Here is a 72,089-nt window from a genome sequence, read left to right on the forward strand (position 1 = left end):
TTAAATGGAGCAGAAGCACGGATGGATTTGATCTCTAACAGGTCTACAACATGAAACCTTCCTGCTGGCTTCATTTACAACTCTGGAGGTGAATTCATGTCCTCTTTTAAAGCCAATAACAGTGTTGGAGTGTTGATGTTGTCAGTGAGGAGGAGCTTCATGTTCTCAGGTTTGTTCCAGTGTGGAAGATACTGTGGGTTAAACTTTAACACGTATCATATAAAGTCATATAAACATGATACAGCTGATCTTTGGACTGAGTGCTGCAGGTTCAGACTGGTTTATTAACTTGTTGGAGTGTGACAGCAGCCTGAAGACACTGAGGACTGATGAAGAAGAAGAAGAGGATTTAATCCTGATGGAGCTCATCGTCCCACTCACATCAACAGAAAACTCTTTTTCCACACAGACCTGGTCCAGACAGCAGAGAGCTGCAGAGTGTTGAAGTTCATGAGAAGAAACTGAGTAAGTGGAACTTGAATTGATGACAAACGAGCTGCTCTTTGTTGGTTCGTGTGTTGACCTCCTGTCTTTGATAATGAGTCCACAGCACAAAGTTGATCTTACAACAGATCCTTGAAACTACAGCTGGCTGTCTTTAAAGTCTTCATGCAGAAACAGATCTGATTTCCTGATGAGACACAAATCAAATGAGACTGAAGACTAATGATGAACCCAACTGTCTGTCTGTCTTCATCAGGTGGCTGCAGCTTATCAGCAACATGAAAAGGTATCACACTCAACACTTCTCACTACATTTGATACAGTTTTACCTTCAACATATTCATTCTTACTAACGTGATGTTTACCGTTTCTCTGCTCTTTCACTTGAACATTGACTCATAATAAACCTATAAATCTATAAAACAGATACAGTCGTTAGAATGAGTTCTGATACTGGACTAAAGTCTGGACTTTGATACTTCAGGTATTTTATGAAGCTCATATTTCATGTTTATTGAGGCCTCTGTTGGCCAAAGTGCTCTCATAGATCAAATTACCACTTCTACTCTGTTAATTAATAACCTGATAAACTCAATGACAATGTATTATTATGTTGAACTTATCAGTCTATGAAGTAAGATCCAATGTAAGTCTAGGGACTAGTTGCAGACAGCTGGGGACTAGTTTTAAAGGTTTTGTGACTAGTTGTAGAGGTCTATAGGGACTAGGTCTAGAGGTCTAGGTTCATGTTGTTCTCCAGAGCTAGTGATACCAGGAGTAAAAAACTTTAACATTTCCACTATACAAGCATTCAAATGAGTTACATAATATAAATACCTCAGTATTTGAATAGATGAGGAACTCACATTCACATACCCTTTTAACTATCTTGTCAATACATTACAACAAATTATTGGTTTTCTGTATTTAATGAATTTGAAACATCCCAATGTTTTATGGTAAAATTATTATTGGTAAATAACCTTCAAACATGGACTATGGACAGTTCAGGGCCATGGTCATGGGCCACAGTGTGTCAGTGTGTGCTGGTTTTAGCTGATTTTGTTGTTTTTCTCTTTGTATTAATCCTTAAATCCTGAATGATAACTCTGAGATATGGATAAATAAATAAATGAATGACTTGTTACAGAGATCTGGAGACTAGTTGCAAAGTTTTTAGGGACTAGTTGCAGAGATCTTTGGACTAGTTGCAGAGGTCTGGAGACAAGTTACAGAGGTTTAGGGACTAGTTGCAGAGGTTTGGGGACTAGTTGCAGAGATCTGGGGACTAGTTGCAGAGGTCTGGAGACTAGTTGCAGAGGTTTAGGGACTAGTTACAGAGATCTGGAGACTAGTTACAGAGGTTTGGGGACTAGTTGCAGAGGTTTGGGGACTAGTTACAGAGATCTGGGGACTAGTTGCAGAGGTTTGGGGACTAGTTACAGAGATCTGGGGACTAGTTGCAGAGGTCTGGAGACTAGTTGCTGAGGTCTAGGGACTAGTTGCAGAGATCTGGAGACTAGTTGCAGAGGTTTAGGGAGTAGTTGCGGAGGTTTAGCAACTAGTTGCAGAGATCTGTGGACTAGTTGCAGCGGTTTAGGGAGTAGTTGCAGAGATCTGTGGAATAGTTGCAGCAGTTTAGGGACTAGTTGCAGAGGTCTGGAGACTAGTTGCAGAGATTTAGGGAGTAGTTACAGAGATCTGGAGACTAGTAGCAGAGATCTGTTTCTCTGCTCTTTCACTTGGACATTGACTCATAATAAACCTATAAATCTATAAAACAGATACAGTCGTTAGATTGAGTTCTGATACTGGACTAAAGTCTGGACTTTGATACTTCAGGTATTTTATGAAGCTCATATTTCATGTTTATTGAGGCCTCTGTTGGTTAAAGTGCTCTCATAGATCAAATGACCATTTCTACTCTGTTAATTAATAACCTGATAAACTCAATTACAATGTGTTATTATGTTGAACTTATCAGTCTATGAAGTAAGATCCAATGTAAGTCTAGGGACTAGTTGCAGAGATCTTGGGACTAGTTGTAGAGGTCTAGAGACTAGTTGTAGAGGTCTAGGGACTAGTTACAGAGATCTGGGGACTAGTTGTAGAGGTCTAGGGACTAGTTGTAGAGGTCTATAGGGACTAGGTCTAGAGGTCTAGGTTCATGTTGTTCTCCAGAGCTAGTGATACCAGAAGTAAAAAACTTTAATATTTCCACTATACAAGGATTCAAATGGGTTACAGAATATAAATACCTCAGTATTTGGATAGATGAGGAACTCACATTCACATATCCTTTCAACTATCTTGTCAATAGATTACAACAAATTATTGGTGTTCTGTATTTAATGAATTTGAAACGTCCCAATGTTTTATGGTAAAATGATTATTGGTAAGTAACCTTCAAACATGGACTATGGACAGTTCAGGGCCATGGTCATGGGCCACAGTGTGTCAGTGTGTGCTGGTTTTAGCTGATTTGGTTGTTTTTCTCTTTGTATTTTAATCCTTAAATCCTGAACGATAACTCTGAGATATGAATAAATAAATAAATGAATGACTAGTTGCAGAGGTCTGGAGACTAGTTGCAGAGGTCTGGAGACTAGTTGCAGAGGTTTAGGAACTAGTTGCAAAGATCTGGGGACTAGTTACAGAGGTCTGGAGACTAGTTGCTGAGGTCTAGGGACTAGTTGCGGAGGTTTAGGGAGTAGTTGCGGAGGTTTGGGGACTAGTTGCACAGATCTGTGGACTAGTTGCAGTGGTTTAGCGACTAGTTGCAGAGATCTGTGGACTAGTTGCAGAGATGTGTTTCTCTGCTCTTTCACTTGAACATTGGCTCATAATAGTCCCATAAATCCATAAAACAGTTTCAGTCGTTAAATTAAATTCTGAGACTGAACTTCAGTTTAGATTTCGATACTTCACTGATTTTAGAACCAAGAACTATAATTATTAGTTATTATTACAAGTAATTGTTTTTGATGTTGCTGTATTGATACATTGAGGTTTATCTTTTAGATTTCTATGTTATCTGCAGTTAGAGTTTTTCTTCACATTGAATCCAACAGAAACAAATAGGAGCATCTGTGAGTGTGAAGAGGATCAGTTGAGGGTTTCATGTCACAATAATATGAGCAGTGTGAAGAGTTTATTTATTTGTATTCTATATTTACTGTAAATTACATCATGTGTCTGTTTTACTGTCTGAAGCAGCAGACTGAACATTTTAAATAAAGTTGATACAAATGCTGACTGGGGCTCTTTAGACAAACTGTGAGATGGATCACAGGTTCAACATGACACATGTCATGCTGTATCCATGGCAACGACTGAAGTCCTCGTGTTCACCCTGTGGACACAGCAGTGCGACGGTCTTATTAACAGAGAGCACTTGAACACATCACAGAGTGACAGGAGGGCTCAGGGTTCATGTCCAGAGGGTGGAGCTTTATGTTTCTACCTCAGCTGCTGAGCTCCCCCTGGTGGTCAGTGAGGTTTACACTCAGTAAAAATACTTCATATTCAGCTGGGATTAAATAAGACAAATTACTTTTTTTTAACATTGTTTTACAGATGAACAGCTTAAATAATTCACTCACACTTCAGACATTGTTCAAGCAAACATTCATCAATTCGTCTCTTCCAATGTTCTGAGTTCATCTTTCTACAATTAACTTTTTCTCTTCTTTGAATCACTGTAAACTGAATATTTGTGAGTTTTTAATTGTTTTAAGACGTCATCTTGAGCTCTGAGGAATCATCATGGATACTTTTTGTTCTTTTTATACTTGTACATTAAACTGTTAATCTACAATAATATAAACGTTTGTTGTAGATGTGCATCTCTGTGTCTGACATTAGCTTCTTGGTGCAGTGTGAACCTTGTTGATTAAACGTCATCAGCTCAAATCCCAGCTGTGCTAGAAGATGCTACGTGTCACATAATTACAGCTTCTTTATTCATGATCTTCACATTCACAGCACTCACACACATTTTTGTGAGAAAATATATTTCTAATAAAACGTTGCTGTATTGATCCTTTTTTTGTTGATAGCTACTAGTTTTTCCAACAGCTGCTGAGATTTAAGACTAAAAACTTCCCTGCTTCCTCTGTGTGCCAGGATCCATCAGAGACCAGAGTCCTCTGGAACTGAACCTGAACCCAGCTGTGTGTTCCCTGAGACTAACAAGTCACACAAACATGGCATTGATTTTAAAGGAGGAAAAGTCTCTTCTGTAGTAGAAATTACATTTAAAATGTAACTGACAGCTTCCCGGTATAACTGGTCTTCTACTGCTGATATTAAAGTACTCTGTATAGATATGTGGACAGGTGATGATACTGCTATTTGTCTTGCTTTCTGAAAAGTGACGAGAAGTAGTAAAACCAGCACTACATCAGTGATCAGTCACTTCCTGGATAAAACAGGAAGTGGTTTATTACCTAATATGTGTCCAAACTACAACCAGGACAGTGTGTTTGAGTTCAGACAACCAATGAGGGACAGAGTTTATTACAGTCCACAGTGATTTACAATCAGAGCAGACAAACTGAACCAGAACAGGTACATGTCATGAAAACATGAAAGTACATCCTTCTCAAATAAACAACTGAAAGTGTGTTAGAGAGCTACGTTTTAATATTTTAAAGAAATGAGATGTACATCAAGTGTGTGAAGGTGTCGTGTGACAGATGGCTCTCAGATTGTGGTGGAAGATGTTCAGTGACTCTGCTGTCCTGACTTCAGTACTTCATTCCTCCACTGTGGGACCAGAACAGAAAAGAGGTTTAACCATGACTCGTAAGTAGGAAGGACCAGTTCCCTTCACTTCCCTGTAGACCAGCACCAGAGTCTGGAGCTGATGTGAGCTGAGGCTGGGAGCCAGTTTAAAGAAGCCGTGTAGGAGAACATGGATGTTTTTTTATCCGACAGGAGTGGACATGAGTGATGTGGCAAGTCAACAGTCTTAAGTCTGAAGACATCTGACTAACAACACACTGGTTCAAAAAAAGTTACATGGAAAACAAACAAGTGTCCCATCCGATGTGATTCTAGTTGTTTTAGTAATTGTTTGTTATTGTAATGCCTATTGGTTGAATAACCATAAGCAAAACCTGTTTTCGTTACCATTGCCCATTTCATAATGGCCATCTAAAGACTCATGCCATCAAAGTTCATCTTAGTGGAATAAGCTTCTTCTCTAAACTCTTATCTGGTAGCCCGAGTTTGTAACTTCACTTTTCGAAGGTCTTCTATGCATCCCAGAACCCTAAAAACAAACATGAGACTTTGGTCCTCCTAAGCGTATCTCCACTATATTCACTCAGCTCTTGAAGATCTCAACTCCGCTCAGTCTAGTTTTAAGTAACGTTTTTTTTTTTGGAGGGCTTCATTGTGCTAGAGTACTACAGCGGATTCCTTATCAAACGCTTAAAACAAACGCTTAAAGCCTGGCATATAAATCATGTTTCCTTTAAAATGCTTCTATATCGGTTCCTCAAATCTCCTAAAACCACTCTGTGTGGGGAACATGACAGCCAGACCAAAGCCTAGAGGTGAGATGACCATCTCTAACTGTCCATGACTCAAAGTCATTGATTCACTGACTCTGTTTCTATATATGTGACCAGAATCCATCAGAGACCAGACTGTCCTGGACCTGGACCTGAACCTGAACCTGAACCTGAACCTGAACCTGAACCTGAACCTGAACATGAACCTGGGGCCAGCTGTGTGTCCATGAAGAGTGACTGGTCTAAAGATCTTTTTTTTGTCTTCAAAGATGGACACAACTCTGTTGATCAAAGGTGAGGATTTAAAAAATGATAATGAAAACAAAGTGATGACTTATTTCTATCAGACTCTCTGCTGTGAGATCTCCAGTTTTTAAACCTTTACTGACTCAGATGAAGTTCTCTTAAGACCAACACTCTTCTTCATTGAAACACATTCACACTGGGAGCCGCCCAGTACAACCAGTCTGACACTGAGACGCTCCACTGGAGCAGCTGGAGGTTTTGGGTGCCTTGCTCCAGGGCACTTTAGCAGTGTACAGTGAGTGTATTTTTGGGCAGATAACAGAAGTCCTTGTTTGAGAGAACCGTTCATTCAGTATCGTTCATCCAGTGTAGCGACCAAGTCGTCTCCACGACACTCGATGGTGTCTTTGTTCAAGACAATGATTCCCTCTCACTCATTGGTTGTCCCGCTTCCTATGTTTTGAGCGACTGCTCCACCGTAGCAGTGAGTGGGATGGGAATCTGGCATTGGGATGCCAGCACCCCCAGATTTCCACTCCCAGCAATCACATCAGCCAGCCTTAGCAGGGGAACCTGGACCAGGTGTCAGGATTGTACTAGCTTTCTGACACATCACTCTTGGAATCTTTCTCACTTGAACTCCGTCTCTGGCTCACCCTTCTCTCTAACTGGAACTGGATCACCTTCTTCTAAGATGATCAACCCACTTACCCACCTGAATATGGTCCGTACAGTGAAGCCGCTCATTCTCTTAGTTGTTGGGGGGTTTCGATGACGGAAGATGGATCAAAGAAGAATGGCTCCAGGAGCTTTCAAGTGAATGCCAAGTCGTTTCCTATTTCCTCTATGAAATCTATACTTGCTTGTTTACATAATCAACAAAGGACGCTGCTACGCCCCACCCATCATGCTGTTCATGCACTGCCTAATCTGGCACTCTACTACACACCAATGTGTTCTCCACACTGTCCTCTTGTCCGGGTCACTCCATCACTTTCTCGTTTTCACGTTCCAGAAGTTCAGAAGCTCTTGCAGACACGCATCCAGCATTGGTTTCTCCAAGTTCAACGCTGTCGGTCCACTTGTAATTACCGCCCTAATTCCATTGATCATCGATTCCCAGAACTTCATCATGGATACCCTGGATCTCCCTCAACCCTTTCTTTTTACTGGTCAGCTTGGAAGAGTGTCCACTACTTCCACCACATGACCAGTACATCATGACCTTTCCACTGTTCAATCTTATCACCATGACCTGTTTTCATTACCATCGCCCATTTCATGATGGCCATCTAAAGACTCATGCCATCAAAGTTCATCTTAGTGGAATAAGCTTCTTCTCTAAACTCTTATCTGGTAGCCCAAGCTTGTAACTTCACTTCTCGAAGGTCTTCTATGCATCCCAGAACCCTAAAAACAAACATGAGACTTTGGTCCTCCTAAGCGTATCTCCACTATATTCACTCAGCTCTTGAAGATCTCAACTTTGCTCCGTCTAGTTTCAAGTAACATTTTTTTTTTTGGAGGGCTTCATTGTGCCAGAGTACTACAGCGGATTCCTTATCAAAACTTCCCCACAACGTGTTTGACAGAACGGGTGAGCTACAAATGCTTAAAGCCTGGCATATAAATCATGTTTTCTTTAAAATGCTTCTATATCGGTTCCTCAAATCTCTTAAAAGCACTCTGTGTGGGTAACATGACAGCCAGAACAAAGCCTAGAGGTGAGATGACCATCTCTAACTGTCCATGACTCAAAGTCATTGATTCACTGACTCTGTTTCTACATATGTGACCAGGATCCATCAGAGACCAGACTGTCCTGGACCTGAACCTGAACCTGGGGCCAGCTGTGTGTCCATGAAGAGTGACTGGTCTAAAGATCTTTTTTTTGTCTTCAAAGATGGACACAACTCTGTTGATCAAAGGTGAGAATTTAAAAAATGATAATGAAAACAAAGTGATGACTTATTTCTATCAGACTCTCTGCTGTGAGATCTCCAGTTTTTAAACCTTTACTGACTCAGATGAAGTTCTCTTAAGACCAACACTCTTCTTCATTGAAACACATTCACACTGGGAGCCGCCCAGTACAACCAGTCTGACACTGAGACGCTCCACTGGAGCAGCTGGAGGTTTTGGGTGCCTTGCTCCAGGGCACTTCAGCTATGTACAGTGAGGGAGGGAGAGCTACATGGAGGGCTTGGTGAGAGCTGTTGGGACAAAACCAAACTGACTGGTGAAGAAAACAGTGAAATAAAAGACTGAGCTTGTTGGTTCTCAGTGGGATCAGCAGGACCAGTAAACCTTTACCACTACAGGGACTCATCTGATCCACATCCAGATATCACTTCATGGACCTTTACCTTGTGTTTGTCTCTGTGTGGACACAATGTGAGCTGATTCTGAATGATTTCTCCACAGAGAGGACCAGGAGAGCTCAGAGGTTCCCAGAGGTCAATCTGCCCAGCAGCATCAAACACACCTGGACTCCATATTTATGGTCTGTACATGTACAACCAGTTTTACATCTATTCTGTTCACAATCATCTCCATGCTGCACTTTTTAGACCAGTGGATTGTCACTCTGTCCAACATGGATCTGACGTTTTCTTCCATGGTTTTAGTTTGTGTCATTCAAAGAATATTCTGTTCCAGCTGCTGGAGGAGAACATCGTCACTTTTGTGAAGAACGAGCTGAAGAAGATCCATAAGGGACTAAGTTCAGATTACCCAGAATGCTTAGAGAGTCAGAGGGAGGATGAGGAGGTACTGGATGGTGAGGATGAAGAGCAGAGGAGGAGCAGCAGAGAGGCATTTGTGAAGATCACACTGCACTTCCTGAGGAGAATGAAGCAGGAGGAGCTGGCTGACTGTCTGCAGAGCAGTAAGAGGATTTCTCTAAAGATTTAACATGCTGGATAAATGGGACGTTTACTAATGTCTCAAGAGATGGAACAAAATATATTCATAGACTCATTCTTTGAGGTAATGACATGTTTAAATATATTCTTTGACTCATTGATCTTCTTTGTTGTGTGTTCATTCAGGACTTCTTGCTGCAGTTTGTCAGCGTAATCTCAAATCTAACCTGAAGAAGAAGTTCCAGTGTGTGTTTGAAGGGATCGCTAAAGCAGGAAATCCAACCCTTCTGAATCAGATCTACACAGAGCTCTACATCACAGAAGGAGGGACTGCAGAGGTCAATGATGAACATGAGGTCAGACACATTGAAAAAGCATCCAGGAAACCACACAGACCAGAAACAACCATCAGACAAGAAGACATCTTTAAAGCCTCACCTGGAAGAGAGGAACCAATCAGAACAGTGATGACAAAGGGAGTGGCTGGCATTGGGAAAACAGTCTTAACACAGAAGTTCACTCTGGACTGGGCTGAAGGCAAATACAACCAGGACATACAGTTCACATTTCCATTCACTTTCAGAGAGCTGAATGTGCTGAAAGAGAAAAAGTACAGCTTGGTGGAACTTGTTCATCACTTCTTCAGTGAAACCAAAGAAGCAGGAATCTGCAGGTTTGAAGAGTTCCTGGTTCTGTTCATCTTTGACGGTCTGGATGAGTGTCGACTTCCTCTGGACTTCCACAACAATGAGGTCCTGACTGATGTTACAGAGTCCACCTCAGTGGATGTGCTGCTGACAAACCTCATCAGGGGGAAACTGCTTCCCTCTGCTCGCCTCTGGATAACCACACGACCTGCAGCAGCCAATCAGATCCCTTCTGAGTGTGTTGGCATGGTGACAGAGGTCAGAGGGTTCACTGACCCACAGAAGGAGGAGTACTTCAAGAAGAGATTCAGAGATGAAGAGGCCAGCAGGATTATCTCCCACATCAAGACCTCACGAAGCCTCCACATCATGTGCCACATCCCAGTCTTCTGCTGGATCACTGCTACAGTTCTGGAGGATGTGTTGAAGACCAGAGAGGGAGGAGAGCTGCCCAAGACCCTGACTGAGATGTACATCCACTTCCTGGTGGTTCAGTCCAAACTGAAGAAGGTCAAGTATGATGGAGGGGCTGAGACAGATCCACACTGGAGTCCAGAGAGCACAAAGATGACTGAGTCTCTGGGAAAACTGGCTTTTGATCAGCTGCAGAAAGGCAACCTGATCTTCTATGAATCCGACTTGAAGGAGTGTGACATCGATATCAGAGCAGCCTCAGTGTACTCAGGAGTGTTCACACAGATCTTTAGAGAGGAGAAAGGACTGTACCAGGACAAGGTGTTCTGCTTCGTCCATCTGAGTGTTCAGGAGTTTCTGGCTGCTTTCCATGTCCATCTGACCTTCATCAACTCTGGTGTCAATCTGCTGTCAGAAGAACAAACAACCTCCCAGTTGTCTAAAGTCTTAAGAGACAAACCTAAACTAACATGTCTCTACAAGAGTGCTGTGGACAAGACCTTACAGAGTCCAAATGGACACCTGGACTTGTTCCTCCGCTTCCTCCTGGGTCTTTCATTGCAGACCAATCAAACTCTCCTACAAGGTCTGCTGACACAGACAGGAAGTAGCTCACAGACCAATCAGATAACAGTCCAGTACATCAAGGAGAAGATCAGTGAGAATGTGTCTCCAGAGAAAAGCATCAATCTGTTCCACTGTCTGAATGAACTGAATGATCGTTCTCTAGTGGAGGAGATCCAACAGTCCCTGAGTTCAGGATGTCTCTCCACAGATAAACTGTCTCCTGCTCAGTGGTCAGCACTGGTATTCATTTTACTGTCATCAGAAAAAGATCTGGACGTGTTTGACCTGAAGAAATACTCTGCTTCAGAGGAGGCTCTTCGAGGCTGCTGCCGGTGGTCAAAGCCTCCAACAAAGCTCTGTAAGTACAGAGAGAGTTAGATTCATGTATCATAACTTAAATGCACTGCTATCTTTTCTACTTGTTGCATATATTTTCTTCATCCTTGTCTCTTCAGACTGAGTGACTGTAACCTCTCAGAGAGAAGCTGTGAAGCTCTGTCCTCAGTTTTCAGCTCCCAGTCCTCTAGTCTGAAAGAGCTGGACTTGAGTAACAACAACCTGAAGGATTCAGGATTGGAACTGCTGTCTGCTGGACTGGAGAGTCCACACTGTGAACTGGGAACTCTCAGGTCAGGATTCAATTAATGCCTTTATTCATATAAATGGCTAAACTTGCAACATTCATAAGATCGTTTCTGCTTTCATGATTTCAATCAAATATTTAATTTCAACATATTTCTTTAAACATATCTGATATTGTTTTCTCACTCTGCTGTTATAACTTCAGAGAGGGATCAGAGAGTTATCAGTAATGTTGTCAGATTGTTGATTAGACATTAGTGGGTGTTTGGTTGTGACTAGAAAACAATCACTAACAATGTTAATGTAACCCCATAATAGCCTACAGTATGTCAGTACAGCAGTAACTTTCCAGCCCTCACAGTTCCCTCAGATTATGTGACATGTGTGTTGTTTTGTGTGTTTGCAGCCTGTCAGGCTGTCTGATCACAGAGAAAGGCTGTGCTTCTCTGGCCTCAGCTCTGACCTCCAACCCCTCCCATCTGAGAGAGCTGGACCTGAGCTACAATCATCTAAGAGACTCAGGAGTGAAGCATCTGTCTGCTGGCCTGGAGGATCCACAGTGGAGACTGGAAACTCTCAGGTATGAAAAGGCCTGCTGCAGCCACAGACAATCAGTCTGATAGAGGAGGTAGAGCTGGAAACTTTCTCACTGTCACACTGTCAGCCTGGTTAATATGACCCTGACACACCAAGCTGACCTCAAACTACCAGAGACTCATCAAACTGTTTATGTCCCACATCAGACCATCAATACAGACAGAAGTAGTCAGGGAACAGTAGCCAGGATGAGCCAAACCAGGGAGGGAAGGTGATGAAACTGTTGTTTTTCTGGAGCGTTGTCTTGTTTAAACATTACAAAATAGGACAGTGGTGTATCCTGACACGTTGACGGGCATCATAGTAGGTTGACATGCATCAACGTTGTCACGCTGCAGGTTTGTGGACTCATATCAAACAATAGTTTGATGGTTTGATGCTCTTCATCTACCACCAGTGTGTGTTGCCCTTTAGTCCAGACATTATTGTGAAAAGACAAACAGACTAAGAAACAATCTGTTTAAACCGCCTTGATAAATCATCACAATAGGAATGTTTTGCTGAGATTAGCTTTACCTGATTTTGTTTTGTTTTGCACTGAGAGCCACTTCCCTAGCTGATTAGAGTCGAGTTGTTGAAACTACAGATGACTGTCGGCCACAGACGCTCAGTGAAGAACCAACAGCTGATTGTGGACATGGTGTGTGTGTCAGAGCCCAGAGAGGTTTATTTAGGACTGGAACAAAGTTATAGGGGGACAGAGGCAGTGCTCTGTGGCTGCAGACAGACTTGAACTGCAATTGTTTCAGATTCAGTTAGAGACTAGCTGGTGAACATAGTGGAGCATTTAGCAGCTAAAGAGACAGATATTTCCCTCAGGAGGTGGTGGAGACCAAAAACAGAGCTAAAAGAGAGAGAATATTGGACTTCCATTCATCAGGTGACACAAACACAAAGACTCCTGATGAATCATAATGTTGATGCGTAACTGCTGGATGTGGAAGCAGCTGGTTGATATCATGTTAGACACAACTACTTTCTTTCAATAATTATTATTTTCAGTTTATATAGGTTACACACCACACGTTGCCCCCAAAAATTTGTTTAGCTTTGTAAATATCAGTATATATGTTACTGGTTAAGAGAACATTAAGATGGAACACAGAACAAATTGAAATTCTTTATCTCTGATTATAAATTCATCAAATTTTGATAAGATATATTTTTTTTAATGTTGTAGTTGAAATCTCAAACCTCTCCCAGATCATAGCCCAATGGGTTGAGAGTCTCTCTCCACAATTTGTTCTTTGATAAAGTGAAGCATTCAAGAGCTAGAGAGGTTTGAGTGCAGAGATTTCAGCCGAGGTCAACCAAAATGTCATTTGGTTCCAGCTGTTCCATTGTAATTTTATATCGTATATAATTATATATTTCACTTCTTTTATGACTAATAGTGTTCAATCTATCATATGCAGCAGTTTGACATCATTTAGAGAGCCTGGATCCTCTCTGAGCCTGTTTATGTCTGTCATCCATGGGATTTTCTCATCTGGCTTCCAGTCCAGGTCTCCTAGCTCAGCCTATGGTTGGTCGATTTCAGTCAATGTACGCTCCTTAGAAGCGTCTGAGTCCTGGCTATTTAACAAACACATCGGATTTTGATTGACAGAAGCGTTAGCCAGTGGGGAGTAAACGGTGCCTTTGTTAGACTGACCCTTGTTTCTACACGGGGACATTTCAGAGACGCACCGGAAATGCGTCGAAATATTGTTGACGGTAATAAGCGGAGATTTACAGCAGAACAACGAAAAGGTAAGGAGCTTTGGGTGATTTTGAAGGATATTACGCATTGTGTTTCTGGTGTTTGTTTGCTCACAGCCTTGTGAGGGTTTACCGGAGAGACGATCTGATGGTAGTTCTGGAATCTGTGTCGAATGCTCGTGCCTTTTGCTATCTCGGTTGCCTATGCTAACCGTTAGCTTTGTTATGCTAACTCGGAGAAGAGCGAGTTATGGCTAGAATTACGTGATTTTGTGATAAATCTTTTATTTGCGTACAATATTTGTGTAGAATTGTGTTTGGAGTCTGTACAAATGTCTTAGATTGTTTGTTTTACCCAGATTTTAAATTTTTTGGGGGGGATCTTTTTTTTTCATATTCATAAATACATGCATAAATGGACTTTTTTGGACGATGCTACAGCAGAGCCGAATTTGGGTCCGTCGGGCTTAACAGGTTTTAAAGGTAGTACATCCGTTGGTTTGGACTTTTAGAGGGTTCTATTAACAAAGTGAATCAGCTCATGCAGTGAGACTAACGCAGTTACGACCACGACCCGGTGTGCGAGATTAAGTCCACGAGATTAAGTTCTACGATAAATGCATTAACATTTTCTTCACTCCTTAGCTCAGTAGTAGTATAGGTGGCAATTCATCACTTTGGGTCGGTCATGATCAGAGGTTCGACTCCTGTAGGGTCCATATTTCTACTATTTTTATGTCACCAGACAACAAATCGTATTTTCGTAATGAAGATGGATAATTGGTTCGTGGTAATGCTGTCGAAATCCTAAATGTATGCTCCAACCAGCCTCTCCATCGTAATGTTTCAACAGACACACTAACCCCTGCGTGTAGTTATTAAATGTCGGACCCTCACAGTAACACAACGAGAGTTAACAGTAATGTCTGATGTGGATGAATGTGTGCTGCACAGTGTAGAGCATCGTTAACAGAAGATGAACGTCCGTAGTCTTTAATATAAAACATAAGCGATGTGAGAGCCTACAGAAGTTGAATCACAAGTTGATCTGGGTGGATCACAGTTTCCCACAGCTGACAGTCATCTGTACGCGGTGTTTGAGCTCAGTGTGTTTCACTCACAGGCTGTATGAAAGCACGGACAGCTCTATCGGTCTCAGATCGACTCCACATCACATTAATAACGATGTGTGATACAAATATAAGACGGACAACAGAGCGTTTCTTGAAGGATTTATTGACGTAAGTATTTTGAACAGGCATCGACACCTACCACCAACTTTCTCCTTCACTCTGGTCCTCGTTATGTGTCCTCGGTATCTCAACCGCAGCCTCATGAACGAGTAGTAGATTTTCCAGCAAACTGTTCTGTTCATATTCTTTCCAAAGATACCGTAGACACTATGTGTAAGAGAGAGGAGAGGGGATCGACATGTTTATTTCTTGTTTATTCAACGTGGGTCCTGAAAGGCCACTCCTACGACACATCTGCTTCACGCACTCAAACATAAACCAGTTAATCCAAAAACCACTTAATCTCGCACACCGGAACCAACACAACTACTTCATAAGCTGATAATATGTCAGATGTTGTGTTTACAGCTTGTTTTCACTGAACCACAAGTGGACAAAGAAATCAATTGATGCAGGTTTAAACATGTGATTTACTGACTGACTGGTAGAGGAAACTGAGTCTGACATGGATGATGATTGTCAATATAATACTGATAATAATATATCATGAATAAGTGAAGATAATGAGCTGTCGTCATGGGCCAATCAGAAGAAGCTCCAGTGAAGTAAAAGAATATGAGGTGATTAATAATAAGTGCTCCATGTGAACATGAATAACAAAGCTCTGTGTATGAGAGTGATGTAATGTCCATGTTTCCATGCTGCTCTGACCCCCCTCCTCCTTTCAGGATGGAGCCTGCTGTAGTCCTACGGTCCAGACCAGGTCTGAGGAAGTGTAAGTGTGCTTTGAATTTGATGAAAACAAAGCATCTTCAAACTGTGACATCACTCATTCACATCTCTGATGTCATCATCAAACAGATGATAGATTAATAACTGCAGCTGTATTGTGTCTTGTTCTCTCCATCAGATTCCTGTGAACTCACACTCGACACAAACACAGTAAACAGAAACCTCAAACTGTCTGACAACAACAGGAAGGTGACATATTTGAAGAAGGATCAGTCATATCCTGATCATCCAGACAGATTTGACTTCTGGTCTCAGCTGCTGTGTAGAACTGGTCTGACTGGTCGCTGTTACTGGGAGGTCGAGTGGAGAGGAGAAGTTCATATATCAGTGAGTTACAGAGGAATCAGGAGAGGAGGCAGTAAAGACTGTATGTTTGGAATGAATGATCAGTCCTGGAGTCTGTGGTGCTCTGATGATGGTTACTATGTCCGTCACAATAAGACAGAAACTCTCTTTACCTCCTCCTCCTCCCCACCCTCTCGTAGAGTAGCAGTGTATGTGGACTGTCCTGCTGGCTCTCTGTCCTTCTACAGAGTCTCCTCTGACACACTGATCCACCTCCACACCTTCAACACCACATTCACTGAACCTCTTTATCCTGGGTTTGGGTTCTGGTTGAGGACTGGTTCCTCAGTGTCTCTGTGTTCTCTGGAGGAGAGAGAGTCTCCTCCTGCTAGAGAAACTTTCTCTCTGCTGACCAGATAGTTTAGTGTGTACAGGATCACACACAGCTGGTGTTAGTTAGGAGAATGTGGGTAGGAGTTTATCCTAAGGGTGTTTGTAGTGTTCTCATTCCAGTCTGGCTAGAGGTTGATGAAACAATACTCTGAACAGAGTGATGTAACTTCAACAAGCTTACTCTCATTCTTGAAGGTAGTACATCTTATGTGTCCAAACAGAACATCATCTGTTCCTTGTCCCCGGAGAGAGCAAGTCTCACTATATTACAACCCTCTCTTATCTCAACATGAACATAAATGTGTTATTATCAATACTATATATGAAGTGAAATAAAAAAGTCTCCTTATTTTGAACTCAAAGTGTCCATGAGTCTTTTCTTCTTCTACTAACTATGTTCTACTTTGCAGTGATATTTGATCAACAATCTCTTGATTTCTCCAGAAGTCACAAAGTACCTGAGCTGAACAGGTGCATCCAGATCAATGTTCTTCTCTTGGTGATGAAGACCTTCATCATCTGGAGGGTCTGGAGTTTGTGTGTGGTCAGATAATATGGTATGTTGAAATATTAATCAGACAAGTTTTAATATTTATTTTGGGTAAATTACTAATTACATATGATATAAATCAGGACATAAAAATATGATAATTACCATAATTGATAAATGACTTAATCATTAGATTAAACAATACAAAAATAATCATTAGGTGTTTATTCTGTTTATTATTGCAGAGGATTATAAAACACGAAATAAATAATATAATATAAAAATAATCATTAGGTGCACACAAAGAATATATCAGTGGCGGGCCGTGCATTTTATACCTGGGCCTTCACTTCTAAAAATGAAGCTCAACACCTACAAATACACTAACTGCAGAGTGCAGATACTGTACATGAATACCCGCATGACGGGATGCGGCGTCATTAACGAACAATGCATATAGTCAAAATCAATTAAGCTAAAACACGCATTCCGCCACACACTCAAGAGCGCGGGCCATTAAAATATTATTCATATCACAGGGAACAATATTAACCATATCATAAAAACTACATGATAGACAAAATAACAGAGGAGTAACGCTATCACTCCCTCCAGGTGTGAGAAATCAATGTTAAAAAGCACTCATCTATGTTTACAAGCACACCTGATGAATATTATATGTTACAAAATGTCTACTTGTAGAAGTATTAGACCAAAAGTAAAGTTACTAAATGTATTGTGCACTTTGAAATAAACCAGAGGTTACCACCATTTAAGGTAATGAATGTTACAGGACTAGGTACAGAGACAGACTCCCAGGAGGGGGGAGAGAAGATGGTGCATGTCTCTGACCAACAGACCAACTGGTCACTGGACAGGAGGAGCTGATCAGCTTTCAGCCAATGGCTGATCGATGTGTTGTGAAAATTGTAATATTATACTAATCAGAGAATTGCACCTTGAACCGGAAGTTGTTCTGCGCCGCCATATTGACGGCCGTCCCAAAGCTCTTATTTAGCTCGGAGGACTCGGAGCAACTTCCGGTTCAAGCGAGGAGCGAGGAAATGACAATTAAGAGACTTGGGAGACCCTAGAATATAAAGAAGCAGTGATGAAGCTGTAACATGTAAACACGTTGTTGTATCAGCTGTTTGTTGAATCAGTAGAACGAGTGTGAAAAGACTGGGTCCCGCTGTGTTACTCAGGCTGGACTACAGCGTCTATTCACAGGCGCGACCCCACTACTGAGCGGCACGGGGGCTTTGACCTGCTCCGTCTCCGACCTGGGTCGGTGCACCCCTCCTTAGACGACCTGGTGGTCCCGGGCTCCCCCAGGAGCACCATGTCGATACCGAACTTAGTGCGGACACCCGATCTTCATAGTCCGCTGCAGCTCAGAGCTCCTGAGCTCAAACGGTCCTCCAGCCTCAGCCTCCCGGTAACTTGGATTACAGGCGCGCGCCACCGCACCCGGCGAGAGAGCTGTTCGTTCAGAGAGGTTTGGATTTTTACAAATGTGACGTCATCAGGGTGATCAAGCGGAATCTAGTGATGAAAAAAACCTGCAGCTGCAACGTTGAAGGCTGATCAGTATTTGTACGATTTACCTAAAACTTTATTTCAATAAAGATCAATACTTTATCTCGTATCTTTAAACATCTGTGTGCTCAGTATGAGTTTGTATCATCCACAGTCATGCGCAGTTGATGCTTTTCACAATGTCAACAGATTGCACGATACAATAACTTATATTCACAATCTGTGATTCAAATATAAAGAAGTTATGCTTGTTCTAACGCTTAATAACAAGACGGTATGTTGAGCTGAGGAGCTTGAAAGCAGTTCACAATGTGACATATTATTTGAACAAATAAAATTGGGACTACTTTTGTCTCCAACATTTCATTGACAAAGGTGCAACATATGTATGTGATGAGGTTTAAAAAGCCCTTTAACCTCTTCTGGGTTCTAAACTTCTCAGACTGGTAATCTGTTGTTATTTATGAGCCTCTGGTTTATTGAGTGAAGTCTGGTTAAAAACACAGCTTGTTTCATTTGTTATCCAAACACAAAGTGAAATCTAACCCCTGTACAATATGCAACATCTGTATTGTTCGTTTGTTTTGCATTTTCTTAGATGGATGTTTTTACATTATATTTATTGTAATATTTTGTATTAGTCTTGATTATCTTTTTTTATATGGAGCCTCACAGCAAAAGCACTTCAGATGATTGTACTTGTATAACAACAGTGACAATAAACATCTTGAATCTATACTATGACTTTTAAAGACTTTATTTTTATATAGTGTTCTATGACTTTTTTTAATAACTTTTATCGACAAACTATACTGTGTTTATTATGGACTTATTTCAGCATACTTTAATATGACCTTTCTTTTTCATTTCGATGTGCTATAATATTACTCAGGCTTTTATCAACATGCCATACTATGACTAGGGGTGGGTATTGTTAGGACTTTATCAATACTAGTACTCTTATCGGTTCCTTTTGTTCATTTTGTGAGAAAAAAAGACAATTAATTAAGAAAAGAATCAACATTGCTATATTATTCTTGTATGAGTACAAATGAAGCTTAAGCGGAAGTTCAGACTCTCTTTACTCTCCTTTTCATTCATAATCTCAGTCTCTCTCTCTCCCTGTGATTACTCTATCAGCTGATTGTGGGCGTTCACTTTAAATCAACCAAACAGATTCTGCACAGTTTCCTGAAGCCAATCACATCGTTGCTGTGTTCAAAAATGTTCTCCTCTCTGCTGCTGTCAGTTGTCATTTCAGCACAATCAGATGCTCCTCCACCCCAGTCACCTCCAGCAGCATCACAGTCATGCTCCTCCTCATCATCTTCATCATCACCACCATCATCACCAGTGTCTGGACTCCAGGGGGATTATGCCTTATCCGACCTCAGCATCACTACCCCTCTACTGTCCTACTTCAGGATGGAGTCCAATCGCCAAAGACACATTTGATGCCGTTCACTTAGGGTTAGGGTTCATAATGACGCAGAGAGGACGGGAAGAGGGGGTCATGAGTCGGGGTCCAGCAGTAAACTTCTGCTCTCACGGGTTCATGTGACTGCATGAGCTTCATACAGATGTTATGACAGAGAACATCTGTAAACTGGATATCTTAGAGAAATAGAGAAAAGAGGAAATCGTGCAATGACATTTCAATCAGTCAACAAAGGTCACCTTCAGCGTCGCTCCTTCAGGACGTCGTAGCAGACCTCCACCACCTGAGGGCGCCGCAGAACAAGACTTGTCAGGGAGAGAAGAGTTGAAGAGGAGAAGAGGGTTGAGAGCAGATGCACACCTACTGTGATGAAGGATCTCAGTGGAAGAACCCTTTAATGACCTCCTAACATTCATATAAAACTAGAGACTCGTGATTATTTTGAATGATCTACTTAATTCCCTTTCTAAAGAGCCAAAGAGCTTTTTCACAGCAGACATGTTGAGTGCTCACAGTGTCTGATGTCAGTAGGGAAAGCACAGGTGTTACTGACAACATTAACATGGCTGTGTTGTGTTCAAGTGTCCCAGAGAGCCGTCATTCAGTGTCTTCCGTGTAAAAGGCCCATCAAGTGAAAACCGTTATGGTCGGAGCAACTGACGTGGTCTAAAGAGTGAGATAGTCCACACAGGGTGGTCAGCTGTGAGGGGGGTCAACGGGTTCAATAAACACAGAGCTTGTTTGAGTCCCGTACAAAACTAAAAGTTTATATTCACATGTTTTACATCGGCCATTAGTTATGTGAGACATTAGACGACTGGTCACGTGACTTGTTTGTCCCCCGCCATGTGAGCTGATAGTCACTCGGTAGTGACGCAGTTGTTAACGTCAACCAGGCTCTTTTTCTAAACCTGTTCAAAGGGTTTTGTTGCCTAATCCTGACTTCCTGTGAAGATGGAAGTTTATTTTGAAAAGACAGCGCGCATGTAACGAGTAGAAGCTGACACGCCGTCCCTGCCACGTCCAGAGCTAACGCTAGAGGGGAACCTAGAGCGTCAGAGCTTGAAGCCTAGGTGTGATGCCACTACTGAGCACCACGGAGGCTTTGACCTGCTCTGTCTCAGACCTGGGCCGGTGCTCCCCGCCATAGAGGACCTGGTTCTCCTGGGCTCCCCCAGGAGAACCACATCCATACTGGACTTAGTGCGGACCAAGGGCCTAATTTACAGTTTACAGTTACACTTTTTCAGAGGGCAGTATCAGACCCCTCCAATTTTTAAAGTCCAATAACTCTTCATTGAACACATTCATGGACGTTTTTAAAAATATTTTTAGGAAATGATTTATTGCGTCTGTAACTCAGCAGGAACAGCTGCACTCGTGACAAAAACAGATCATCTTGTAACCGAATAATCACAATTGTGGCCAAACGAGTGCTCACAGTTCAGTAATCAGGCAGAACATTTACGTGATATAAGCAGTAGTATTGTTTCTGATAATATGTGTTTGGTATGTCTAATATCCTTGTTTATATTTGTAAAATAGACTGTAATTATGATTTAGGGATGGGTTATAGAAATTATCTCTTTTATCATAACCCTGCATTATTTAAGCTGCTCTGTGTTCTAGATTATAACCAACCCAGTACTCTTTTTATTAGTTTTAATATGAGCGGTATGAGGCCGACAACCCATAAAGGTTTTTAAATAAACTTTGTATCTAGTTTTGTAATGAAAACATATTTTGATATTCATATTGTTCTTATGTGGAGGGGAGAATTTGAACCGAGGCCATACGATCATTTGATATTAACACTATATTTAACATTTCTTTTTCACAAACTATGGGATTTGAATATTTCTACATGCATTATAAACAAAGGCTGAGAAAACAGATCAGTTAACTCACTGTTGTTCTCTCTCTCATTGAGTTTCTTTCCATAAATGTTCATGTCTGAATGAAGCTGTGAGGTCCATGTAAAAGTCTCCTCTGTCTGAATGACTAAATGTCATCACTTTAACAAATACATGAAGACAGCAATGGTCCATATTTCTGTGGTTTAAATGGAGCACAACCACGGATGGATTTGATCTCTAACAGGTCTACAACATGAAACCTTCCTGCTGGCTTCATTTACAACTCTGGAGGTGAATTCATGTCCTCTTTTAAAGCCAATAACAGTGGTGGAGTGTTGATGTTGTCAGTGATGAGGAGCTTCATGTTCTCAGGTTTGTTCCAGTGTGGAAGATGCTGTGGGTTAAACTTTAACACGTATCATATAAAGTCATATAAACATGATACAGCTGATCTTTGAACTGAGTGCTGCAGGTTCACACTGGTTTATTAACGTGTTGGAGTGTGACAGCAGCCTGAAGACACTGAGGACTGAAGAAGAAGAAGAAGAGGATTTAATCCTGATGGAGCTCATCGTCCCACTCACATCAACAGAAAACTCTTTTTCCACACAGACCTGGTCCAGACAGCAGAGAGCTGCAGAGTGTTGAAGTTCATGAGAAGAAACTGAGTAAGTGGAACTTGAATTGATGACAAACAAGCTGCTCTTTGTTGGTTCGTGTGTTGACCTCCTGTCTTTGATAATGAGTCCACAGCACAAAGTTGATCTGACAACAGATCTTTGAAACTACAGCTGGCTGTCTTTAAAGTCTACATGCAGAAACAGATCTGATTTCCTGATGAGACACAAATCAAATGAGACTGAAGACTAACGATGAACCCATCTGTCTGTCTTCATCAGGTGGCCGCAGCTTATCAGCAACATGAAAAGGTATCACACTCAACACTTCTCACTACATTTGATACTGTTTTACCTTCAACATATTCATTCTTACTATTGTGATGTTGACTGTTTCTCTGCTCTTTCACTTGAACATTGACTCATAATAAACCTATAAATCTATAAAACAGATACAGTCGTTAGATTGAGTTTTGATACTGGACTAAAGTCTAGACTTTGATACTTCAGGTATTTTATGAAGCTCATATTTCATGTTTATTGAGGCCTCTGTTGGTTAAAGTGCTCTCATAGATTAAATGACCATTTCTACTCTGTTAATTAATAACCTGATAAACTCAATGACAATGTGTTATTATGTTGAACTTATCAGTCTATGAAGTAAGATCCAATGTAAGTCTAGGGACTAGTTGCAGAGATCTGGGGACTAGTTTTAAAGGTTTTGTGACTAGTTGTAGAGGTCTATAGGGACTAGGTCTAGAGGTCTAGGTTCATGTTGTTCTCCAGAGCTAGTGATACCAGGAGTAAAAAACTTTAACATTTCCACTATACAAGGATTCAAATGAGTTACATAATATAAATACCTCAGTATTTGGATAGATGAGGAACACACATTCACATATCCTTTCAACTATCTTGTCAATACATTACAACAAATTATTGGTTTTCTGTATTTAATGAATTTGAAACATCCCAATGTTTTATGGTAAAATGATTATTGGTAAGTAACCTTCAAACATGGACTATGGACAGTTCAGGGCCATGGTCATGGGCCACAGTGTGTCAGTGTGTGCTGGTTTTAGCTGATTTTGTTGTTTTTCTCTTTGTATTTTAATCCTTAAATTCTGAATGATAACTCTGAGATATGGATAAATAAATAAATAAATGACTAGTTGCAGAGGTCTGGAGACTAGTTGCAGAGGTTTGGGGACTAGTTGCAGAGATCTGGGGACTAGTTGCAGAGATCTGGAGACTAGTTACAGAGGTTTAGGGACAAGTTATAGAGCTCTGGAGACTAGTTACAGAGATCTGGAGACTAGTTGCTGAGGTCTGGAGACTAGTTGCTCAGGTCTAGGGACTAGTTGCAGAGGTTTAGGGACTAGTTGCAGAGGTTTAGGGAGTAGTTGCGGAGGTTTAGAGACTAGTTGCAGAGGTTTAGAGATTAGTTGCAGAGATCTAGAGACTACTTGCAGAAGTCTGGAGACTAGTTGCAGAGGTTTAGGGACTAGTTACAGAGATCTGGAGACTAGTTACAGAGGTTTGGGGACTAGTTGCAGAGGTTTGGGGACTAGTTACATTGATCTGGGGATTAGTTGCAGAGGTCTGTAGACTAATTGCAGAGGTTTAGGGACTAGTTACAGAGATCTGGGGACTAGTTGCAGAGATCTGGAGACTAGTTGCTGAGGTCTAGGGACTAGTTGCAGAGCTTTAGGGAGTAGTTGCAGAGATCTGGAGACTAGTCGCTGAGGTCTAGGGACTAGTTGCAGTGGTTTAGCAACTAGTTGCAGAGATCTGGAGACTAGTTGCTGAGGTCTGGAGACTAGTTGCTGAGGTCTAGGGACTAGTTGCAGAGGTTTAGGGAGTAGTTGCGGAGGTTTAGAGACTAGTTGCAGAGGTTTAGGGACTAGTTGCAGAGATCTGTGGACTAGTTGCAGAGATCTGTTTCTCTGCTCTTTCACTTGAACATTGGCTCATAATAATCCCATAAATCCATAAAACAGTTTCAGTTGTTAGATTAAATTCTGAGACTGAACTTCAGTTTAGACTTCGATACTTCACTGATTTTAGAACCAAAAACTAATAATTATTAGTTATTATTACAAGTAATTGTTTTTGATGTTGCTGTATTGATACATTGAGGTTTATCTTTTCGATTTAATATGTTATCTGCAGTCAGAGTTTTTCTTCACATTGAATCCAACAGAAACAAATGGGAGCATCTGTGAGTGTGAAGAGGGTCAGTTGAGGGTTTCATGTCACAATAATATGAGCTGTGTGAAGAGTTTATCTATTTGTATTCTATATTTACTGTAAATGACATCATGTGTCTGTTTTACTGTCTGAAGCAGCAGACTGAACATTTTAACTAAAGTTGTTGATACAAATGCTGACTGGAGCTCTTTAGACAAACAGTGAGATTACCTCAGGTTCAACATGACACATGTCATTCTGTATCCATGGCAACGATTGAAGTCCTCGTGTTCACCCTGTGGACCCAGCAGTGTGACGGTCTTATTAACAGAGAGCACTTGAACACATCACAGAGTGACAGGAGGAGGGCTCAGTGTTCAGGTCCAGAGGGTGGAGCTTTATGTTTCTACCTCAGCTGCTGAGCTCCCCCTGGTGGTCAGTGAGGTTTACACTCAGTAAAAATACTTCATATTCAGCTGGGATTAAATAAAACAAATTACTTTTTTTAACGTTGTTTTACAGATGAACAGCTTAAATAATTCACTCACACTTCAGACATTGTTCAAGCAAACATTCATTAATTCATCTCTTCTAATGTTCTGAGTTCATCTTTCTACAATTAGCTTTTTCTCTTTTTTGAATCACTGTAAACTGAATAATTTTTAGTTTTGAACTGTTTCAAGACGTCATCTTGAGCTCTGAGGAATTATCAGGGGTGACCGTGGCTAAGTGGAGAGCAGGGCCGCCAGAGGGTTGGCGGTTCGATCCCCGGCTCCTGCTCTACTAGTCTCATGTCAATGTGTCCTTGAGCAAGACACTTAACCCCAAAATTGCTCCCGTAGCTGCGTCTACGGTGTTTAGATAGATACTGAATTGTAAGCCGCTTTGGATAAAAGCGTCTGCTAAATGACTGTAATGTAATCATGGATACTTTTTGTTATTTTTATACTTGTACATTGTTGATGTACAATAATATAATAGTTTGTTGTAGATGTGCATCTCTGTGTCTGACATTAGCTTCCTGGTGCAGTGTGAACCTTGTTTATTAAACGTCATCAGTTCAAATCCCAGCTGTGCTAGAAGATGCTACGTGTCACATAATTACAGCTTCTTTATTCATGATCTTCAAATTCACAGCACTCACACACATTTTTGTGAGAAAATATATTTCCAATGAAACGTTGCTGTATTGATCCTTTTTTTGTTGATAGCTACTAGTTTTTCCAACAGCTGCTGAGACTTGAGACTAAAAACTTCCCTGCTTCGCTGTGTGCCAGGATCCATCAGAGACCAGAGTCCTCTGGACCTGAACCTGAACCCAGCTGTATGTCCTCTGAGACTAACCAGTCACACAAACATGGCATCGATTTTAAAGGAGGAAAAGTCTCTTCTGCAGAGTAAGTAGAAATTACATTTAAAATGTACCTGACAGCTTCCCGGTATAACTGGTCTTCTACTGATATTAAAGTACTCTGTAAAGAAAAGTGGACAGGTGATGATACTGCTATTTGTCTTGCTTTCTGAAAAGTACCAAGAAGTAGTAAAACCAGAACGACATCAGTGATCAGTCACTTCCTGGATGAAACAGGAAGTGGTTTATTACCTAATATGTGTCCAGACTACAACCAGGACAGTGTGTTTGAGTTCAGACAATCAATGAGGGACAGAGTTTATTCCAGTCCACAGTGATTTACAATCAGAGCAGTCAAACTGAACCAGAACTTCAGGTTGATGTCATGAAAACATGAAAGTACATCCTTCTCAAATAAACAACTGAGAGTGTGTTAGAGAGCTACATTTTAATATTTTAAAGAAATGAGATGTACATCAGGTGTGTGTAGGTGTCGTGTGACAGATGGCTCTCAGATGGTGGTGGAAGATGTTCAGTGACTCTGCTGTTCTGACTTCAGTACTTCATTCCACCACTGTGGGACCAGAACAGAAAAGAGGTTTAACCATGGCTCGTAAGTAGGAAGGACCAGTTCCCTTCACTTCCCTGTAGACCAGCACCAGAGTCTGGAGCTGATGTGAGCTGAGGCTGGGAGCCAGTTTAAAGAAGACGTGTAGGAGAACCTGGATGTTTTTTTATCCGACAGGAGTGGACATGAGTGATGTGGCAAGTCAACAGTCTTAAGTCTGAAGACATCTGACTAACAACACACTGGTTCAAAAAAAGTTACATGGAAAACAAACAAGTGTCCCATCCGATGTGATTCTAGTTGTTTTAGTAATTGTTTGTTATTGTAATGCCTATTGGTTGAATAACCATAAGCAAAACCTGTTTTCGTTACCATTGCCCATTTCATAATGGCCATCTAAAGACTCATGCCATCAAAGTTCACCTTAGTGGAATACTCTGTGTGGGGAACATGACAGCTAGACCAAAGCCTAGAGGTGAGATGACCATCTCTAACTGTCCATGACTCAAAGTCATTGATTCACTGACTCTGTTTCTACATACGTGACCAGGATCCATCAGAGACCAGACTGTCCTGGACCTGGACCTGGACCTGGACCTGAAACTGAACCTGAACCTGAACCTGGGGCCAGCTGTGTGTCCATGAAGAGTGACCGGTCTAAAGAGTTTATTTTTGTCTTCAAAGATGGACACAACTCTGTTGATCAAAGGTGAGGATTTAAAAAATGATAATGAAAACAAAGTGATGACTTATTTCTATCAGACTCTCTGCTGTGAGATCTCCAGTTTTTAAACCTTTACTGACTCAGATGAAGTTCTCTGAGGACCAACACTCTTCTTCAGTGAAACACATTCACACTGGGAGCCGCCCAGTACAACCAGTCTGACACTGAGACGCTCCACTGAAGCAGCTGGAGGTTTTGGGTGCCTTGCTCCAGGGCACTTCAGCAATGTACAGTGAGGGAGGGAGAGCTACATGGAGGGCTTGGTGAGAGCTGTTGGGACGAAACCAAACTGACTGGTGAAGAAAACAGTGAAATAAAAGACTGAGCTTGTTGATTCTCAGTGGGATCAGCAGGACCAGTAAACCTTTACCACTACAGGGACTCATCTGATCCACATCCAGATATCACTTCATGGACCTTTACCTTGTGTTGGTTTCTGTGTGGACAGACACAATGTGAGCTGATTCTTCATGATTGAATGACGATGATGATGTAATGTCAGTGTTTCTATCAGTTCACAGCAGCAAAGAGAAAAGTCTCCTGTACCCACCTGTGTGTCCATGAAGAGTGATTGCTCTAATGGTCGTATGATTGACTTCAAAGATGGACGCCGTTCTTATGACCCAGAGTAAGTTCTTAAAACAGATGAAACCGATAACTAGCTGTTACACAGATACAAAATTGGTCGTCTCTCATTTATTGTCTTTGATCTATCACAATGACCTCATTTCTCATTATGATCATGACATGACACAATATCTTTAACTAATTGGTGTAGGTTTTACATCAGACAGGAAGTAGCATTCTGGATATAATCCTAACTCTAGTTGCAGAGGTCTGGAGACTAGAAAGACTCGGAGGAAGAAGTCTCCCCAGTGGTGCTGTGGGAAAACCAAATACAGACCCTTTGTTTCAAGTGATGTGGCAGATCAACAGTATTAAGTGTTGGTACATATGACTAAAAACACAATGGTAGAATAGAAACTACACCAAATATGAAAAGGTATTACATCAAATGTGATTATAGTTTCTAGTTGTAGTTGTATCTCAAGGTGGAAGGTATAGAAGGTATATAAAGTAAACCGATATGAATTTGCCCTTATGATATGATTTGTGACTTTACCGTGCTGCCAATAAAATCACTTATACTGTAAAATAAAAGCAGAGATAAGAATCTGTTTAGCATCTGGTTTTCATTGTGATCAATCATGACAGAACACAACATCTTTAATTAAATGTTGTATTTGTGTTTATGGTACCAACACAATGTGAACTGATTGTTCATGATTCCTCCACAGAGAGGACCAGGAGAGCTCAGAGGTTCCCAGAGGTCAGTCTGCCCAGCAGCCTCAAACACACCTGGACTCCATATTTATGGTCTGTACATGTACAACTACTTTACATCTATTCTGTTCACAATCATCTCCATGCTGCACTTTTTAGACCAGTGGATTGTCAGTCTGTTCAACATGGATCTGATGTTTGGTTCCATGGTTTTAATTTGTGTCATTCATTGAATATTCTGTTCCAGCTGCTGGAGGAGAACATCGTCACTTTTGTGAAGAACGAGCTGAAGAAGATCCAGAAGGGACTGAATTCAGATTACCCAGAATGCTTAGAGAGTCAGAGGGAGGATGAGGAGGTACTGGATGGTGAGGATGAAGAGCAGAGGAGGAGCAGCAGAAAGGCATTTCTGAAAATCACACTGCACTTCCTGAGGAGAATGAAGCAGGAGGAGCTGGCTGAGAGTCTGCAGAGCAGTAAGAGGATTTCTCTAAAGATTTAACATGCTGGATAAATGGGACGTTTACTAATGTCTCAAGAGATAGACCAACATATATTCATAGACTCATTCTTTGAGGAAATGACATGTTGAAATCTTTTCTTTGACGCATTGATCTTCCTTGTTTTGTGTTCATTCAGGACTTCTTGCTCTAGTTTGTCAGCGTGAACTCAAATCTAACCTGAAGAAGAAGTTCCAGTGTGTGTTTGAGGGGATCGCTAAAGCAGGAAACCCAACCCTTCTGAATCAGATCTACACAGAGCTCTACATCACAGAGGGAGGGACTGCAGAGGTCAATGATGAACATGAGGTCAGACAGATTGAAACAGCATCTAGGAAACCACACAGACCAGAAACAACCATCAGACAAGAAGACCTCTTTAAAGCCTCACCTGGAAGAAAGGAACCAATCAGAACAGTGATGACAAAGGGAGTGGCTGGCATTGGGAAAACAGTCTTAACACAGAAGTTCACTCTGGACTGGGCTGAAGACAAAAACCACCATGACATACAGTTCACATTTCCATTCAATTTCAGAGAGCTGAATATGCTGAAAGAGAAAAAGTACAGCTTGGTGGAACTTGTTCATCACTTCTTCAGTGAAACCAAAGAAGCAGGAATCTGCAGCTTTGAAGAGTTCCTGGTTGTGTTCATCTTTGACGGTCTGGATGAGTGTCGACTTCCTCTGGACTTCCACAACAATGAGATCCTGAATGATGTTACAGAATCCACATCAGTGGATGTGCTGCTGACAAACCTCATCAGGGGGAAACTGCTTCCCTCTGCTCGCCTCTGGATAACCACACGCCCTGCAGCAGCCAATCAGATCCCTCCTGAGTGTGTTGGCATGGTGACAGAGGTCAGAGGGTTCACTGACCCACAGAAGGAGGAGTACTTCAGTAAGAGATTCAGAGATGAGGAGCAGGCCAGCAGGATCATCTCCCACATCAAGACCTCACGAAGCCTCCACATTATGTGTCACATCCCAGTCTTCTGCTGGATCACTGCTACAGTTCTGGAAGATGTGTTGAAGACCAGAGAGGGAGGAGAGCTGCCCAAGACCCTGACTGAGATGTACATCCACTTCCTGGTGGTTCAGTCCAAACTGAAGAACATCAAGTATGATGGAGGAGCTGAGACAGATCCACACTGGAGTCCAGAGAGCAGAAAGATGACTGGGTCTCTGGGAAAACTGGCTTTTGATCAGCTGCAGAAAGGCAACCTGATCTTCTATGAATCCGACCTGACAGAGTGTGGCATCAATATCAGAGCAGCCTCAGTGTACTCAGGAGTGTTCACACAGATCTTTAGAGAGGAGAGAGGACTGTACCAAGACAAGGTGTTCTGCTTCGTCCATCTGAGTATTCAGGAGTTTCTGGCTGCTCTTCATGTCCATCTGACCTTCATCAACTCTGGAGTCAATCTACTGTCAGAAGAACAAACAACCTCCCGGAGGTCTGAAGTTTTTAGTCTCTACCAGAGTGCTGTGGAGAAGGCCTTACAGACTCCAAATGGACACCTGGACTTGTTCCTCCGCTTCCTCCTGGGTCTTTCACTGCAGACCAATCAGAGTCTTCTACGAGGTCTGCTGACACAGACAGAAATTAGCTCACAGACCAATCAGAGAACAGTCCAGTACATCAAGGAGAGGATCAGTGAGAATGTGTCTCCAGAAAAAAGCATCAATCTGTTCCACTGTCTGAATGAACTGAATGATCATTGTCTAGTGAAGGAGATCCAACAGTCCCTGAGTTCAGGACGTCTCTCCACAGATAAACTGTCTCATGCTCAGTGGTCAGCTCTGGTCTTCATCTTATTGTCATCAGAAAAAGATCTGGATGTGTTTGACCTGAAGAAATACTCTGCTTCAGAGGAGGCTCTTCTGAGGCTCCTGCCAGTGGTCAAAGCCTCCAACAAAGCTCTGTAAGTACAGAGAGAGTTAGATTCATGTATCAAAACTTAATTACGCTGCTATCTTTTCTACTTTGTTAATTTTTTCTTCATCATTGTCTCTTCAGACTGAGTGACTGTAACCTCTCAAAGAGAAGCTGTGCAGCTCTGTCCTCAGTTCTCAGTTCCCAGTCCTCTAGTCTGAGAGAGCTGGACCTGAGTTACAACAACCTGAAGGATTCAGGAGTGAAACTTCTGTCTGCTGGACTGGAGAGTCCACACTGGAAACTGAAAACTCTCAGGTCAGCTCAAGTTATTTTGTCTTCAATGATCTGAATGTGTCACAAAACTATCAGCTCCATGCAGTGTAAACAGCCTATCTCTTTGAATCTTTGAATTTGTTCATCAGGATTTCAGATTTCATAAACATCTTTTTCACCAGGAAATTAACCAGAACTATCGAACCAGAGGAACTAATCTCAGAGACTAAACTAGTTCCAAAAGTCCTCTTTTGAATTTCTGTTTGTGTTTCCATCACATCATAAGAACCTTGTAGAACAGACACATTTGATCCACAGTGGATTAAAAAACAATGACAGTGCTTGAAACACAGTTTTCATTCACAATAAAACATCTCAGGGTCATCCTCTTGTTACTCTTATTTATGCTTTGTGACGTTATGTTTGATATAATTAATGAATGAAAAGGAGAAAAGCAGAGGTGGAAAATAGACTGAAAACTTGAATGTCTGTCTCTACAGTGGCGATCTGTTGAGAGTTTGATGGTTGTTCATTTCTGCTTTAGAACGTAACCGACATGAAATCAGAATATGAAGTTTAATTTCTCTTTTTCACTCACTTTGTTCTCTGTCTCTCTGTGTGTCTCTGTCTCTTTTATTGTAGTTAGAGTAGAACAGCAAGAATTGTATCCACTTTTACTGAACAAATGATCATTGTTCTTTCTGATTGTACTTTAGTCCAGACTCATTATCAAAGAGGATTTCATTTTAACACAAATGATTTTTTTCTTTTTGTTGATTGTTGTCTCTTCAGACTGAATGTCTGTAACCTCTCAGAGACAAGCTGTGAAGCTCTGTCCTCAGTTCTCAGCTCCCAGTCCTCTAGTCTGAGAGAGCTGGACCTGAGTAACAACGACCTGAAGGATTCAGGAGTTAAGCGGCTGTCTGCTGGACTGGAGAGTCCACACTGGAAATTGAAAACTCTCAGGTCAGATCAAGTTATTTTGTCTTCAATGATCTGAATGTGTCACAAAACTATCAGCTCCATGCAGTGTAAACAGCCTATCTCTTTGAATCTTTGAATTTGTTCATCAGGATTTCAGATTTCATAAACATCTTTTTCACCAGGAAATTAACCAGAACTATCAAACCAGAGGAACTAATCTCAGAGACTAAACTAGGTCCAAAAGTCCTCTTTTGAATTTCTGTTTGTCTTTCCATCACATCATAAGAACCTTGTAGAACAGACAAATTTGATTCACAGCGGATTAAAAAACAATGACAGTGCTTGAAACACAGTTTTCATTCACAATAAAACATCTCAGGGTCATCCTCTTGTTACTCTTATTTATGCTTTGTGACGTTATGTTTGATATAATTAATGAATGAAAAGGAGAAAAGCAGAGGTGGAAAATAGACTGAAAACTTGAATGTCTGTCTCTACAGTGGCGATCTGTTGAGAGTTTGATGGTTGTTCATTTCTGCTTTAGAACGTAACCGACATGAAATCAGAATATGAAGTTTAATTTCTCTTTTTCACTCACTTTGTTCTCTGTCTCTCTGTGTGTCTCTGTCTCTTGTATTGTGGTTAGAGTAGAACAGCAAGAATTGTATCCACTTTTACTGAACAAATGATCATTGTTCTTTCTGATTGTACTTTAGTCCAGACTCATTATCAAAGAGGATTTCATTTTAACACAAATGTTTTTTTTTCTTCTTGTTGATTGTTGTCTCTTCAGACTGAATGTCTGTAACCTCTCAGAGACAAGCTGTGAAGCTCTGTCCTCAGTTATCATCTCCCAGTCTTCTAGTCTGAGAGAGCTGGACCTGAGTAACAACGACCTGAAGGATTCAGGAGTGAAGCGGCTGTCTGCTGGACTGGAGAGTCCACACTGGAAACTGAAAACTCTCAGGTCAGATCAAGTTATTTTGTCTTCAATGATCTGAATGTGTCACAAAACTATCAGCTCCATGCAGTGTAAACAGCCTATCTCTTTGAATCTTTGAATTTGTTCATCAGGATTTCAGATTTCATAAACATCTTTTTCACCAGGAAATTAACCAGAACTATCGAACCAGAGGAACTAATCTCAGAGACTAAACTAGGTCCAAAAGTCCTCTTTTGAATTTCTGTTTGTCTTTCCATCACATCATAAGAACCTTGTAGAACAGACAAATTTGATTCACAGTGGATTAAAAAACAATGACAGTGCTTGAAACACAGTTTTCATTCACAATAAAACATCTCAGGGTCATCCTCTTGTTACTCTTATTTATGCTTTGTGACGTTATGTTTGATATAATTAATGAATGAAAAGGAGAAAAGCAGAGGTGGAAAATAGACTGAAAACTCGAATGTCTGTCTCTACAGTGGCAATCTGTTGAGAGTTTGATGGTTGTTCATTTCTGCTTTAGAACGTAACCGACATGAAATCAGAATATGAAGTTTAATTTCTCTTTTTCACTCACTTTGTTTTCTGTCCAGACTCATTATCAAAGAGGATTTCATTTTAACACAAATGTTTTTTTTCTTCTTGTTGATTGTTGTCTCTTCAGACTGAGTGACTGTAACCTCTCAGAGAGAAGCTGTGAAGCTCTGTCCTCAGTTCTCATCTCCCACTCCTCTAGTCTGAGAGAGCTGGACCTGAGTAACAACGACCTGAAGGATTCAGGAGTGAAGCGGCTGTCTGCTGGACTGGAGAATCCACACTCAAAACTGGAAACTCTCAGGTCAGGATTCATCAATATGATGACTGATGACCACCTTAATCCTGATTTACATCAATGGATAAACTCTTAACCTCCACAAGATTGTGTCTGTGCTTGCATGGTTTTAAACCAATTGTGTATATTTAGTTTCTATTATTTAAAAAATATCAATTAAACATGTTTTATAGTCTTTTTTTTCTCACTCTGCTGTTATAATTTGAAATATCAGAGAGTTCAGTGATGTTGTCAGATTGTTGAGCGACATTAGTGAGTGTTTGGTTGTGACTAGAAAACAATCAGTAACAATGTTAATGTAACCCCACAGTCGCCGACAGTATCTCAGTACTGCAGTAACCTTCCAGCCCTCACAGTTCTCTCAGATTATGTGACATGTGTGTTGTTTTGTGTGTTTGCAGCCTGTCAGGCTGTCTGATCACAGAGGAAGGCTGTGTTTCTCTGGCCTCAGCTCTGAGCTCCAACCCCTCCCATCTGAGAGAGCTGGACCTGAGCTACAATCATCCAGGAGACTCAGGAGTGAAGCTGCTGTCTGCTGGACTGAACGATCCACACTGGAGACTGGAAACTCTCAGGTATGAAGAGGCCTGCTGCAGTCACAGACAATCAGTCTGATAGAGGAGGTAGAGCTGGAGACGTTTTCTCTGTGTCACTGTCAGCCTGGTTAATATGACCCTGACACACCAAGCTGACTTCAAACTACCAGAGACTCATCAAACTGTTTGTGTCCCACATCAGACCATCAATACAGACAGAAGTAGGGAGGGAACAGTAGCCAGGATGAGCTCAAACAGGGAGGGAAGGTGATGAAACTGTTGTTTTTATGGAGCGTTGTCTTGTTTCAACATTAGAAAATAGGACAGTGGTGTATTCTGACACGTTGGGTTGACATGCGTCAACTTCGTCCCGCTGCAGGTTTGTGGGCTCATATCAAACAATAGAATGTAAGTTTTGTTGCTCTTCATCTGTCACCAGTGTGTGTTGCCCTTTAGTCCAGACATTATTGTGGCTGCAGACGGACTTCAACTGTAATATATATTAATATATTTTCACCCCCAGATTACAGAGCATAGAAAACATTGTTGACTGTTAGTAAATCCAATTTAACCTGTTTAAGGATCGGACACAGATTCATCTTCACCAGATCCTTCAGTTGGTAGGAGATATGGATTCCCAGATATTTACAGCCATTGTAAGACAAATTAAATGGAGATATTATACCCTTATCTGGGTCTCTACTGCCTCCAAGTGGTAGGGCAGTAGATTTACCCACATTGATCTTATAGCCAGAGAGACTACTAAATTCATTGATTGTTTCTAGCACAGAGGGAATTGATTGTTTAGGGTTGCAGAGTAATAGCAGTATATCATCCACATACAACGACATAATATGCTTAATTTTCCCACTGTTAATACCATTAATATGTGGGTGTGTTCTAATAGCCTCGGCCAGAGGTTCAATGGCAGTGGAAAACAGAAGTGGGGACAGTGGACCACCTTGACGAGTCCCACGCCCGAGAGTGAACCGGGGTGAAGTGAGACCGTTGGCCATAACCATTGCTTGTGGAGAGGTGTACAGTCATGTTACCCAACTTATAAATGTGTTACCCAGAGAGAAACTATCCAAAATGTTGAACATATATTTCCATTGGATCAAACGCTTTCTCAGCATCTAAGGAGACTACCATAGAGTCTAGAGGTTTGTTTTTGGCATATTGTATGACCCCCAATAGATGCCTCACATTAGTGTAGGAATGACGACCTTGCACAAATCCTGTTTGATCAGGCCCGATGATGGTGGGTAGGATAGGGTCGAGTCTTGGTCAATATTTAGTTTTCCACACATTGCAAAGTAATTGGTCTATATGAGGAAGGTTCCTCTGGGTTTTTACCTTGCTTTGGTGTTAAGACTGTGTTGATTCAGGTAGTTTTTGATTCAGGAAGGAATATTTGTACAGTGAAATAAAACGGTCTTTGAATGCTTTATATATTTCTGGGGGAAAGCCATCTTTCCCAGAGGGGAAGTCGTCTATAGCTTCCTCTATGTCTGTAAATGTAATTGACTTATTCAAAGCCTCTTGTTGTTGTTCATTCATTTGTGGTAGGTTTAAATGTTGTAAATGTAAAAAGCTGTTTATTTGAGAGTCACTTTGTTGTATTTCTTATGTACATAGTGATTTGTAATAATTAGTAAATATAGCATTAATCTCCTCAGATTTAAAACATTTTCCACTCGAGGTTTTCAGACATGAGACAGAGTTATGGCTATTATGGTTACTTAAACATATTGAGAGAAAATTTCCTGGTTTGTTCCCATATTCATACAACCTTTGTTGTTTAGATAATAATACTTTCTCAGTTTGTTGGGAGATTAAAGTATTAAGAGCAGCCCTTTCAATAGTCATTTGTTCGTAGTTTTCTTTAGTTGGATGTTGCTTGTGCATCTGTTCACAACTTAGTAATTCTGCCTCTAGGTTTTTCTGTTCAGATATTATTTTCTTCTTCTTTCTACTACACAATGAAATAATTAGCCCTCTCAAATATACTTCAGTAGTTTCCCAGAGTATAGAGGGATTTACAGAACCATTATCATTAACTTCCAAGAACACAGAAAGCTCTTTCCTGATGTAGTCGCAGAATTCTGGGTCTGATAAAATGGCTTTATTGCATTGCCATCTATAGGTGTGTACCGGGTTTTGCAGAGTTAAAATGAGACTAAAGGGGCGTGGTCTGATATGTGAATTGAGCCAATCCTACAAGTCAGAACTGAGGATGCTAATGTATGTGGAATAAGGAAGTAATCTAGTCTAGAATAAGAGTTATGGGGATTTGAATGTAAAGTATTTTACTGTGGGGTTTTTAGTCTCTATATATCTACCCATCATATTTCATTCATTATCATGACAATAGTTTTAGAACTCTGACTGAGACCTTTAGCCTGGGGAAATCTATCTAAATTAGGATTCAATATATAGTTCCAATCTCCACCAATAATGATATTTAGAGATGTATAAGAAGAGGTCAGTTCAGCAAGCCTGGAAAAACAGTTTGGTGGTGAGTTAGGTGGGGCGTAGACATTCAGAATAACAACATTTTCTCCATATAGATGACCATGAATTCATACATAGCACCCGTTTGGGTCAGACTGTACTGTCTCAATGACAAAAGGTAATTGTTTCCTAATGATGATCACAAGTCCTCTACTTCTGGTGGAATAAGATCAGAACACACCTGACCTACCAGTCTTTGTTTAGTTCATCATGCTCCTCCTTACTTAAATGGGTCTTAATGTTGGAGCGTCTGCTGTAATTCTACATTGAGTCCGCCTTCTGTTTCAGCTGTTTTCATTTTCAATATGACTGATGCAGGTTTTTAAGTCCTCAATGTTGTCTTCGTTGCAGCTGACTCTTTGTTGTACTGCAGTGGTTTGGTGTTTACCTCTTATATTATAATATATATATATATATATATAATAGATAATAATGAATGTCAGCGCCGTATTAATGGTATCAGTAGAAGCATCAAGCCGTGACATTAAGTCTGGTTTACACTGGTTGATTGCGTCCATGAGCGACTGAAGGGAGACTTGACTTTGGTCGGCCATACTTTTGGTTTAGATGTCAGAGATTTCACAGGTAATCAGCTACTTGTTCACTAGTTTAAAGGTAGTACAGCTGTTGGTTTGGACTTTTAGAGGGTTCAATTAATAAAGTGACTCAGCTCATGCAGTGCAACTCACGCACGTACGACCACAACCTGGAACCGACACAACTACTTTATAAGCTGATAATATGTCAGATGTTGTGTTTACAGCTTGTTTTCATTGAACCACAAGTGGACAAAGAAATCAATTGATACAGGTTTAAACATTTGATTTACTGGTAGAGGAAACTGAGTCTGAAATGGATGATGATTGTCAATATAATACTGATAATAAGATATCATAAATAAGTGAACATAATGAGCTGTCGTCATGGGCCAATCAGAAGAAGCTCCAGTGAAGTAAAAGAATATGAGCTGATTAATAATAAGTGAATAACAAAGCTCTGTGTATGAGAGCGATGTAATGTCCATGTTTCCAGGCTGCTCTGACCCCCCCTCCTTTCAGGGTGGAGCCTGCTGGAGTCCGATGGTTCAGACCAGGTCTGAGGAAGTGTAAGTGTGCTTTGAATTTGATTCATAAAAACAAAGCATCTTCAAACTGTGACATCACTCATTCACATCTCTGATGTCATCATCAAACAGATGATAGATTAATAACTGCAGCTGTATTGTGTCTTGTTCTCTCCATCAGATTCCTGTGAACTCACACTCGACACAAACACAGTAAACAGAAACCTCAAACTGTCTGACAACAACAGGAAGGTGACACATGTGATAAAGGATCAGTCATATCCTGATCATCCAGACAGATTTGACTTCTGGTCTCAGCTGCTGTGTAGAACTGGTCTGACTGGTCGCTGTTACTGGGAGGTTGAGTGGAGAGGATACGTTTCTATATCAGTGAGTTACAGAGGAATCAGAAGGAGAGGAGACAGTAAAGACTGTTGGTTTGGATGGAATGATCAGTCCTGGAGTCTGTTCTGCTCTGGTGGTGGTTACTCTGTCTGTCACAATAAGACAGAAACACTCATTACCTCCTCCTCCTCCTCCTCTGGTAGAGTAGCAGTGTATGTGGACTGTCCTGCTGGCTCTCTGTCCTTCTACAGAGTCTCCTCTGACACACTGATCCACCTCCACACCTTCAACACCACATTCACTGAACCTCTTTATCCTGGGTTTGCGTTCTGGTTGAGGTCTGTTTCCTCAGTGTCTCTGTGTTCTCTGGAGGAGGGAGAGTCTCCTCCTGCTGGAGAAACTTTCTCTCTGCTGACCAGATAGTTCAGTGTGTACAGGATCACACACAGCTGATGTTAGCAGAATGTGGGTAGGAGTTTATCCTAAGGGTGTTTGTAGTGTTCTCATTCCAGTCTGGCTAGAGGTCGATGAAACAATTCTCTGAACAGAGTGATGTAACTTCAACAAGCTTACTCTCATTCTTGAAGGTAGTACATCTTATGTGTCCAAACAGAACATCATCTGTTCCTTGTCCAAGTCTCACTATATTACAACCCTCTCTTATCTCAACATGAACATAAATGTGTTATTATCAATACTATATATGAAGTGAAATAAAAAAGTCTCCTTATTTTAAACTCAAAGTGTCCATGAGTCTTTTCTTCTTCTACTAACTATGTTCTACTTTGCAGTGATATTTGATCAACAATCTCTTGATTTCTCCAGAAGTCACAAAGTACCTGAGCTGAACAGGTGCATCCAGATCAATGTTCTTCTCTTGGTGATGAAGACCTTCATCATCTGGAAGGTCTGGAGTTTGTGTGTGGTCAGATAATATGGTATGTTGAAATATTAATCAGACAAGTTTTAATATTTATTTTGGGTAAATTACTAATTACATATGATATAAATCAGGACATAAAAATATGATAATTACCATAATTGATAAATGACTTAATCATTAGATTAAACAATACAAAAATAATCATTAGGTGTTTATTCTGTTTATTATTGCAGAGGATTATAAAACACAAAATAAATAATTTAATATAAAAATAATCATTAGGTGCACACAAAGAATATATCAGTGGCGGGTCGTGCATTTTATACCTGGGCCTTCACTTCTAAAAATGACGCTCAACACCTACAAATACACTAACTGCAGTACTATGACTTTTTAAAGACTTTTTTCAACATATTATATGACATGACTTTTAAAGACTTTATTTTTATATACTGTTCTATGACTTTTTTTTACAACTTTTATCAACAAACTATACTGTGTTTATTATGGACTTATTTCAGCATACTTTAATATGACCTTTCTTTTTCATTTCGATGTGCTATAATATTACTCTTTAAAGGCTTTTATCAACATGCCATACTATGACTAGGGGTGGGTATCGTTAGGAGTTTATCAATACTAGTACTCTTATCGATACTCTTATCGGTTCCTTTTGTTCATTTTGTGAGAGAAAAAAGACAATTAATTAAGTTTTAATTAATGCTTTATTATTCTTGTATGAGTACAAATGAAGCTTAAGCGGAAGTTCAGACTCTCTTTACTCTCCTTTTCATTCATAATCTCAGTCTCTCTCTCTCCCTGTGATTACTCTATCAGCTGATTGTGGGCGTTCACTTTAAATCAACCAAACAGATTCTGCACAGTTTCCTGAAGCCAATCACATCGTTGCTGTGTTCAAAAATGTTCTCCTCTCTGCTGCTGTCAGTTGTCATTTCAGCACAATCAGATGCTCCTCCACCCCAGTCACCTCCAGCAGCATCACAGTCATGCTCCTCCTCATCATCTTCATCATCACCACCATCATCACCAGTGTCTGGACTCCAGGGGGATTATGCCTTATCCGACCTCAACATCACTACCCCTCTACTGTCCTACTTCAGGATGGAGTCCAATCGCCAAAGACACATTTGATGCCGTTCACTTAGGGTTAGGGTTCATAATGACGCAGAGAGGACGGGAAGAGGGGGTCATGAGTCGGGGTCCAGCAGTAAACTTCTGCTCTCAACAGGTTCATGTGACTGCATGAGCTTCATACAGATGTTATGACAGAGAACATCTGTAAACTGGATATCTTAGAGAAATAGAGAAAAGAGGAAATCCTGCAATGACATTTCAATCAGTCAACAAAGGTCACCTTCATTATGATCCCCGTTTAGAGAAGCGTCGCTCCTTCAGGACGTCGTAGCAGACCTCCACCACCTGAGGGCGCCGCAGAACAAGACTTGTCAGGGAGAGAAGAGTTGAAGCAAAATCCTAACAGAAGAGGGTTGAGAGCAGATGCACACCTACCGTGATGAAGGATCTCAGTGGAAGAACCCTTTAATGACCTCCTAACATTCATATCTGCAGACCTGATGGCTCGTTGAGAAACTAGAGACTCGTGATTATTTTTAATGATCTAATTAACTCACTTTCTAAAGAGCCAAAGAGCTTTATCACAGCAGACATGTTGAGTGTCAGTGTCTTAGGAGGTGTTGATAAAGTAAAGAATGAAGCCGGAGCATTTTGAGCATTTCAAGAGGAATACAAAATGATGAAGCAGAGCACATTCCAGTCAGTTTGTTAAGTCACTCTTTATTTTTGTAGTGTTAACATTTAAGAACTTCCAGTCTGTAGCTTATTAAAAAGTTGAACTCGAGGCTCTACAGTAAATGGGACCGTGAAAAGGCATACAGCAGCTCTCTTTATATTTCACTCCGGAGAACTTCTGAGGCCGACGGCAGCGTGTCGTCTGCAGCCAACCCGTCTTCATCGCAGCAGCTGAAGAGCACTTCCTGCTATCACCCAGGCTGAATGTAAACATCAGGAGAGTTCAAAATCATTCTCATAAAAGATTCCCCTTGTATTGCACTAAATATTCAGCCCAGGCCAGAATCATCAGGAGAACTCTGATGCTAAAAATCACCTCCGTTAATATTATTATCCATAAGAAACGTCTACGGTTTGTTAACATAAAATCTATGGAATGAAAGGGAGATGTTGTGTCCGTCGTAGGAAAAAACCAAAAAAACACTTCAATACTTTTTATGTTAAAAGAAATAGTAATAGAGGAAGGGCTCAGGTGTCTTCCTCATATCAAAGAGGAAAGATGGTGGAAGAAGAAGAAGAAGAGGCACAAGGAAGCGATCGTCTTCCTGGATCTCGGCTCACGCAGTGTTGTTCTGCGGGCCGCTCTCCCGCCGGACTCAGTGCTGTTTGGGGCGCTCGGGGTCGTACTTGAGGAGCAGGCCGAGGGAGGCGAAGCCGAACAGGAAGGTCTGGACGAACCACAGGCGGCGAGTCGTCGCGTCGCTGATGCCTTTATCGCTGCGGGGGAAGAAAGCAATGAACTGAAGTCAAGCCGGCGGCCGCTTCCACTGCGTCCACAATTCTATTTCTACGGACAAATGCATCAATAAGCGATGAAGAACAAAAATGATCAGATAAGTAAAATGGGAGGAATGCTGGTCATTTCTAAAAGATCAAAATTGGACAATTGTACATTGGAGATTACTGATGTCAAGTTGAAGCATGAGGTGAAAACAGGTGAGAAAAGCAGCTTTTAGACGCTTATTTATTCTTTTCATAATAGAAGGTTTGTCAAAAATGCGACGACGTCACCATCTAGTGGACAAATGTGATGGGTTCTTGTCATCCTTACCTGCACATCCTCAATGCAAGGTAGGCCTCGTACACGTGGATCGCCCAGGCGGCCCACCACCTGCAACAGACAGACACGTGTGACGCTCATCGGACTCCAATATTCTAATTTGTATATTCTGTCGAGGTCACGGTTGCAATAAAGTTTTTTTTTTTTTTTTTTTTTAAGTTTAAATTCAGTGACGCCGTCTGAGAAAATGGCAGAACTTGACGTTTTTCGTCTGCCCTCAAGCAAAGGGCAGACGAGCAGACCCCCCCCCCCCCCACCCACCGGGAGTCACGTGACAACCTCAAAAACAGATCAACCGCTTACCCAAACATCGGACCACCCGTGACTTGACCGGAGCACGTCACACGACTCAAACGACGACAAAAAACATTCGTCTTTGGATTGCCGTCCCGATACTCTGCCTGGTGCTGCGCAAAGTCACGTGACTTAAAGGCCTAATTAGCAAAGTGCCCCACCAGCGGAAGTGTAAATGGCTGATCCCGTGTCAGCCCCGTGAGGGTACTTTGCACATCGTTGGATCGTCACGGATGCTGCTCCGCTCTAAAGGAAATCTGTCGGTTGCCTTTCGTTCTAATTAGGCAACATCGCAACGCTTTTACCTGAGCGTCAAGGTAGAGTAATCAAACTGCAGTGTATTTACCCAAAGGAAGTGATCAACAAGAACACTCTGCCCCCCCCCCCTCTCCTCGTGCTAACCTCCTGTTAGCAGAGTGGTCACTTACCCTTTGTACATAATGCCAGCATAGTTATCCACAAGGTGTCTGCAGAAGCTGCCAAATGGACCGAGGAGCTCAAATGGGATTCTTTCCGGCGCGAACACGATGCACTGCAACACACAGAGCAGCGCAACGTTAACCCTCTGAACTGTGTGTGTGTGTGTGTGTGTGTGTGTGTGTGTGTGTGTGTGTGTGTGTGTGTGAACCACGAGTTCTGTGAAATATTTGAGCAAAATGTTTGACATTTTCATAGATTTTTTTCGCCCCTTGGAATTGGGTCATTTTGTCATCGTAAAAAAAAAAAGAAGCAATTTTTACAGTTTAATATCTTCAGAGATTTAACTCCTAGAGCCATGAGCTTCAGTAAAGCCACAGAGAAAGTGGTGTTCAGCAGATCCAATTGATTGAAAAGCACAAGCAGATGCTGTATTTTTCATTTCTAGCCCTTATAATAGATATTATAAAAAAAAAAAAAATGCAGATTTTGGGCCACAGGCAGTCCAATGAAGTACAATAATATGGACGTAAAAATACAGTTTGATTGGTGTTGTACCAGGTTTCAGGGGCTCTAACAGACATAATCTATAAACACATGGCAGAGAAGGGGGCGTGGACTCATCCCTTGGACCATATATCAATATCTTCATATTCATATTCAACAAAATATAAGGCTGCAAATGGCTTCCTGTCTAAGACACATTTTCAGGTGTGAAAATGCCAACATTCATTTCAGAAATTCTAAAAGAAATTCAGGTAGAATATTTTTTCCTGGATTCCTACATCTAAAGAGAGCTGCTGTGTGCTATTGGGCTTCCTGCAGTACGACCGGCTCTCCGCAGCATCAGTCAGGACTGTTGGAGCCGCAGTGACCACAAAGGACAGCCTTGTTGAGAGATGTGCCACCGAAATGAAATTTGACGCAGTTCTGGAGGAGAATCAGTTCCGCACCATGTTTGTTTTTTTTGGTGGGTTGACAGTTAAGTTTTCGTCACGTGAAAGTCAATGAGTAGACGCGTTGTTAGGCTCCGAATCACACTCCATATCTTCCATGTTGCTGTCAGAATATATTTTTTTATTTTACTAAAAAAAAAGAAAAAACACAACCAGTTAACCTGACAACAACTCTACGGATATAAAACTCATTTTGAATAAGGATTAGGGAGCAAACACCTTTCAACCTATTTATAGTGAAGAAACAATTTCCACAATATTAATTTACCACATTTGTATCAGTGATTCTACCAGCATAATGATTTTTGAAGATATTTTTAAAAAAAAGGGAGCAAAGCACATGATACAATTAAACATTAACGCACCGTGTCATTTGTACATCATGTGCATTTATTCACCGTTTTTTTCAAGCCACACTTGATAAACACGTGAGCCTGAGTGTGAAAACTCCCACAGAGACAGCAGAGTCCCGGTGAAAGCTATACGACATAATGTAGCATTGTGCCTCGCTGCCATTGTCCTCCCCTGTCCACCTGTGCCACGTCAGGTATGTGTCCCTGTGGACTGGGAGGCACAAAGGGAGACTGCTGGATGGGCCCCTGAACCCATAGAGGCTCATTATGGTTTGGAAGGCAGAGCCGTGTGTATTACTGATTATGAAATGACTTATGAATAAATCAAACTTGTTGAATATTTGTCATCTACTTTCTGCAGTAAGGTCCCTGTTTACATACCTGTGTACGTGGCAAGTGGTGCTAAATATAGCCTTATATGGACACGCGACCATTTGTATGAATATTTGCACCAAATTCCATGCAAAAGTAAACATGTTGGCTCATGTTAGCTTTCTGTCCAGCACAGCAGATAACAACTCTTTATACATTTTACATTTTGCCAATATTTTTTACCTAATGGTTAATTCGGGATATATTTAATTGACCAATGACGCATACATTAGCTAAAACAAAACGTAAATACCTATAGACTACCTAACGTCATTGTTCCCATGGTGCATTTCGCGACCAGTGTACAATATATGGCGTTTGGCAGAGAGTACGGGAGCATTAAACTAACGTTATCACTTTTTGAATGGAGTTTGGCACGACGCGGTGTGTTTATTAAGGACAACGGGCGGTGTCGGGGGCAAACATTAGCCAGAGTTTGCCGTTACAGCGGACCGCTAACGCGTCCATTGGACTTTGGACAAAACAAAGTTAGTTTGAACTGTGGTCTCACAGAGGACCGAAAGAATCCCGATAAGATTAGATATCAACGAAACCGTGACTTGACAATGACCACGAAGGCTACTTCACAACACAACAACATTTTCACAATAGACCAAGTGTTTTAACATAACTTCCCCGGCGGTTCACCACAGTAGCGATTTTTTGTTTTTTTGAAAATAATACACGACCCGGAGGACATTTGACGCAACACAACGCGGTGGCATTTACAGTGCAGGGATGATTTTACACGTATTATATCTTATTTCGATTACAACTCGTAGCTTGATGAACTTACAGTGAAATATCCCATCCCCAGTATCACGGCCACGATCCAAAACGTGCTGGTTCTTTTAAAGTAATCGCATCCATCACTTTTAGCCATAGCTGCTGCTCTGCCGTGCTGCGCTGGTCCCGCTGCCAAATACGACCGTGTAGTAACAGCGGCGAGAAGAGAGCCGACGGGGGGCAGGACAGGACCGTGTGTTTTTTCATTTGAATGGGGGGGGGGGGGGGTTACATACATTAATACATAATTTAAAATAATTAAAATAAAAACAAGCTGTGTATCAACCTTTGATAGGAAACTGCCATGTTTATCACTATGGAGTTTTCTTAATGTTTATATGAATATAAAATGTAGGCCTATATTTAATTTGAATTAATAACTTGTCACTGCGACGTTGCCCCCTTGTGGCTTCTTTGTTGATTTCACCACGTAGTAGCTCGTATAAATGCACTTTAGAGACGATAAGGGAAAACATATGAAAGACATTAAGGGAGTGACCAACACTGTGACAGATTAGACTTCCGGTAGAATATTCTAATATTTTCAGTTACCGGGAAATATTCAGTATTTTATAATTGCTACTTAATTTAAAAAAAAAAAAAAAAAATGGTTTCAGTGAACATCAGTGAACACTGTACATAGTTCCACATGTTAAAAAAATTGTATTCTGCTAAATTTCTTACAGCTATATAATACTATAAAGTAAACACTGTCCATGGTCCTCAGTCACCGTATACTGTTTATAGGTAGATATTAGAGAGCAATTTAATATTCCATACTGCAGGAAATAATACAGTATTTTGCCGAGGGTGATTCTCGCATGGTTACTATAACACCTGAGAATAGTTGAATTGTTCACAGACTATAATATTTAATATATATTGCTGTAAGACACTAGTGAGAGGAGATGCATTCAGTAACAATCCTTTTGCCCCTGAAAAGATATTCCCTGTCAGACAGGCTATGAGTTTGATCAGAAACTATATTGGTGTTCAATGCTTTATTTATTTATTAGAAATATAACAATGAAACAGCGGACCTACAGCCGCTATCGTGTGTTATTAGACTTTGTTTGACTACTCCCAAACAAATAATGCCAATGATGTCATTTTAGATAGGGAGGCATGCCGCAGCATTTAAATAAATAAAAAGATGCACCTAATAAACTCTAAGTTCTATAATAATCTGCATATCTTTTACCGCTACCAGAGGCCCCACTATGTATATTTAGTAGAACACATTTATTCATGCATACACAAAACCCAACTATTATTATCTATTGTTAAAATCACCAAAGGTCATGTATGATGGCAGAATAATTCATTGTTTTGTATAGTTTGTTTTAAAGATGGACGTACCTTTCCTCTCACCTTGTGCTTGTGCGTGCTTGTCCACAACTACCAAATTTAAAAAGTAGCAAATTATTATTTAAAGTTTGTATTTAAAACTCCGAATATGAAAATCAAACTAAATAAATGTCACTCAAACTACAGGACTCCTTCCAAACAGTAATCCATAAGCTGTTTTGTCGACGCCATCCTCTATGCCAAGTCCCTGCAGCTCAGCAGTTTTCCTGTTTTGGGGGGATTATGCTTCTCAATTTACATGAAGAGTTAAGATGATCAGATGACTTTTTCCTTTTAAAAATATGCAGATCTCCAAACTAAACAAAGCTCTTTATAGTGATTTTGCATTAACTGATTAACCTATATGCTGGACCAGTGCTTAGTTATCTTTAATCAATCGATCATTGTATGTAAACTGGGGTAGAGCAAGCATTTAATCTGCTGAAATGGTTTATTGATAAGACTCTTTCCCATTTTTATTATTCTATCAGACTAATTAGATAGTGAAATATGTAGTACGTATATTTTTTTAATATGGCTATCCAGAATTAATTTAATTAAAAAAAAATGTAAATTACTTCAAAATGAGTGAGTTTGTCCTCCTCCGTCGTTGGCAGTGTGTGGTATAAAGTCTGACAGGATTTGGATAAAGCGCAGGGAGAGTTGGCGGGACTTTCAGGAGCCGTCTCCACGCATGGAGACATTGATTCCTCGAGTTGTCCAGATAAAGATGAAAAAGAGACGTTCTGCTGCGTTAGATAACCCCGGGTAGACTTCAAGCTGCATTGTTTTCTAATACGCCTACAAATACGGTAACTCTGCGTCTGAACTTTGCCCCTTTGTACTGTTTGACTTCAGGAGGTTAGCCTTTTACATTTTCAACGCATTCGACATGCAGCTCAGGAATCATTCATTTCAACCAACAGGGAAGAAGTCAAAGGTCAAGACTAGAGGTGAAAAAGCATAGGGAGGAATATGTATATATATATATATATATATATATATATATATATATATATATATATATATATTTCATCAAAGTAATTGCATTGTTCCAGCAGCATGTGAGAGCACAGACGACAGGCTTGACGTACTGATATTAAAGCCTCTGCATACAGCTCAGGTAAAGGCCTGGACATGTTTAACCATTTCACAGTCCTGCCACTGGCTTTGATGCAGCTATTCTGCGTACTGAGGCTGCTGTCTAACAGTCCAATTCATCAGTGAGTAATTACCCCCCCCCCCCCCCTTTTGTTTACCCTCTTGTGACAGCGGTGAGCTGCTCTGCATGTGAAAAGAAAAAACAGGAGCCGTTTTGTGTTTCGTGAAGGCCTGTGAGTTAACCATTCCTTCAAGACTATTGTTGGTTGATCAGCGGCAACAGTGTGCAAAGCTGCCGATGTTTGTGCTGAACACTGATCACATGACTCACAGCAGCCCCATTTCAATTAAAGGGCAGTCCTGGAATATTAAGAAAGATGTTTGTAATCCTTCTCTCAATTAAAACATCCACTTTAACATTGGTGCTTGGTATCCGTGCCATGACATTTTTTATATAAATGTAAATATAAAAAATAGTTATATATATATAAACAATATATATATATATATATATATATGTATAAATAATATAATATATATATATATAAATAATATATAATATATATATATATATATTTAAAAATATTATATATACTGTATATATACACACATTTAAATTTCTTGGTTTCTATGTCATCATACAATATGTAGCAAAAAAGAGCAATAATGGACGAGAAAAATACAAAAAGGAATGTCTGTCTTTGGGCCTTCTATACTTTTCGATATGTCACATATTCAGCAGCACAAAAACACAAACGGTCACATGCGAGTCGTCCTCGAGTTAAGTGGTATCGACGAGGCTGACGATCACTGAGAGACTTCCCTTTGTCTCTCCTGAGATCAGGCTGCAGTGTGTCATATTTGCCATTGACCTTGCTCCCACTTTGATAGGTATGAGGTGATAACTGGGGGGGGGGGGGGGGGGGGGGGGCCGAGTACTTCTGTTAGGAACCCATCCTCAAAGCAAAACGACACCCTCACCCCGGCACTCCATGGCCTTCTGGGGTCTCAGGTGATCAATATAAAAAGGTACCCTGTTGCGAGCAGGAGACACAGTCACAGTCTCCCGGTGGAGGAACACAGTGTCACACTGATCTCTGCCAGATCAGAAGTCCACTAGGAAGCCATTTGTTCCCAGAGCTTCTTCATTTACTTAACCGCTGCCATGTGGAAGGACTCCAGCAATGGTAAGAAACGCTTTGTGATCTTCACATCAAGACCGGTCGTTGTGTTTTGCTTCATGTCTCGGAGACTTTTGTTTGTAGGATCTAGAGCCCTGAATGAAACGGTCAGCAGTGCCAGGGGGAATTGGTTTTACAGCACCATGCATGCCAAAAACAGAGAAGCCTCCTCAGAATTATTTCAGATTTGTGCGAACACGTTTGGCACCCATTGCATGTGCTGTAAGGCAACTCACCAACCTACTAAATAGGGCGGCTACAAATCTAAAACTTCTCTGAGAATTTGACATTTTTAGAACTAAAAAACACAGTGTAAGTAGAAGTGATAGATAACCAGAAATTATAATCGTTTATTGTGTAAGGCAGCGTGATACAGCATGAATTTAGAAAGACCAATGAGCACTTTATTATACAGATAAATAGCTGGATAGTGACACAATACTTTTTAGTATTTTTTCAATAATTTTTGTTTTATTGTGTTTTTTTGTTTTTGTTTAGATATTACAGAGTCTGAACTTTTTAAACCAGAAAAGAAGAGGCAGTTAATAATATATATCACTGAATATTCAACATTCTGAATCTGTGCATTTTATTCATGCATTAACGTTGAATTACAGCTTTAGAAAGAAACCTATTGAGTAACTAAACAGCCTCTGGTTCAGAGAACAACAAGAAGGCAATGGAGAACTTAGAGAAAAGACAAAAGAACAAAAACAACAACTATGGATCCTGTCTGAAGTTGAACCCCCCCCCCCCCCCCCCCCCCCCCCCACCCACCCTCTCTCTCTCACCCCAGATGATGCCAGGCCCTGCGGCGGCTCCCATCGCAGCGCCAGTCGCAGGAAGAGAACCAGCTTCTCCAAGGACCACGTGGAGCTGCTGCGCGTCACCTTCGAGACCGACCCGTACCCGGGCATCAGCCTCAGAGAGAGCCTGTCCAAGACCACGGGCCTGCCGGAGTCACGCATCCAGGTACACCGTCGCCCAGGCTGCCTTGCAATATAGCCGAGCCCTCGATGTGATGATGATGCAATGAATTAAACGGAACTGCTTAGAGTCAGTGAAATTGACTGTTCAGATAAGTTTAGGAATTATCTTTATTTATTGGAAACTGGTGTTGTTCCGAGATTAAACGCACACATGCAGTGCTGTTCATGTAAGCACACACAAGGAGGCCCGGACACACAGAGGGCTGTGTAGCTTGCGTCGTAAGGCCTTTTGCTCTGCGGTTTCTTATCATAAAAAAAAGGCTCTGTTTTCAAATGCATCCTGCTTAGAATTGTAGATACCGCTATCACTCTATCGCTTTACTTGGTCTTATCTCTAAAGATGACGCAAGCTGTTTTTATCAGGCCCTTGTTTGAGCTCACTGTACAACAAGGCTCTCTGACGGCTGACAGCTGTACTAATTCTTCTGTCCCGCTGCTTCACTGGTGCCTGTTTGCCCAGAAAATGATTAACAGGGCAGATTGTTTTGTTTATTTGTCCCCATCTGAATCTTAGCGTATATATATTTTTGTCTTTCTTTTCTGTCCAGGTGTGGTTTCAGAACAGAAGAGCTCGCACCCTGAAGTGCAAAGGAGCCAAGAAAGCCCTGTGGCAGTCTGACAGCCCAGCGCGTGACGCCCTGCCTCCACCCCACGCTGTCGCCGGCATGGGCCCGCAGGTCGGCTCCGCCCATCTGCCGCCTCAGGGCCCTCCGCCGGCCTACCCGACCCAAGTGAAGGAGGAGACGGAGGTGGCCTGCTACTACGGACAGCGCCCCCCAGCCTACTCCACCATCGAGGAGCACGGACACTACGGCTCCATGTACAGGCTTCAGCAGGGCAGAGCGCTGGGATACGGCTCCAGCACGTCGTTGAGGGGCTTCTGGTCTCAGCCAGGCCGCCAAACCTCCCCAGTCCCGCTCCAGTGGTGCCACTCTCCCCTGGAGATGAGAAGCTACGGCTTCAGCTCCAGTCAGGCAGCAATCGTGTATCCGGGATCAGCGGAGCAGCAGGTGTACGTGCCCTGCTCCACCTCCCACTCCTCGACACCAGACACCCCGGATTCTGGATACTGGGATGGCAGTCTGGAGAGCAGCCCACCAGTGGAAAGCCACTACTCGCAGCTGGAGCACTCGTGGGGCGGGGCCGCTCTGGAAGGCTGCAGGGAGTCCGGGCGTCCGGCCCGGGTCCGGTGTGCGCCCCTGCCCGAGCTGTCCCTGCAGGAGATTCTGGGGGAGCTGCATGAGGACTGGTTGGGAGGAGAAGGACTGGACATCCATGCTACTGGGGATAAAATGCTTTTCTGCTAATGGCTCTGTCATGAGGATTTACAACGGACAATTAGAAATCATGTTTATTATTTTGATTCAAGCCATGCGTGTATTGCCTCTGTGACGTGTACATACAAGAAGTTCAAACACTCTGCCGAACTATTTCAAATGGGATTCAAAATCCTACAGAATTTGTATTTATTCCTCAAAGACTACAATTTCCTTTGGTTATTTGTATTTATTCTATCATTTGTCTGTATTTATAACCTCATAATTTAACATTTATGTTTTTCTGCACTTTTATACAAATAAATCAGTAGTAATAAACTATGAAATGTTGATATTTTTAAATCCAAGAATTTGCCTTGGGTTAATTTACAAACAATACGATTTGGCCAAATCCACCACATGATTTCTTCTGGAATCCAGGTGTGAAAGATTTGCTAGTCAGCTGGGAGATAAAGTAGGTCATGCACTGCGACCAGCAGATGGTGCCTGTGGGTTTGGGGGAAGGATACGAGGGACAGACTACTTTCTGACCTAAACCTCTTCTGAGCGAATACAAGGCCCACAATTAAGTTATTTTGTCAGTTAAAAAGAAAATTCTTCTTCTCTTTTCATAGGATGAAATGACAAACACAGGAACACCTTGGTAATTAAAGTTATCACTCGTATCTCTTTTTATAAAAACAGAAACATCTCAAATACATATTTAAATCTGAATGTATTTTTGGGAAAAAAAACTTTAAGACATTTAGGCTATATCCTGGCAATATGTAATAGGCTACTGTAAAGGGTTATTACACGAGTCAAAACAAAACGAGCAAAACAAATATATATTATGGTTTAGTCTACCTTTAGCTAGCTAACATTGTTTGCGTTAGCTTACAAAAGTATTTAGCTACTGTTACAAGAGTTTATATATTATATATATGAACAAGTTGGTGCTTAGCATGTTTAGCCACCAGCTTCACGGTCCTCTCGATTCGTTCCACTGATGAGAATTGGAAATGTGGCGAGGAAGAAAAAAAAGTTTCGTGGGGAGAATGGGAAAGGTATCCCTAAATGTGTGTCAAGACCTATATTTAAAGATGAAAATAGGAGTAAAATCAATTAAGGTTTAATTAAATTGATTTCATCAACTGGATGAGGAAAATAAATAAAGCAGCTTTTTTGTCAACTGATTAGATGTTGAAGGACATTTGTTTTTAAATCTATATCTTTGACTTGTCAGTTTTTACTACAAACTGGCAGCATCAGGGTTGCATAAACATGATTTCCCTGACTGAACCTCTGTCGTCGTCCCCATCAGATACTGAGGGTTGAATTGTCAACATCAGCTTTAATGGCCAGGTATGTGGACACAGAATTGCTCTCAATGTACGTACACAGAAATGGACATAATAGCTAAGAACAACAAAGCCGGACAAAAACGGCAAAGACCAGACGGGACTAATATGTTTTAAAAAAGGGTGCACTGTAAAGAACATAGCCTGTTAAATGTTCTTTAGTGCGATGGCCTATGTGGGGAAGAAACTATTTTTGTGTCAAGATGAAAGAAATCTGGTCCCCCTGTGTTTTCCTCTGACCTGGCGACCATATTTCTTTATCAAACGTGCAATGGAAAAAGCCTAAGCCAGTACACAGGATGTTAGGCTCGAGGCTCGACACGGTTTCCCACAACAGCGCAATGTGCTTGTGTTGTTTACACTGTCTTGGCCTCCTGCCTTCATCCTCAAGAAAGGAAGGGTGTTGTCCTTTTGTTAGTGTCTGGCATTAAGTTCCTGTCCCCAGAAGAAAAGAAGAAAAAAACACACACACAATGGGCCGGGACGCGGGAGGGAACGTGGATCTTAAGCCTCCTGTACTCGCTAAAGATAGACCAGCAGAGGAAATGTCGCAGACTGGCGGACGTGTGACGTGTGTTGGGCAGGTGTTCGCCAGCGTGTGACGCTCAATAAACAAGATGCAGACAGCTGAGCGTAAAGAATGGTGGCAGTAAACCAAAGCAGAATTTCATTGATTCCGAATTTTTGCTTTAAAAATGTAAGGACTAACACAGATATCTGGCCTGATATCAGACAGGATTGTCAGCTCTGCAGGCAAACTGATATCAGTTTACCTGGTGACCGTGGCTAAGTGGAGAGCAGGGCCGTCCTTCAATCAGAGGGTGGGCGGTTCCTGCTCTGCTAGTCTCATGTCAATGTGTCCTTGAGCATTACATTACATTACATTACAGTCATTTAGCAGACGCTTTTATCCAAAGCGACTTACAATAAGTGCATCAACATTGGTAATCAAAAGAACTACTAGTCACCAGAAGTCATAAGTACATCTCCTTTTCCAAACAAGCATCTAAGAGCATGAAGCAGAGCATAACTCAGAGCCAAAGTACAGAAACAAGAAAAACAGTTAGTGCTATAAGTAATACGAATACAATAAGTGCAACAAGCTAGTATGAAAACAATAAGCGCTAAGTGGAAGGCTCAGGGTAGCACTTCCTGAAGAGGTGGGTCTTCAGCCTGCGCCGAAAGATGGGCAGCGACTTCGCTGTCCTGACGTCAGTGGGAAGTTCATTCCACCACTGTGGGGCCAGGACAGGAAACAGCCGTGACCGGGTCGACCGGCTGCAGGGACCTCTGAGCGACGGGGCAACCGATCGCCCCGAGGCAGCAGAGCGAAGTGGTCGGGCGGGGGTGTAAGGCTTGACCGTGGCCTGGAGATAGGAAGGAGCTGTTCCTTTCACTGCCCTGTAGGCTAGCACCAGAGTCTTAAACTGGATGCGAGCTCTTTCAGGTAGCCAGTGTAGAGAACGGAGAAAGGAAGTTGTGTGGGAGAACTTGGGGCGATTGAACACCAGGCGAGCTGCGGCTTTCTGGACAAGCTCCAGAGGTCTTAAGAGACACTTAACCCCAAAATGTCTCCCGTAGCTGCATCTACGGTGTGTAGATAGATACTGAATTGTAAGTCGCTTTGGATAAAAGCGTCTGCGAAATGACTGTAATGTAATAATGTAATGTATTGTAGGTTTAGACAACTGATCTGTTGGGCTGGCGGCCTAGCTAAGCATGTCATTGGAGCTAAATGCTAACATGCTTATTTTAACAATGCTAACATGCTGATGTTTAGATATAATGTTTACCGTATTTACCATCTTAGGTTAGCATGCTATCATGCTAAAATTAGCTAATTATTAGTAAAGTAGAGCGGAGTGTCATTAGTGTAACAGACTGTCTCATGTTTATCGTTTTGTATTGGAGATGATATGTCCCTTCAGGGTTGCCATAGAGGAAAAGCAACTCCTGCGTGTGGAGCAAAAATAAGGAGAGAAGCCGTGGGCTGAACGAGATGTCTGGTCTCCGCTTGTTACCGTCTTATAAGTGCCCCTCATACACGAACCCAGGACGCTCGGTTACATTAGTTTTGCTAGTATTTGTTCATAAACCAAAGTACTGGGATTGGTAGCCACCTTGTGTGCTTTCTTGTGTGGTTTGAGTCACGTTAGTTTGCTGTGAGTCGGTACATTTGAGTGTTTGGTTTAAATTGATTTGATTGTAGTGGCTGGCAGTGCAGTCTAGCCCCACTTTGTTTCATTTCTTTGCCCGTTCACTTATTGATTTGGTGTAATGTAGTTCATGAGTTGTTACAGGCAGGGCTGATCATCTGTAGAATCCAGCAAGAGTAAGCTCGATTTTAAAAATGAAAAATCTGGTCCAGTGTTGCCAACTCTTTTTCAATGAAAGCAGCTTGCAAAACTAGATCCAAAAGTCGCTAAATCTCAGTTGCCAAGTCTTTTCGCTCTTCTCGAGTTCGATTGACAGATGGTCCATCCAATCACCTGCCAAAATCCTTTTGTTCTTAGGGTGCCTGCCCTTTTTCAAACAGTTTCCAATGACGGCTTCTCAGTTAGTTCTGTGTCACGAACCATCAAATTTCATTGCAATCAACGGTTAGTGTCATTTGCGTTATGTCATTGTACTGGTGACCATTTCTATATGTTTTCATATTCAGGTACTTTGGAGTGGTTTAGTGGAAAGACAGTGGAAACCAGGCTTTAATTTCCTGGTAAAAGCTACACACACACACACACACACACACACACACACACACACACACACACACACGCACACATGATTAAAGCTGAAGCAGATGACTTGGAGTCAATGGGTGATCCGTTTCATGATTCCTCTTCAAACTGTCAACAATGTAAAATAATGTCGTCTGTGATCAATCTTTCCCAGAATAGGAAATATGTAACAGCTGCCATTATGTTCAAATGAGAAATGCCGTTGATGATCGACCATCGGCCCTTTAGATGTCGGTTCACAACCTTTCCCACTATACATGCTTGAAAGAAACATTCATGTCTCCTTATCTTGACCTTGTTACAGTCAGCAGCGATTGCACAACAGTAACATTTCCTCTAAAGCTACACTCGATTAATCCAGCGTTCGATGTGCAGTGCGTAGCGTCGTGCCACATGTTGTCGTCCACTTGGACTCAGCAGAGCGTTTCATGTGATGAGGGTGTGTGTGTGTGTGTGTGTGTGTGTGTGTGTGTGTGTGTGTGTGTGTGTGTGTCAGTGTGGTTTGAGGTGTCTCAGTGACGTTTTCGCATGACCAACATGTCTGACATGACCAGCAGACGATGTCTAAACACTGCCCTTTTCGGCCTATTAGCTTGCCTGTGTCGGTCACACACACATGCACACACACACACGCACACACACACACACACACACACACACACACAAGCCAAAGAATGATTCTCAGACTCCTCAGCCAAAACACAAGAGGTGAATTATCATTTGTAACGACACAAAGCAATAAAACCGTAAACCGTTTCTAATAAAGTGTCTCATTTTACTCCTGCTCAACCAAATACATACACACACACACACACACACACACAACACACACACACACACACACACACACACAGCTAACAGTTAACAGCTCTGGCGTTGAACAAACTGGGGGCAGACAGGCGTGTGAGTGATGGTCCTCAGCTGCCGGCGGTTCAGGGGATGAAACCCATAGCCTTCACTAAAAATACGGCCTGTAATTCAACAAACCCTCCCAGGGAGTCCGAGCGCTGGGCCACGCGCTCTAATTTAGGAGCTCGTCTGAGTGCCTTGTGATTGCACTGCGCCACTCTCACACGTCCACGTCCTCAGTTTGTGCACGTCCGCGCTGTGATTGATGCTGGTCAGTGACAGAGAGGAAGTCTGTGTGTGTGTGTGTGTGTGTGTGTGTGTGTGTGTGCCTACATGCTCATACGTGCGTACTATACGATCTGGAGGATAGTGTCTGGAAACTGGAGAGGAGACGTGGGAGTGAAGAGCTCTCGCATTTGTTTGCCTTGCCTAAAATAGAACGGACAAGCCGCTCGCTGGCCAGACTGCAGTCCTCTGCAAATAGGCCGATGTAACACTACTCCATTGAATATGTTTGTTTTCACTCACGTGTGCATGCAACACACATAAACACAAGCCGTCTCGGGTGTCCGTTCACAACATCACGGTCACCGTTGGGAATCTACACAAAGTGAGCGGGGCGTGACTCGGGCTCAAGTTTGTTCACGGGCGAATATGCTGAGATGCAGAATGTCGCGGGCCCAATATGTTTCATGGAAGCCTTTAAACTTAGCTCCAACACCAAAATAGAACGTTGATATTAAATATCGTCCACACGGGAAATGAGGTCAGCAGCTCGCTAATGAACTCCCGGGCAGCAATGTCTTCTGGGTCCTGCCGGGGCGCTGACCTGCACCGTAGCGCAACCCTACTCGACCTGACGTGCCTGAACACAACGTGGGACCTTCACCGAACGTCCTTCAAAGTAATTGAAGTTCTGCATGGATAACCCCCTGCAGCAATGTAATAGGAGTGTTGTTGGGATGGCCATGTGGACGGGTAAGGTCACATCGGAAAGTCATGATTAAGGACCCCAGATACACCACATAAAACGTAACACGGGAGATTAAAAAAAAAAAAAAAAGATGTGATAGGATCACTAGTATAACCATTATTATTATCTCATTAAAACAACTACAGTGTAGAGCCTTGTGTGACGCAGAATTCCAGGTTGAAAAGCATGTTTTACTCCCGCTAGAAACAGGTGGGTTCAGTGTAGGGCTGCCCCCCCCCCCCCCCCCCTCATAATGGCCTAAAACCAAAACGATTAGTCAACTAATCGGTCGTTTTGTGTTTTAGTCCATAGTCCATAAGTCGTTTTTTTTAATGCTTTTTTCATGCTGAATATCTATTTCAAAGAAACTTAAAAACATGAGTGATTTAAAGTGGTGTTTCTGTGTGATTCTATGCAGATCTGTCGATTAAATCATCTAAACGATTAATCGATTAATCGGTCATTTTGGTCTTCGTCTAAAGTTGATTAGTCGTTTTTTCATGCTTTTTTTTTCATTCCAAGAAACTTTCCATTTTATGGTTTATTACTGACTATTTAATGTTTTAGGGCTATACTAGTTATTAAAATGTTCTTCATAAAAGACTCTACAGCCCTGCAAGCCAATCTGTGAGGCCGTATTGATCAACTTGTATGACACAATAAATAACATAATAGATGGACTATAAATCCTTGCAGATATATATATATATATATATATATATATATATATATATATATATATATATAACGTAAATGTGTCAGTACTGGACAATATAATTCAGTGCAAAATTGACAGAAAGGCAAACAAAAATCTAGAAGACGCCAAACCCACCCAAACCTAACATATTTAGCTTTTTATTATGATAATGTACCGCTTTCAAATCCTAATAATCCCTGTCATGAATAACCTTAATTAGATCAAAATGTATTTTTCTATGTTGTTTGACAACACACACAAGTTGGTCTACGTCCTATCCAAGATACATTTTCAATGGATGTCTCATCATTATAAAAAAAAAAAAAATCCTATAAAACTATCTAGAATTTAAAATAAAGCTTATGTACATGTTATGGTGGGCACACCATTAGCAACAGTATGGGAAGTAATATCCCAGTGATTGATGTTAGCAGTCTCATAGTGTGCTATCAGTGTAAGGCCCCCCCCCCCCCCCCTCTTGTCGCCACCCGGCCCATCCCAGTGCGTGGGAGCGTTGTCTCCAATGCAACACCTTCAGCAGGAGTACTACATGTATGAGGTAATTGTTGTTTGGTCATGTGAGCTGCTGCAGCAGCTGTCAAATGTGATGATAGCAGGAGACTCCTCGGCCCCGCCCCCACCCCCACCCCCACTCTCATCGCAGCTGATTGGACAGCTCACGGCAGTTTAGGGACCGTCAGCCAAGAGATCCGCCTGTAGACGGACTCAGAGTTTAGTTTCAAGCAGGAAACAGAGAAAAAAAAGGTGTAAAAAGAGAAGCGGTATTGTGACTCGACTGATTTTTGTATTTATTTATTTTTTTACAGCAAACGGCTGAAAGAATTTAAATAGAAAATGTAATAGTATTCAACCATATTCAGCATGTGTAATGTATTAAAGGTATTTTTAAGATTTTATTATATCCGTATTTTACTGAACTTTTTCATTCTTGGCAGTTTTTTTTATTGTATTCAAGTTCAATCGCTGCACTTAGTTGCAGTTGCCGCTTTCTTCTTATTTTCATCAGTGAAGCAGAAGATGCTCCGTCAACAGACTTGATTATCAAGTAGCTTGTGTTTCGGTTAAAAGCCTAACCCTATGCAAGTTGTCGTCAATATATCTCGATGCTAAGATTCAGCTTAGTGACTGATTCAGGATCAGGAGACGCCAACGGGATAGAAATGATCCAAGATTTTTGTCACGTCAAAAGTGAAAACAAGCCTAAATCTCCAGAACAGCCTGCAGGAGTCATGTAAACAGGCTTGTACATTTTAAAAGGACACAACAAGCGATGTGCGGGGTGACCGTGGCTAAGTGGAGAGCAGGGCCGCCTTTCAATCACAGGGTCGGTGGTTCAATCCCCAGCTCCTGCTCCGCTCATGTCAATGTGTCCTTGAGCAAGACACTTAACCCCAAAATGTCTCCCGTAGCTGTGCCTACAGTGTGTAGATAGATACTGAATTGTAAGTTGCTTTGGATAAAAGCTTCTGCTAAAATGACTGTAATGTGTGTTGAGAAGCTGACTCATTCCTGTGAAGTGTCGTCATTTGTTATCTTACTTCTTAGCCTCCCCCCCCCCCCAACCCGGATAGCAGGCCCTCCAGACGCCTTTAGGAACACATGGCCTAGAGACCAGAGAGATTAAGAGAGACGGAAAAAGGACATGTGTGTGTGTGCATTCCTTTCCATGTGCAGAGACACATGCTTCATGAAGATATAAGTGAGCTGATTCGAGGAGACAGCACACACACACCTGGTCGACTACAAGGCAGAGGTCAAATCTCTGTATCTGTCTCCTCCTTCTCTCCCAAACACACACCTCCTCCTGTGGCGTCTCCATCTGCAGCTCCTGTCTCACAACCATCCTTAACACACACACACACACACAGCATGTGTCTATCTCTTTATCCATTCATCTCCTGAACCTCAAAGTCATGTGAGGAGCACACAGAGACTTCCCTAAATTTAGAAGACTTGTGAAGTTTCGACATGCAGGCGGGGTGTGTTCTTACTGTCTGAAGAGGCACGTCTAGCCAAAGTGAAATCAGTACAACATCACTATTGTCTTTATTTAGGGACGGAGTTTTAGGTCGCTTATAGTGGGGGTTTAGGGTGACGTTAAAGCCACGGTATTCCTGTGTGGACTTATTGTATCGAGACTATAAACTGTTGAACACTGTGTGTATCAGTAGCCTCCTGAGGAGATGAGGCTCTCAGAATCAGCAATCTCTTTGAAATCACTTTTTTTAAAACCTATTTTTACAGACTGGCTTTTATGTGACGTCGTCGCTTCACTGCTTAATTTTATTGTTAATATAATTATTTTATTTTACTAAATTATTTTATTTTTATTGTTGATATTATTATTTTATTTTACTGAATTATTTTATTTTATTTATGTATTTAGTAGTTTATTGTTATGGTGTGGATTGTTGGGCCTCACTGTTGAGCTTTCTGTTGTTTTACTGCCTTGCTTCTAATGCTTTGTCTGTTTTTAAAGGTGCGATATAAATAAAGTTATTATTATTATTATTATTATAGTTCAACAGAGCCCTATGGTGAGTGGTAGTCCTTCTCATTAGCATCTTCAGGATACTGTTTTATCTCCTGCGGGGTGACGCCCTTCTCATATTCCTATACAAGGACTATTAGAATGTAGGCCAATGTTTGCATATTAGCTTTCTTAAATGTATGATGTAATTCCTCACAGTCCTCGGTCCACACACACATCCCCACCGGGCGGAGTGTACTTTATCCAGAGCCCCTCGTTTTCAAACCCAAGCTCCGCCTCTCCAGCAAGCGCACCCACCTTGTCCACCAGCGGCAGCAGCACAGTGCGCACAGGCAGCGACAGAGAGAGCACAGGCGCGGGGGGCCACACTGTAGAGAGAGAGAGAGAGAGAGAGAGAGAGAGAGAGAGAGAGAGAGAGAGAGAGAGAGAGAGAGAGAGAGAGAGAGGCACGACGGAGCGGAGGCAGCAACGGAGCGGCACCCGCGGCGCTGAGAGAGAGAGGCTGTTGAAGGGGGGAAAACCCCGCATTAAACACCTCTCAGGACTGAGGGGTTCATTCTGTCTGCCGGCCCACTTCACGGTCACTTTTTTTGGGGGGGGGGGAGGAGGCTACAACTGTGACCGGTGGTGGTGAAAATATGCAGTTCCAGTCCGACTCTGTGCGCCGCGCGGTCCGCCTCAGACGCTGGTGATGCCCGGCGTGCGGGGATCACCGCCCAGCAGCAGCAGCAGCAGCAGCAGCGGCAGCAGCGGCGGCAGGAGGAGCAGGAGGAGGTGGGGGTCAGGACAACAGTGCGTCGGGGGGGCCGTTGGTGATAATGGTAAGGTCGGGACCATGGCTAACGGAACTGGTACCATCATGTTAAAATGCGTCGTGGTGGGAGACGGTGCGGTGGGCAAAACGTGTCTCCTGATGAGCTATGCCAACGACGCCTTTCCAGAAGAGTATGTGCCCACAGTCTTTGATCATTATGCAGGTAGGAATACATCATCTATTGTGTCTATGGGCGTTTAATAATAACATCACGTCATGTTGATCTGCCTCTAGTCTGTGTGTTTGTGCAGCCTTTAGTGAAATCAAATCTAATAAGAGGGAGTGAATTCCCCCGATTCCTCTGCCACTCTTCCCCCCAACTGCATTGGCCTGCATCTGTTGCTATAATCAAAACCACTTGTTTGCCTCCTTCATAGCAGAGAGGGGTTGGGGGGACCCCTCCCTCCCTCCCTCTCTCTCTCTCTCCCCCCCCCCCCCCCCCCATCCTCTCCCCTTCCCTTCCTCCTCTCAACATGCTCTTTGTCATTTCCTCGCAGTGAGTGTCAACGTCGGTGGAAAGCAGTACTTGCTGGGACTGTATGACACAGCTGGTCAGGTACAGTTGATTTTCTCTTCTCCCCTGGCCGGGTGCCAAGCATGTTAAGGACACACCGACACACACACACACACACACACACACACACACACACACACACACACACACACACAGTATCTCGGTCTCCCCATGCGCTCCTGGGACCGATAACTACCCGACGGGCCCACAGGCCTCATATTCAGGCCAGACACTAAGCTGCAACAGGTGACGTTTTTTTTTTTTTTTTCACACATGGGTTTACTGCCAGAGCGTGGTGTGTGTGTGTGTGTGTGTGTGTGTGTGTGTGTGTGTGTGTGTGTGTGTGTGCGCCGTGGACAGTGATGGCTAGTGACGGGGGGGGGGGGGGGGTGTTCAATAGTTCTATTATGTGGAGAACAGGGCTCCTATGTCCAATAGTGATGTCACAGGTTTGTTAAACAGGGCTGCCCTAATGCATGGGCTTTTTCTTCACAATGTGCCATTCAGCGGGCAAGAGTTAAAACTGTACTGAACCCCCCCCACCCCCCCCCCCCCCCCCCCCACACACACACACACACACACACACACACAATAATGTTCCCAGTCAGCAGAAGAGCGAGTGTAAGCACACAAAGACAGAGGAAGTCATGTTAACTCATGACAGACACAGGCTCATCGAGGACACCACAACCTCCACACTTAAGTTTTAAGGGCAAAATGGTCTTTTGGTCTGTGCGATAATGTAAACCCCTTCCCCAATGGACAAGGAACCCCCCCCCCCCACTAACATCTGGTTTTTGTCTTCGGTGGTAAAGGTCACAGTCGGCATTCATTCTCGGGACAAATGACTCTGCGGTAGTCACAAATATTAATCGGTTCCAGCTCCGATCGGCAGATGATGATGGAAACGAGACATAATGTAGGAAAACTATCATTTTTTTCTGCCATTTTCCCGGCGCGATGCAATGTGACGCGCTTTGAAGTGAATACATCGCAAATAAAATCAAACGGGTATTTGGACAATTATTGTAATGTATTAACGTGCAAAACGTATTATTAATATGCTCTCCTCAAAGCCACCAGACTCCAGTCAGATAACAGTCATTTTAAGTCGCTGATTGTCAAAACACACTTCATTCAAACTCGACAGAAGCAAAGTAAAACTCATCACAACCATCTGTGTTGGTTTTCCACTGTTCCGACAATCACAATATATATATATATATATATATATAAATAAAAGAAGAAGTAACCAGCTTAGCATTTTCACTGTTTTACTAACCCTGCTTCCAGTGAAGTCGAACTTGACACGCCAGAAAAAGAAAAGGAAACAGAAAGGCTTGTCTACTGGCAATAAGAAAGAAATCACCTATTTTTAGCGGGTTTTCCCGTGTCTAAGAAACCCACATAGAGACGCTTATTATTGGTGGAAAAGGGGTATTAGATAATTAGTAGGATTAGGATTAATTAGGATTAATTAATTAGACTAGAGCAAAAATAATGAGTCAAGTTATCAACACAAATAGATCATTAATACACAGCTTTTAGAGGCCAACAACTCTACACAACAACAACAACACATCCAGCATTCGTAGCTATAGCTATGAAAAACAATGCGCCGTAATTCATAGACATCCCACAAAATGATTCCCGGATGTTATCCAGGTAATGATGAACGAGGAAGTATAAAGACGACCGAAGCGAACCTGTAATGAATTATGAAATGTAATTACGCCACTTCTGTGGTTATTTAAACCCAAACGACAATCTTTTCCTCAACCTGACCAAGTAGTTGTGTTTCCTGTTAAGACGGAAGTTTACTTTAAAAAGGCCGTGTGTGTACGTACCGGGTGGAAATTGACCCGAGTTGCTGGTTTTAGCAGGAAAACGCACAGAAAATGAGGAGTAGCTTTTTCGTACGAAAATGTGAGGATACGTCGCAGCAGTACACATACGCGCGATAACACTGACTAAAAACACAAGAACTACAAGACTCCCTCCAGCTATGCTGTAAGACTGGTCAACAGCGACCACGAGGCCTTTAACCCCCCCGGTCGACTTTAAACTGTGCACATGTGCAAACGTCGAATAGTTAACGCTTTCCTCCGGGCCGGATTTAACAGTGTGAATTCAGAACGAGTCACAATCTGCAATCCGATCCGTCCGTCGGAAAGAACAAAAAAAAAAAAAAAAAAAAAGAGCAGCTTGAAAGGTCAACCGAGTCCTCTCTGCTCCGTTCATTCACCAACGCTGAACGCACAACTCCATGAATAGCAGATCACAGCCTCGCCCCCCCCCCCCCCCCCCCCCCCCGAACAGCTACCTGTGGCTGCGTCGTACTTTTGGTCTCGGGGAAAACAGATGGCGGAGGTGTTACTTGCTTGCTTACTTACTCGCTTGCAAGAAAGAGGATGTGTGTGTGTGTGTGTGTGTGTGTGTGTGTGTGTGTGTGTGTGTGTGTGTGTGTGTGTGTGTGTGTCGGAGCAGGGTTTCTTTTTAGCTGATTCTGAGTGTCTCTGAAATGGAGAAGTTCTCCCAGATGTCTACCGTGGGTGCTGCCGGCCACCGAGAGTAGAGTTACTGCTCCCTGAACCCCCCCCCCCCCCCCCCCCCCCCCCCCCCCTCCACACACACACACACACACACACACACACACACACACACACACAGCCCTGACTCCGCTGACCTCTTTATGTGGAGCACAAGGCCAGCTGGTAATGTTTATAGCTGCAGCATCTGATCAAAGACCCGGCGCCCCAAAGAGAGAGGGGGAGACAATGAAAGGAAGACAGAAAAGAGGAAGGGGGGGGGGGGGGTGGAATTGCCCAGAAATTGGTTAATTCAGTCCTCTCAGTTTCATTTTCCTTTCCAACTTATGACTCTTGTCAAACCCCCCCCCCCTCATCATCTCCACTATCTGGCCTGAATGACACATGTTCAACTGGCTTCACTCCCCCCCCCCCTTCTCGTAATAATGATATTCCTGGCACTGCTGGAGCCCCCACAATGCTTTGCTGTTCCACGAGTGCATCGGCTGCATTACAGACACAAGCCCCCTTTAACATGTCAGGGCCGCACAATCCCGCCCGCCGCTGCGCTCGGCCTGCCGTTGTATTGAGACCGCCGCCCTGCCCCGCTGTTGACTGCGCCGCTCGCCACGTCGCTCCCTCAAGCCCGCCGCCTATTGAACTGTTCCATATGGAAGGTCTGCGGAGCGACGAGGGAACAGAGGGGAAACCTTTTACTTATTCATTCAATCATCCTCCTCTTGCTGCTGCCTCTGCTGCTGCTTGCTGCACTCAAGGAAATCGAGCACCGCTGCCCGAGGAGGAGCAGGAGGAAACAGGAAGCGGATGCTAAGTGCCGTGGTCGCCACGGAGACGCGTTAGGTAGAGGGACCGAGGAGTCGGGATGGTATTCGTGCCCCCGATGCCCCAGTGACCCCCGAACTCAGCCCTTCGACTGCCTTCACACGCAGCTGCACGTCCTGTGATCACTTTAACCGCTTCACGTCAGCCACTACCCCCCCCTCCCTCGTTACTGTTTGGTACAGTCCGATGAGTCCTTTTTGACTCAGCAAACCAAAGCGGCCCAGTGACCCCCAGACGTCCCCCAGTGGGGGTGGGAGGGTGACAGGTGGGGATGGGGGTGATGGTTGGAAGGGGGGTAGGGGGACTGGAAATGGTTTACGTTAATGGATTCGTCTGTCTGACAATGTCAAAATGTCGACTAGGTGAAATACCGAATTACCAAGAGTAATTCAAACCGGGCAGGGCAACCCACCAGTCTGCTGCGGGTGTCTCCATTAAAGGGGCACTCCAGCAATTTAGTTTTGCACTTCCATAAAGTCACCACACGCAAAATTGGCACAGCAAAGGCAGAGATATCCGGACTTTTAGTGCCTATTATGGGTGAAGCACCGAAAACTCCGGATCTTACACTTCCCATGATGGAACCAATCGCACAATTTCCTGCTTGGCAACTGTACATTTATCAAACAGCTCGGCTGTATGTTTGTTAATGGAAACGAATCCTATGAGAAAGAACAAAAAAACAACACAATGTGTTCCTCCATCTCCAAATACTTTTGAGCCCCGACTGCAAAAAAAGAGGTTACAAACATTGAATCACATTTTTTTTAAAGGGCCGCGGTAATTTCCTTTAACAGCTGTAGCTTTTAGCAAATGTTACTTTAACGGGAAAAAATAATGCATATGTTGGGAACTATTTTCAGCTGCGGATTCACACACATTTTGGTCCTCAAATGAGTGTGATCGATTCAAAATAAAATGCAGTGTGTGTGTGTGTGTGTGTGTGTGTGTGTGTGTGTGTGTGTGTGTGTGTGTGTGTGTGTGGTAACGAACCCAGTGCAACAGTGTGGCTCACTGATGTGTTTCTCATAGTTTTTGGACAACAATGGAACTCTATGGCACAGAGGAATACAAGCTCTGGATACACACACAGTACTTGTTAGAGGGACGACGTCGTCGTTAGTTTTGGTCTCGTCATAAGAAAACTGTAGCATATTATCAGCCTCATCCGTGAGCAATTTGGTTTGGCTGATCTACGCCCTGATGACATCATCAGGGACTTCAGAGTCACAGAAGACATTATACAGCTGTTTCCACATGCTGAGCACAATAGTTGGAGTAGTATTCCCCATTGTGAGTAAACTAACCCTTTTTGTGTGAAATCAATGACAATCCTCCTTAAATATTTTTCAAAATTTTAAGTGATTTGGGTTTTTTTTGTCACTTAACCAATCAATAAATCATTTAAGCACCATCGTCTTTAAAAATATTCTTTCATATCACATTTTCACCTAGAGTAGTATATTTAGTAATTTTTTTTAGGGGAATTTGATTCATAATTCCCTCAAATGATTCATAAAGAGGTCTTAATTTATGTCGCGCCATGCACAGTTTGTGTGCCACTGCCTTTAAGTGCCATTAAATGCAACATTAAACTGTCGGATCTTTGAAAGGAGCATGACAGGATGTGCTCCCACCGCACAGGCATGAATAGACAGAGTGCATCAGCGCTCGAGCTATGATTAATGATCATTAATCACCATTAAAGGGCCAGTAAAATATAAACAAGCATAAATAGCTTGTTGTAATTTTTTTTTTTTATCCCCGAGGTTAAATCCAGTTCCGCGAAATGTGCAGATTTGCAGATCAGAGGCCGGACTTTGTGAATAGCAGCGTCTCGTGTCTGGGCTTGCGTTCCCACCCGGCGGCCATATGAGAGCAGGCGTCTCCGACTCTGGTTTACGGAGCCCCGAGGAGACCATAGGCGTAGGAAAGGGAGAAAGAGAAGAGAGAGAGAGAGAGAGAGAGAGAGAAGAGAGAGCCGTGGGAGGAGGGAATGACTCAGTGATATCATTGCACCCATGTGTCACTGAGTCGACAGAGCGCGGTCACACGGCGGCCCCGAATGAAGACGCAGCCCTGGTGGAAGTGGATGGAGAGAAGTTAGCGTTTAATAGAGAATTCTTTCTTTCATTCCTTCCTTTCCTCCCATCATATCTGTTGCACCACCTTGGAAAAGACTGCCGTGCAATGTCTCACCGACGCACTCATAAACCGTACTAATGTAACTAACATGTCAGACATATGCACCCGATGGAAACCTTCACAGCCGCCTGAGTGTAAACATTTCTGGACCGAGCGCTGATCAAACACGGGGATTGAGCGCCCGGAGCTACGTGGGAGTACACAGTCCTGTCTGTGTCTCCTTATACACACTCTTGAGTGGCTAGCGGGCACACTGTCTTTGGTAGTGTGTCGGGGGTGTGCTGAGAAAGACAGCGTGAGAGGCGGAGATGGGTCTCCGAGAAGCTCCGGGCCTGTTTACGGTAAACTGCTGAGTGGCTTACATCTGTGTTCCTTTATGTCTGCGGCTCACCGGGGGATCGGAGGGTTCACTTGTGCAATCAAAGGTCACACACACGCACACACACAAACACACACACACACACACACGCACACACACAAACACACACACACACACACACACACACACACACACACATATATTTGATTCCATGTGACGCATATAGTGTATCTTTGGGGGCGGATGAAGGCACATAATCTACGAATGCAAAAACATATCTGCTGTTACATGTTCTCCCCAAGAGGGTAAAAGGAGCTGCATAACATTGGTGTCTAGGTTTGTCTCAGTATAGATGTGTTGACTGTTACAGTTTTCGCTCCACCGTTTATACCAACGTACAACCCCTTCGATATTTCCGGTTATATTAGACCATTGTAGGAAACATTATAAAGTCTTTACAGGATTGTTGCATCAACGTGATATATCTTTCAGGTATTTCATTAGCGTGATTAGCACCAAACATACTCTCCTATCTAGTTATTTCATCTAGAATAATTCTAAAATGATCGTGAAAGTTCTTTCTTGACCTCAGAAGCGGTTGTTTGACTAACAATGTAATTAAACGAGTGTACGTAGGCAAAGCACTGCTTTGAGCTAAATGCTAATGTTAGCACGCTAACATGCTCGCAATAGCAATGCTAACACGCTGATGGTCAACACGCATGTTCACCATCTCATTGTAGCATGTGACCGTGCTAACATTTGCTAATTAGCGCGATGTACAGCTGAGGCTGTAGGGAACACCGTTAGTTTTGCAGGTATTAGATCATAAAGCAAAGTATCGGACAAATTCAATTGTTGACCTGATGATGGCGCTAGAGCAAAAGTTACGGGATCACCAAAGTTATAACAATTCGTCCCAAACGGGAACGATAATGATTTTAAATGTCTGTGTTAAATGTCGCGGGAATATATCCGATAGTTGTCGAGACATTATGCTAAAGATCAAAAATGTTTTAGCCACGCTGCTAGCATAGGCAAAAATGTTTCAATTTAATTTTCAGATAATAAACTATATCAGGATATACATTAATATTACACATACAACTGGGTTGTATTTTATTGAGGGGTAGGCAATTTTGATAAAAACTTCTATTAGGGTATATGTAAAAAAAAATCATAATATATATATACATAGTAAATTTTCGGGAAAAATCTATTTTCTATTGAGTAAATGTTAATGGATATGATGACAAGATAAGAATGTCTGTTTTGGTCTAATCCAGTGAATTAATGCCTTCAACACATTGATGCAAAAATCACGTAAAAATCCAAATATTTCCACAAAGCGGTCCTGCTCATTTATCAGTGCAACACAGCCACCATATTAAAAGGGATGGACACCACGGTGTAAACGAGATGACAAACTCTGTGAGAGTTGACAAATGTATTCATACATATTATTTCATACTGCCAAATTTGATCCGCATCACGCTGCCCGTGTCTCAGTGAACTTAATACAGATCTAGGTCTTTATGTTGTTCTTTCGCCATATTTCAAAGTCAGACTTGTCACATGGTGTTTGCGAATCATCCTTATCCTTTGCCTCAGCCTGCACGGAGCACCAGATGGTTTGCATTCATAGCTGATTCACCACATAAGGGAATTCGGATAGTGTCAGGTAAACTGTCGGTCACACCTAAGATACTCGAATGACTCCGACTGTCAAAACACGGAATCGTCTCATGCGACGATTCTCAACCTGCTGGCACTCGAAGAAGTTCAAAAGGATGATTTAAAATTCCGTAGCTGTGAAACACTCTACTCATTTGGAAGTAAGAAGATGAGCAACACGTACATTTTTGACTCGCATCCGCTTGACGCACTCCAGTCGAGCGCAGGCGTGAAGATTTGTACGGCGTTTTCATCATCTACTCCAATCAAATATAAAGTCGTATATCCTGAACTCATTACACGGGCAACAAAAGATGACACACTCCACCTGGCTGTCCTACTGAGAACTCTGAGCTCCTTTGCATAACCGTTCCCCTCAATGCGTTTGTGTGAGAAAGACTTGTTTCTGGGGATATAGCAGTGTGATCGTATTGGACTGTTTTGCGTGTGTTTGGCAGAGAATGGGACTCGCTGAAGGCATCGGAATGAAAGGCTGTCATTCCGGCGCTTTGTCGCCCTGTTACAACCGTCTCTGGCAAAGTGGGATCCAATTGACTTTGATTTCAGGGATGTGGGCAATAAAGTTTCCCAGACAAGAGAGAGAGAGATTGATTCCCTTGGTCCGATCTGGTCTGGTCGAGTCATATTGAATTACTGGAGATCCATTGATCGCCCCCGTCTTAAAGCTAGCAGGCAGACAAGCATCCGGATTTGTACCGTGAGAAGAAGTCGGAAGGGTCGTGAATATTCATATGTGTGTGCAAGTCGGACACTCTGTCAAGAGGGTTTATCTTTGGTGAGGACAAGAGGACGCTTGATCCGACGCACAAAGGGCAGTGTGTGAATCAGCCGTTCGCGCCGCACAAATATGGGAGATGGCAGTGTGTCTGGTTTTTCGGTGTCCCGTGGCGATGCCTTGTGCAAAAGGACAGAAAGTAATCCGTTAGCATTTCTGTCAGCTCTCGCGTGAAGATCATCCTCTTCGCCGTCTTTCCTCTTCACAGCGCAATTCCAAAAGTACGGTTCTTCAGGCGTATCCTTCCTGTCATAATATTCCACATCATTCCAATAAAACAGCCGAGGAGATAGCTGAGCACATGAGTAAAAAGTCTGTCTGTCTTCAGAGCTCGTTTTTCACGCGCTTTAATAATTCATGAGCAGTAATTTTCAGATGTTGAGAAACGGAAATGAATCACGTCTTGCTCACCTATCCGTCCTCCCCTGACCCCGAATGGTAACTATTCCTGTCCCGTCCTCTTCCAGGAGGACTACGACCGCCTGAGGCCGCTGTCCTACCCGATGACCGATGTCTTCCTCATCTGCTTCTCGGTGGTAAACCCTGCCAGTTTCCAGAACGTGCGCGAGGAATGGGTGCCTGAGTTGCAGGAGTATGCACCCAGTGTCCCCTACTTGCTCATTGGCACCCAGGTGAGTTCGGAATCCACCTTTCCTTCACGCTCAGCTTGAAATGACTGCTTTTATGTGATTTTATGCTCATATATATGCTTGGATGCAATAGCACATCTCTACCTACCCTGTATCAAAATGATATGACAAACTGTCAAGTTTTAGGACAGATTGTAAAAGAAAAGAATTAGACTACTTTGGCTTTTTGCTGTCGTTACTGTTGAGGATCAGACAAGCTCACTGTCAAATACAATGTGAATTTAACCTCAAGAGGCCACTAAGGCTGTCAGAGCAATTTGTTAAATTCTGAGACAAATATGCACCATAGTTGTGTTTCCATGGGCATGTTTCCAGACCCTAAAGGAGGTTTGCATAATGCACAGAAGACATGGAGAATCACAAAACCTCACAAGAGAAGTTCTGACTCTATAGCCCGCAAACTGTCAGATCTTCTAATTGTTTTTTTTTATTTTTTCAAGCAAAAATGCCAAACTACTGCTGTTACTAGCTTTTCAAATGGGAGGATTTGGTGCTTTTCTTCATTATGTATTGTTATAAATGGAATGTCTTTAGGTTTTGGACTGTTGGGCAGACAAAACAAGACATTTAAAGATGTCACCTCTGGCAAAATGTAATTGGCCTCACTGTTTTCACAAAATACATCGAAGAGACAGATTGAGCCTTTGGAGCAAGAAAGACAAAGCTTAATATGACTTAGCAGGACCTGGATTCAGCAATCTCAGATCATTGTACGAGGGGTCAAAAAGATGGACGCCAAGTACCACATTTTCTGTAAACAGGGATGGCGTACCAATGGTATACCAACAATCACACCACCACCACCTTAGACGTTAGCGTTGCATCTTTAAAGTAACCGTACATTTAACACTAGATTTACTTTTTTTGCCAAATGCATGCGTTGGTGTGGTTGCATTAGCCTTGGGACGATTAGTGATATGATTCAAAATATCTCTCGAAAACATCAACTAAAGTTGAACCACGCTGAATCGTCAGCATTTGCTACATTTGTGTGCTATTTGTTTGTTTTATCTACCCTTTGTCTGTAATTTAATATACTACAGTATTATTACAATTTAAACCTGAGCCATGGCAAAGAAGAGTTAATTTATTCAGTCAAGCCAGTAGAGACCTGGCTGGAGTCCTCAGGCTGAGCTGGCTCATACAGGTTTGAAAGGTATGTGGCTTGGTACAAGAGTCCTCATTGCCTTAAAGGTAATCATTAAATCACAAATGTTTAAACCAGCAATTTAATTATGCAAAGATGCAAAAGCTGGGCTTATGTCTTGTGATCTTCAATCAAAGCATCACTCAACTCATGAACATGTTAAGAGATGACACCATTCCTAAAAAATGTATTATTTCTTAAGCCTTAAAACCCACTGCCAACACCATATGTCCAAAAAATGAGCGCTCACTTGTGGGTGGTTTTTGGTCTCTGTTCCCTGGCAACCAAATGCCAGTGCAGCCAAGGCCCAGCGGTGGTGAGGAGGACGGAGTGGGTGTCTGATTTATCGCGTGTCAGCTGATGTTTACTGCCCTTTTATCAGTTCCCGTAATAACTCGCTCGCTGCTTTTCGGCTGGATGCTGATATGTACGCGCAAACAGCGAGCCACGCTGCCACAAATCACACCAGCAGAGAAAAGGGTTGATGAAGGTCGCTTGCAGTGAGATTGTGCAGGTGGATGCATTTATCATTAGCTGGTTATTACTGACATAGGGATGAATTGTATGTGCTGAGCATTGCAATGAATAAAAGAA

General features: G+C 42.3%; 3 protein-coding genes and 1 pseudogene across 3 annotated transcripts in view; 3 read left to right on the forward strand and 1 right to left on the reverse strand.

The window, feature by feature from the left end:
* Nucleotides 1–269: 269 nt before the first annotated feature.
* Nucleotides 270–16,600, forward strand: LOC137885090 (NLR family CARD domain-containing protein 3-like; annotated as a pseudogene).
* Nucleotides 16,601–22,063: 5,463 nt separating this feature from the next.
* On the forward strand, nucleotides 22,064–38,847 carry LOC137885080 (NACHT, LRR and PYD domains-containing protein 3-like). The gene is made up of 15 exons (XM_068727229.1): nucleotides 22,064–22,235; nucleotides 22,467–22,496; nucleotides 25,652–25,771; nucleotides 26,844–27,002; nucleotides 27,532–27,645; nucleotides 28,316–28,394; nucleotides 28,549–28,777; nucleotides 28,941–30,723; nucleotides 30,819–30,992; nucleotides 31,743–31,916; nucleotides 32,668–32,841; nucleotides 33,485–33,658; nucleotides 34,054–34,227; nucleotides 37,761–37,807; nucleotides 37,947–38,847. Exons 2-15 carry the CDS (start codon nucleotides 22,489–22,491, stop codon nucleotides 38,531–38,533), a joined length of 3,996 nt encoding a protein of 1,331 aa, XP_068583330.1. The 5' UTR covers nucleotides 22,064–22,235; nucleotides 22,467–22,488; the 3' UTR covers nucleotides 38,534–38,847.
* A 1,941-nt stretch (nucleotides 38,848–40,788) lies between these two features.
* On the reverse strand, nucleotides 40,789–45,218 carry tmem254 (transmembrane protein 254). Its single transcript, XM_068727248.1, has 4 exons — nucleotides 45,072–45,218; nucleotides 42,606–42,709; nucleotides 41,875–41,934; nucleotides 40,789–41,540 (listed from the first exon to the last, which is right to left on the reverse strand). The coding sequence occupies exons 1-4, from the start codon at nucleotides 45,156–45,158 to the stop codon at nucleotides 41,420–41,422; spliced, it is 372 nt and encodes a 123-aa protein (XP_068583349.1). The 5' UTR covers nucleotides 45,159–45,218; the 3' UTR covers nucleotides 40,789–41,419.
* Nucleotides 45,219–60,386: 15,168 nt separating this feature from the next.
* Nucleotides 60,387–72,089, forward strand: part of rhoq (ras homolog family member Q) — a 17,724-nt gene continuing 6,021 nt past the window's right edge. Inside the window, exons 1-3 of the mRNA XM_068727260.1 lie at nucleotides 60,387–61,042; nucleotides 61,377–61,435; nucleotides 70,166–70,330. Coding sequence (XP_068583361.1) covers nucleotides 60,757–61,042; nucleotides 61,377–61,435; nucleotides 70,166–70,330 — 510 coding nt within the window. The 5' untranslated portion in view covers nucleotides 60,387–60,756. The remainder of the gene's footprint in view (nucleotides 61,043–61,376; nucleotides 61,436–70,165; nucleotides 70,331–72,089) is intronic.

This window comes from Cebidichthys violaceus, unplaced genomic scaffold (genome assembly GCF_023349555.1).
Source record: "Cebidichthys violaceus isolate CVI_PGR_0920_01 unplaced genomic scaffold, fCebVio1.0.p SCAF_10, whole genome shotgun sequence".
In the NCBI taxonomy this organism is placed as follows: domain Eukaryota; kingdom Metazoa; phylum Chordata; class Actinopteri; order Perciformes; family Stichaeidae; genus Cebidichthys; species Cebidichthys violaceus.

Bases quoted from the DNA above. Each gene is read 5' to 3' on its own strand.
- LOC137885080 (XM_068727229.1), top strand. The intron at 27,646-28,315 runs GTAAGTTCTTAA...ATTCCTCCACAG, and splicing joins CGCCGTTCTTATGACCCAGA to AGAGGACCAGGAGAGCTCAG. The intron at 28,778-28,940 runs GTAAGAGGATTT...GTGTTCATTCAG, and splicing joins GGCTGAGAGTCTGCAGAGCA to GACTTCTTGCTCTAGTTTGT.
- tmem254 (XM_068727248.1), bottom strand. From the start codon at position 45,158: ATGGCTAAAAGTGATGGATGCGATTACTTTAAAAGAACCAGCACGTTT. The intron at 41,935-42,605 runs GTAAGTGACCAC...TGTCTGTTGCAG, and splicing joins GCTGGCATTATGTACAAAGG to GTGGTGGGCCGCCTGGGCGA. The intron at 41,541-41,874 runs GTAAGGATGACA...CTTCCCCCGCAG, and splicing joins CTTGCATTGAGGATGTGCAG to CGATAAAGGCATCAGCGACG.